The sequence below is a fragment of the Gastrolobium bilobum genome, unplaced genomic scaffold (assembly GCF_033153095.1).
Source record: "Gastrolobium bilobum isolate Gb01-03AN ecotype WA unplaced genomic scaffold, APGP_CSIRO_Gbil_v1 utg29588, whole genome shotgun sequence".
Taxonomy (NCBI): Eukaryota; Viridiplantae; Streptophyta; class Magnoliopsida; order Fabales; family Fabaceae; genus Gastrolobium; species Gastrolobium bilobum.
Window position 1 is genome coordinate 7,048 of NW_026899478.1, and position 72,089 is coordinate 79,136.

At 32.7% G+C, this 72,089-nt stretch overlaps 5 protein-coding genes across 13 annotated transcripts; 3 read left to right on the forward strand and 2 right to left on the reverse strand.

The window, feature by feature from the left end:
• Window positions 1-16,214: 16,214 nt before the first annotated feature.
• On the forward strand, window positions 16,215-20,909 carry LOC133290601 (elongation factor 1-beta 2). Of its 2 annotated transcripts, none has more exons than XM_061488704.1 (6): window positions 16,215-16,397; window positions 16,514-16,630; window positions 16,769-16,838; window positions 19,888-20,005; window positions 20,276-20,389; window positions 20,490-20,909. In XM_061488704.1, the coding sequence occupies exons 1-6, from the start codon at window positions 16,312-16,314 to the stop codon at window positions 20,651-20,653; spliced, it is 669 nt and encodes a 222-aa protein (XP_061344688.1). In that variant the 5' UTR covers window positions 16,215-16,311; the 3' UTR covers window positions 20,654-20,909. The 2 variants fall into 2 exon arrangements, with proteins under 2 accessions (XP_061344688.1, XP_061344687.1); XM_061488703.1 differs by having other exon boundaries at window positions 16,217-16,397; window positions 16,769-16,841; window positions 20,490-20,903.
• Window positions 20,910-25,010: 4,101 nt separating this feature from the next.
• On the forward strand, window positions 25,011-27,625 carry LOC133290602 (probable E3 ubiquitin-protein ligase RHC1A). Of its 2 annotated transcripts, none has more exons than XM_061488706.1 (2): window positions 25,011-25,034; window positions 26,408-27,625. In XM_061488706.1, exon 2 carries the CDS (start codon window positions 26,443-26,445, stop codon window positions 27,436-27,438), a length of 996 nt encoding a protein of 331 aa, XP_061344690.1. In that variant the 5' UTR covers window positions 25,011-25,034; window positions 26,408-26,442; the 3' UTR covers window positions 27,439-27,625. The 2 variants fall into 2 exon arrangements, with proteins under 2 accessions (XP_061344690.1, XP_061344689.1); XM_061488705.1 differs by having other exon boundaries at window positions 25,013-25,135.
• A 1,976-nt stretch (window positions 27,626-29,601) lies between these two features.
• Window positions 29,602-36,335, reverse strand: LOC133290604 (uncharacterized). Of its 5 annotated transcripts, none has more exons than XM_061488715.1 (14): window positions 35,970-36,335; window positions 35,789-35,829; window positions 35,286-35,378; window positions 34,939-35,013; window positions 34,493-34,542; window positions 33,963-34,052; window positions 33,753-33,809; window positions 33,261-33,330; window positions 32,592-32,693; window positions 32,478-32,525; window positions 31,105-31,257; window positions 30,892-30,976; window positions 30,125-30,253; window positions 29,602-29,929 (listed from the first exon to the last, which is right to left on the reverse strand). In XM_061488715.1, the coding sequence occupies exons 1-14, from the start codon at window positions 36,277-36,279 to the stop codon at window positions 29,775-29,777; spliced, it is 1,458 nt and encodes a 485-aa protein (XP_061344699.1). In that variant the 5' UTR covers window positions 36,280-36,335; the 3' UTR covers window positions 29,602-29,774. The 5 variants fall into 5 exon arrangements, with proteins under 5 accessions (XP_061344699.1, XP_061344698.1, XP_061344695.1 ...); XM_061488714.1 differs by having other exon boundaries at window positions 29,602-29,938; XM_061488711.1 differs by having other exon boundaries at window positions 29,604-29,956.
• A 1,573-nt stretch (window positions 36,336-37,908) lies between these two features.
• LOC133290605 (uncharacterized) lies at window positions 37,909-42,104 on the reverse strand. The gene is made up of 2 exons (XM_061488716.1): window positions 41,979-42,104; window positions 37,909-39,984 (listed from the first exon to the last, which is right to left on the reverse strand). The coding sequence occupies exon 2, from the start codon at window positions 39,962-39,964 to the stop codon at window positions 38,009-38,011; it is 1,956 nt and encodes a 651-aa protein (XP_061344700.1). The 5' UTR covers window positions 39,965-39,984; window positions 41,979-42,104; the 3' UTR covers window positions 37,909-38,008.
• A 6,745-nt stretch (window positions 42,105-48,849) lies between these two features.
• On the forward strand, window positions 48,850-53,854 carry LOC133290603 (uncharacterized). Of its 3 annotated transcripts, XM_061488708.1 has the most exons (7): window positions 48,850-49,093; window positions 50,937-51,003; window positions 51,585-51,657; window positions 51,796-51,889; window positions 52,283-52,399; window positions 52,476-52,533; window positions 52,968-53,854. In XM_061488708.1, exons 3-7 carry the CDS (start codon window positions 51,603-51,605, stop codon window positions 53,418-53,420), a joined length of 777 nt encoding a protein of 258 aa, XP_061344692.1. In that variant the 5' UTR covers window positions 48,850-49,093; window positions 50,937-51,003; window positions 51,585-51,602; the 3' UTR covers window positions 53,421-53,854. The 3 variants fall into 3 exon arrangements, with proteins under 3 accessions (XP_061344692.1, XP_061344691.1, XP_061344693.1); XM_061488707.1 differs by lacking the exon at window positions 50,937-51,003; XM_061488709.1 differs by lacking the exon at window positions 50,937-51,003 and having other exon boundaries at window positions 51,590-51,657.
• The last annotated feature ends 18,235 nt before the right edge of the window (window positions 53,855-72,089 follow it).

Genomic DNA, 72,089 nt, shown 5'->3' on the forward strand with positions numbered 1-72,089 from the left:
TTGTATAGATACCAGAAGATCAGTAACTGGATTTTGTGTCTTCTTGGGAGAATCTCTTATCAGTTGGAAATCAAAGAAGCAGCAAACTGTATCAAGATCTTCAGCAGAGGCTGAATATAGAGCCCTTGCGAATGTTACCTGTGAGCTAGTTTGGCTGCGAGCACTTTTATCAGATTTTGGAATTCTTCATCCAGAACCTGGAATGATATTTTGTGATAACATGGCTGCCTTGCACATTGCTGAAAATGCAGTATTCCATGAGAGGACTAAGCACATAGAAATTGATTGTCACCTAGTCAGAGAGAAGGTTGTAAGTGGAGAAGTAAAGGTTTTACATGTTTCATCTAAATCTCAATTGGCAGACATTCTCACCAAGCCTTTGTTTCCTTCTCAATTTGAGGATCTGCTTATCAAGATGGGAATACTTAACATACATGCTCCATCTTGAGGGGGAGTATCAAGATAAATATATTTTGCATTTAGTTTTTCTGTTTATTATGTTTTGTTTAGTGTACATAGCATGATGGTTATGATGCATAGATGGTAGCTGTCATAGATACATACATGGGAAAGTTTGTTATTGCTGAGTGGCATTGGCACAATAGGTGCGTTAGTTTTGGCTTTTCTGTTATGAGAGCATTTTGTATATAGCTCTCCTCTTTTTGTAATTCAGACAGATTGAATGAAGGAGAATGATTTTTTCTTGTAAAAGACAAATTCTAAATTCATTCTTAAAGTAACGTTTAACTGCACATTCGAGTTCCTAATTTGTTAATATGATTCCGATAGATTGTGCATAAATATGGATTTCACTAATTGTTTTGGTTTTGGTTTGTTGCTTGGTGTGTTTGGATTTGTTGCATGCTGTTAAAACTCTGGTTAGTTGAATAACAGTGCTTACATTTCCTGTAGGAGAAAATGTATCAATGGATTCTTAGACATTTAGTTTTTTTTTTTAATAAAAAATTACTGTTGTTGAAATCTCATTAGAACTGTTTTTTATGTTCCTATCACCAGTCATATCTATTACCCGACTAATTCGGTTCCAGGAACTCGAGATCTCTAATTAAGGAGAAGAAATTCCTTACCACTTAAATTAATAGTTATTAGTAATAGTTAGTTTTTTTTTTTAATTGAATGCATAAAATTTAAAATGATGCACTTATGCGACGAAGTAAAACAGTATTGTAATATGTTAAAAAAAAGTATTGCAGAAAATATTTTTAATGTTTAGTATATTAATTTTCTAATATTTCATTATTGCGTAGTTTAAATTAAAAGTCTTGAATTTTTTTCCTATAATAATGCACCATGAAGACAATCTTCATTGAATTTCCAAAAACATAAAGACTCTAATTAATTTATTAGGAATGTACAACAATCAATTCAAATCTTTTATATATAGCAATAATTTCAAAAAAAAAAATCATTGTAATATTTATAGAAGATTTAATTTCTATTTTATAAAAAATTAATAAAATAAAGAAAATAGAAGATTTGAATAAAGATTATTTTAAGGAAACTTTTTGTTACCGCTCTAATTTCAATAAATTAGACATAAATTCTGTTTTTTTTAAAAAAAATTATGATTGATGTGATTCTCTTGATGTTAAAAAAAATAAAAAAAGAGATTTAAAGATTTTTTATTGACAACTTCCTCTAATTCAACTATTTTTTGAGTAGGAAGTATTGCCAAAATTAAGTTGAATACAGCCTAGACAACGTACAACCTTAGTTGTCTTCTATTTAATTACAGATTATTAGAAGGGCACAAGAGTAAAAGGAAACTTAAAAAAGAAAATTCATTAGGCTTGGCTAAGTATATATATAGTACTATAACTGTCCATTGTGAATTCAGAATTTGATTGTTTTCCCCATTGTCAAATTTCCACTGCATTGATTCTTTTAAACACTGCATTGATTCAGCCGGCTATGGGACTAATTGCGGGGGAAAACATATTATCTCGAACACAATATACATGTACCAACTGAGCTGCACCCATTGGGTTTTAAACATATTATCTAATATACATGTCCCGAGTCGTTTGTATTTTATTTTATTGATTCGTGATGTTTCTTTTATTTTTTAGATTGCTTTGCTTTTCATAACAATGAATAAATTCCTTCTCTGTAACTGCAAGGGTGAATACGTAGTTTTTTAATGTTTGAATTAATTGACCATTCATAAATTGATTGATTGATTTATTTTTAAACTCTGTAAATAGTTAATGCCTTCCTTCTAAGAATTTAAGTTATGGAAGATTGTCGAATTGCAGTACATATTGCATTTGTTCAACCAGTTTTTGTATCATGTATGTATCGTAAATAGTAAGATATAAAAATATAATAAAAAAATATAATATCATATAAATTTAAATTCAAAAAGAATCCAATCAACAAAATACATAAGTAACTAAAGTGTAAATCAATTATTCTCCTACTCATCCATCATCATGACTAATATTATCACTATCAGCATCTATAGTGATATAACTAATACTGATTTTTATTGATTGATTTTTGAATTTAAATCATAAATCATTAATCAAATCTTTGTTTTTTTTCTCTTATTAATAATTATTTTTCAAAAAAAATTCATATAAAAATTGTCAATTTTGATTTGATTTTCATATCGTACTATACACAATTTGATATCGTAAGTCTGATACAAGACCCAATCTGATACAACAAACTGATACGTATCACAAAAATGCGAAATCATATCGTATCGCATGATATGTATCATGCGATACTAGCAACTATGAATCAAATAGTTTTTTTATGAATCAAATAGTTTTTACTAATTGAAGATGATTTATGTGAAAAAGAAATTGGGTATTGATTAATTTAAAAAATCTCCCTATCAATTAATTGATCAAATATTAGTTAGGTTAGAAATTCTAAATACTTGTTCGAAAAATCAAGTGAAATCAAGATCACAGTACTTGATACAACCTATCATCGAACATGTTTTCTTGATCACAATCCATTTAAGTACTTTTCTTTAAAAAGAAAAGAAAAGAAAAGAAAAAAGATAAAGAAAAAAGAAAGAAAGAAGGGAACCAAAAGAGAGTGTCAGAATTCAATATTAGGTATAAAGTAATACTCTGTTAATTTTGTTATAAAAAAAAAACACTATTAATTTCTTCCTCTGAATGAGGGATATTTATACAAAAGAGACTAACAAACTAATCTAAACAATATACAGAATATCCTATCAGAAAAATAGGAAACAACCTATCATTTAAACTATCAACTATCTATACTTTGTACATAACAAACGTTTAAATTCAAACATCCTTAACAACTTTGATCTTATCTATTAAAATTTTTACAGTAATATTATTTATTAATTCAAACTATTTAAATAATTTTTAACTTTAATTAAAATAACTATTACGATATAGGCTTGACTTTATAAAAGTAGTTCTATGGTTTGTTTGTAAATAATTTTTTTTAAAAAAAACTTAAATTTGTTTTATTTTACTACATATACGACTAAGGTAGGCCTGATTTAATAGAGCAGGTCTGTAGGTCTCTGATAAATATAAGTTTATTATATAAATAGATCATCTGATCTATTTTAAGAGAAGAGTAAATATATTTTTTAGTTCCTAACAAAAAACACGGTCCCCACTTTAGTCTTTTACAAAAATAAATAAGTCAGTTAGTCCCTAACAAATTCAAAGTGGACCCATTTAGTTGAAATCGTGGTCCCTCACAAATTCAAAAAAGACCCATTTTAGTCCCTCAAAATGACTAAAATGGGTCCACCTTGAATTTGTTAGGAACTAATTGACTAATTTATTTTTGTAAGGGACTAAAGTGAGAACCGTGTTTTTTGTTAGAGATCAAAAAGGATCTTTACTCTTAAGAGAAAAGATGAACAATATTTATTATCATGATTCATACGACTTGGTAGAGCGTGTGGCCCCATCGCCATTTTTTTGGTGGGAGGAAAATATTTAACAAAGGAGAAAATTTAGAAAGATTTTGATAAGAGGGATTATTTTTATTATTTCTCACTACTACTTTTTTTGTTTTGATACAAAATGGTGGAGAATATATTAATTTATACAGGTGGCGCCTCATTAACCAATAACTATAGCTATACAAATGCAATTCTCATCCAATGATTCTCTAAAGTTATTAATCTACTAATTTTAACATTAACAATGAGAGGTACAATTAACATATAAAATCCTGATATAATAGTCTAAAATATATTCTTTTAGAAATGAACTAAATAACTCGTAAATATATTTAGACCAAATAGTTATTGTTCGGTCCTGGAAAGACCGTATTGTTATACCGTATGGTATGCGCTCAGAGATACTGTATAATCAGATGTATATTAGGTTTATAGCCGATGTCCCAATCACTGCGCACAAGCAATAGGCTTATAGCCAAGACGTGGGTGTGTACACAGTGTTGGCAGTAATAGTAAATAGGTTAAAAGTGTATACCTAGGGTCTTTAACCTCTTATTTATAAGGGTTACCTCTTGGGCTTATGTAGATCTCCCAGTTGTAGTAGGATTTAACTTCTTTTCTGTTGGGATAAGGACTCTATCCTTAGCTGCCTTACTGTTTTATATTGTTAGGATAATTGTAGAATTATCCTTCAAGGGATCCTTGTGTAGGTGGTTAGGATATGAAAATATTCCATAACAGTTGCCCCCCAGCCCGGCAGTTCGGAAGCTCGGACTGCTGGGGTGCCTAAGTTTGATTGATAGGTCGACCTTACCGAGGTACTATGATCCTGCCTTGGGTCTGGTGTGACTACCTCTTCTGGGTTTAGCTTTTTATATTGGCTTCTTTTCTCTTGAAGTCTCTGAGTGGTGAGGCGGTGTTTGCCTTTTTTTTTTTACTTTGAGCTCGGCTTCTCTTGCCGAGGTTTTTTAGTTTTGACTAAGCTTACAGTCAGTCTTTTATATAGGCGTTCGCCTAATTTTTAGGATGGCATTTCGTGCCTCCTTAATAATTAACCCGACTTTGCACTTCCTGGCGTTAAGTGTCGTGGTTCCAGATTTGGCTCGGTTTCGCATACCGAGATCTCTATTAGTATGGATTTGACCTTTTGCACAGGTGTATTGTACTTTAGGGAGCACAGATTTTCTTAGTATGACTTCCCCCTTTTGGATTTGACTTGCTGCCTATATCTTAATTTTGGGAAGGTCTTATGTGCCTCCTTGAACGATTAGTCCGGCTTCGAATACCATGACTTCTCTTGTTTTTGACGGACTTGGCTTCTTTTTCCATAGTCTTGGATTCTTGAAGGAGGAGTTCGCCTCCTCGATTTTAAGCCAGAATACGTATACCGTGGCTTTTATTTTGAGTCCCGCTTCATTCGCGATGGCTTTCTGATTTGAGGCCAGCCTGTTAGGCCTTTGTGGCCAAAACCTTAACGACTTGGTTTTGTTGTTGTAGTCTTAAGTTACTAGGGCAGTTTTCTGCCTTCTTCATTTTGAACCCAGCTTCACATACCGTGGCTTTCTTTAAATTGACTTGGCTTTTGCCTTGTCTACACTTTTGAAGGCGGTATCTTTGCCTTTCTGATTTTAGCCCGGCTTAACGTACCGTGGCTTTACTGTTGGACTAGACTTTTTGCCATATTTTGTTTGAGCCCTGCTTCGCATACCGTGGCTTTCTACTTTAAGCAACGCTTCATTAGCGATGAATTTTTAATTTGAGGTTGGCCTGTTGGGCCGCAAACTTTGTCATTTGGCTTTGTTGCCAAAATCTTGAATAGGAGCCCGACATCATATGCCCCCTCGATTTTTCTTTTATCTCAAATTGGGGTGTGATCCTTTTCTAGGATCACGATCTCTCCAAATTCGTCTTCTCGGATTGGGGTGTGATCATTTTTGCTAGAATCACATCTCTCCAATTCCATCTTTCTTCTTCTACTTTTTTCGGATCGGGGTGTGTTCATTTTGCTAGGATCAAATCTCTCCAATTCCGTCTTCATTTTTATCGCGGATTGGGGTGTGATCCTTTTGCTATGATCCCATCTCTCCAATTCAGACTTCATTTTTATCTCAGATTGGGGTGTAATACTTTTCTTAGGATCACATCTCTCCTTTTCTGTCTTCATTTTAATCTCGGATCCTGAAGCTATGGCTAAGGCTGAGTTGGAGCTCAAGGTTGAGGCCGAGCTCAAGGTCGAGGCCGAGCTAATAAATTTGAAGCTCTTCGTTGGGCTGAGCTCAAGGCCGAGGCTGAGCTAATAAATTTGAAGCCCTTAACTGGGCTGAGTTGAAGCTCAAGGCTGATGCCGAGCTTTTAAACTTGAAGCGCTTCCTTGGGCTGAGTTGGAGCTCAAGGCTGAGGCCGAGCTATTAAACTTGAAGCCCTTAGTTGGGCTGAGTTGAAGCTCAAGGCTGATGCCGAGCTTTTAAACTTGAAGCCCTTCATTGGGCATAGTTGAAGCTCAAGGCCGAAGCCGAGCTATTAAACTTGAAGCCCTTAGTTGGGCTGAGTTGAAGCTCAAGGCTGATGCCGAGCTTTTAATCTTGAAGCCCTTCATTGGGCATAGTTGAAGCTCAAGGTCGAGGCCGAGCTATTAAACTTTAAGCCCTTAGTTGGGCTAAGTTGAAGCTCAAGGCTGATGCCGAGCTTTTAATCTTGAAGCCCTTCGTTGGGCTGAGCTCAAGGCCGAGCTAATAAATTTGAAGCCCTTCATTGGGCTGAGTTGGAGCTCAAGGTCGAGGCCGAACTAATAAATTTGAAGCCCTTAATTGAGCTGAGTTGAAGCTCAAGGCTGATGCCGAGCTTTTAATCTTGAAGCCCTTCATTGGGCTGAGTTGGAGCTCAAGGCCGAGGCCGAGCTAATATATTTGAAGCCCTTAGTTGGGCTGAGTTGAAGCTCAAGGCTGATGCCGAGCTTTTAAATTGAAGCCCTTCATTGGGCTGAGTTGGAGCTCAAGGCTGATGCCGAGCTTTAAATCTTGAAGCCCTTCATTGGGCTGAGTTGGAGCTCAAAGCCGAGGCCGAGCTATTAAACTTGAAGCCCTTAGTTGGGCTGAGTTGAAGCTCAAGCTTTTAATCTTGAAGCCCTTCATTGGGCTGAGTTGGAGCTCAAGGCCGAGGCCGAGCTAATAAATTTGAAGCCCTCAGTTTGGCTGAGTTGAAGCTCAAGGCTGATGCCGAGCTTTTAATCTTGAAGCCCTTCGTTGGGCTAAGCTCAAGGCCGAGGCCGAGCTAATAAATTTGATGTCCTTAACTGGGCTGAGTTGAAGCTCAAGGCTGATGCCGAGCTTTTAATCTTGAAGCCCTTCATTGGGCTGAGTTGAAACTCAAGGCTGATGTCGAGCTTTAAAACTTAAATTGCGACGACGAGAATCTCTGTCAAATCGTCATCTGCTTAGATCTAGAGCTCCATTCTAGAGCCTCTCGAAGGATCACAAGCCCTTTTTGCGATAGGGTTTGTCTCCTTATATGTGTGTGTGTGTGTGTGTGTGGTTTCAGCAATTTCAGGGTGCGCGAGTTAGCCTGCAATCTGTGGCTTTGTTCTATACCGCACGTGTTCACCATGGATGTGAGTCGAAATTTGCCGTTCCCCACAGACAGCGCCAATGTTCGGTCCTGGAAAGACCGTATTGCTATACCGTATGGTATGCGCTCAAAGATACTGTATAATCAGATGTATACTAGGCTTATAGCCGATGTCTCAATCACTACGCACAAGCAATAGGCTTATAACCAAGACATGGGTGTGAGCACAGCGTTGGCAGTAATAATAAATAGGTTAAAAGTGTATACCTGGGGTCTTTAACCTCTTATTTATAAGAGTTACCTCTTGGGCTTATGTAGATCTCCCAGTTGTAGTAGGATTTAACTTCCTCTGTTGGGATAAGAACTCTATCCTTAGCTGCTTTACTGTTTTATATTGTTAGGATAATTGGAGGATAAGAACTCTATCCTTAGCTGCTTTACTGTTTTATATTGTTAGGATAATTGGAGAATTATCCTTTTAATGGATCCTTGGGTAGGTGGTTAGGATATGAAAATATTCCATAACAGCTACTAAGCCCAATAAATCGAAAGCAAGTTTATTACACAAACATTCTATATCCTAAATTTCATCTATATAGCTATATTTTCAGGGAAATGATCCATTTATAAATTTTTTTATAAATTACATTAAGTATGACTGGTTATATACTCTTACTTTTTTTTTTTTTTGATAACATATATACTCTTACTTAAAGTATAACCGATCATATTTAGTATAATTTATAAACAAAAAATTTGTAAATATAATTTTTCTTCTATATAATATCTGTGCCTTTGTTGTATCGTATTGTCAAAAAGTGGAAGTCAGTATATAGAGTGAGGTATACACACGTTACAAAAGCCATGATGTAATGTAATTATTGCAAACAGCCAAATTTCCATAGGTGCGTAACTTCTGGTGTTCTTTATATCTAAAATTATGCTTGAAGCAGGAAATGTAGTATTTCAACGTTTCTCGTAGTTTGTGTAGGCAAGAAATGATGAATGGAAAGCAGTCAATGTTGATTTTCATAGCAATTCACTGAGTTAACAACCTATGGATATATAAATCTCATGAGGTAGTTCAGCTAAACACGTCTCTTTCATGATAAGGGGTGGAAAAAAAAACTAGCAATAAAATTTATTTAAAAGCGGTGTAGAATTTAATTTAACTTATTGATTACATTTTGTTTACAGATTATTTTAGAAATTTCATAATTTATTTTGGTAAAAAAACATAAGAGGCGGACGAATCAAGACAGACATCTATGCCAAAGTTGCTATGGTTTGTTGTTCCTCGAGGTGTTTGGTAGATCAAGTTGTCTCTTTCATCTTTGTCTTCGAGGATGTTGGTGATTCTGAATTCACATTTGTGGAAGTTTATTCTTAGATGTGTTATTTCCTTTTGCAAAATTTCAATTATATGCACTCACATCTCCCAATGTCTTTGATATGCCACTACTGTTTGTGTTAAGACTTGGCGTCAAATCACCAAGCCCTATGTTTCATAGAACTGAAGAAGCAAATGGAATCAATTAGTAAGTTTCTTTACTCCTAATTAAGGATATCCAAAATTAGATCCAATCTCCATCTCTTCATTTTTTGATTTGCATATAAGAAGTATCTTGTAATCTAATATAAATTTGAACTTTTCCTCCTTTCCATATGTTGATTTTGACTCTTCTGCAGTGTATTCTTCTTGTGCTTGGTTGGAATTGAAATGTAAGGGTTCTCGCCATTGAAGAAGCTCTACTAGAGTGTTAATTTTTGGGGGGGAGTGATGTGTTGATTCATGGGGTGTTGAGGCTGAGGTTTCATGTAAACAAAAGGAAAAAAAATAAAAATAAAATAAATAAATGTGCGGATTTCATTTCAAGAATACTAGGTACTACTTAATAATTGATTGATGATTTCGGTGGAAATAGTTTTGGCTCAAATCCAACATTGCTTATCATTTTGCTCTTGGAACTGAGGCAGAGTGCAGTCAATAAAAGCTATCTACCAATGAGGTAACTAGAGAGGATAGGTTGAGACAAAACTTATGAGTAAATAATGCATACAAGTATAACTTTGAAATTAATTACTCAAAATTAAAAAATTGTTTACATAATCTATATTCTTCAGCCTTTCCCAGAAAAAAGTTTCTAGCTCCGCCCGAAGATAAGTACCTTTCACTTTTCTGATACTCCTCAGAGCTTAAGCTTTCCCGTTCTTGTGTTTCCCTATTATTTCCACCACAAGTGATGTTGCTATTGTTCTCTTTTGACTTCTGTTTCAGTTTTGGGTCACTCTCCTCCTCATGGTGCCTGCTTTCTGTTTGTTCTTTATCTTGGCACTGTTGGTCGTTTTCTATTTTCCATACCAATTGCTTACTACTGATGTCCTTTGTATCCATGCTCAGTTGATCATGATTGAACTCTCCTGTTTGATTACTGTCAAATGCTGAGAAGCCCTCTTCACCATGGGGGCTCTTCTGTCTCTGTCCTTTTCCATCGTTCATCTCAGAGCCTTTTCCATGACCTATCACTTGATTGTTAGTAGTTGTACTTGTAATTATTTTGGATGTTCATGGAGGAGAAGCATGCAATGAAACAAAGGCAGGGGAATGCCAACCCACATGATATTAGGTGTACTTAAAATGTCTTTCTCTTAGTTTGTTTCAGTGGAATGTGAATGGAATATTGAATATAATTAAAGTAGTGAAACTGATAAAGATCAGAAGTTCATATTATGACTATATGAAATGAGATGAAATCTAAAAGTATTCAAGTAATTACTCTGGAAGATAATTTCAAAGCTTAAGGGATCCTGTTCAGTTGAATTGTCTGGTAGTGGGATACTGTCAGTATATGTGTCAGAGCTGCCATCTCTTCTTGTTTCTTTGGGGAGATCCTGTGGTCCTCTTAAACGTGTAATTCTGTTGTGACGCCTTATTCTTGATATGCCACAGGAAAGCTTCTGGAGCAGATACTCTTCATCATTCTTCATTTTCCTGTGAGCCAGGTGCATTTTACATTAATATGAGGTTGCAGTTAGATAATTAACACAACAAAATGAGTTAGGATTTGACACTTGGTATAATTAAATTATTTGTTATCTTAATTCATTTTTTTTTTAGCAAAAAAAGGTATATTTGTAATTACCTAAATTCTTAAGTTATTTACCACATGTATAAATTTATATAGATTCGAATTCAATAAATGTATAATATTCAAGTTTTATATGACTAGGTTATATGATAAACTCAAATAAAAAACCCATAACTAAATGCAAGCATCCAAATTCAACTTCACCAACAATATACTGATTCATATGTTATCTATCTTTTATCTTGTGTTTAACGTGTTCTTTTATTAAAATCAATGCAAATCTACGTGATATTTATCAGCTCAAGCTGAGAGTTATGCAGAGAGGCTGTTATCTAAATAGGTTTACTATGCTAGGTCTTGGTGGGTAGCCCGAATCATTAGCTAGGAGTAAGACTGAGATTTATACTGATATGTACCTATGTAGTTTAAAGTTTAATTGCCTCATGCTCTATTGAATAAGCTTCTAACTAAAACAAATTATATATCACGATTGTGATGTGATCTTGGTGTATTTTAGAAACAGAATACTTCAAGTGTAAAGCATGATTGATTATTAAGTAAAGCCAGTACAAAGATATGTTTAGACTTTATGCCCCCATAGTGAATTTCATTGGATGATATGTTTTGGTAGTCTTCGGATGAAGGGGTTCAAAAGAATTATATCAATCTTGCATGCCCTGTCAGTGGATAATTGGCATCTATGTTTTGGTAGTACATCCATGAGAACAAAGATAATACAAATTATCAGATTGATTTCAGCTGACCTGTCTAGTATCAACCATGTTGCCTTTAGCTTCGTGGCTGATTTTACTGCAACTGCCCTAGGTGAAGATCCTGTAGCCGTTTCTATCCGAAATCCAACCTGAAAATATGATGTGCTATGTTTCGTAAGCTATAAAAATAGTGAAGTGTGAGAAAATATAGGTTTGTAAGTTTCTTCTTTGGTTCTCTGATAATGAGTACTTGTTTTGAATTAAACAGATGCATGGTAGCAGGTTAGAGGAATAAAAAAAAAAAACAACTTAAATCATTAAATGACTTTCATATATTGTGCTATTTATTAAATGTTAATTGACTATAATGTTTTCTGGAGAGTCTATTTTGCCATAGATACCTGTGTCAGTATCTATTCATTAATGATAATGGAGCCAGTAATAAAATGACCCACGCCTTTGCTTCTTAGTTCTTACTTTTGAAGATTGCACTTTCTTACTTCTGATCTGCAAGATTTTGGAGGAACACTTATTGGTTTGCTGCCTGCAAGTTGTAAAAGTGTGCTGTCTATTTTCTATTTGTGATTATAACTTATTTGTCATAACCATAATATTGCCAACACTATAATGGTATTTTGCTAATGCTAGGGGTGGAGGGATTCTTATAATTAGGTAAGGGTATGTAATCTTGAATATGTGAAACTCAATCTTTTGCCCGTCAGGCAATGTAAGTATAGTTTGTTAATGGTTTTCTATTAAAATGTAAGATTTTTGACAAAGTACCTGCATTAGTTGTATTAATTAATATTCTTTTTGACAATGATGAGAATGATAGAAATAGGAAGATTTATAATTTGTCTTCTTTTCCTGCTCTAAATTTGTATGTTGTTACACTTCATAATCTGGTTATGCTTTATATAAGTTCAAAAGCAAAATAAAGACTTCTTAGCAAACTGTTTAGAGTCATTCAGGTGGGAACTTGTTCTGTTCAAAGATTGTTAAAGGTTTCAGCAGCAACCTGTCCTTTTCGTGCCATACTTCAGCATAGTTAACAACGATAGGAGACATGAAAAGAGGAACTGGACAATAGTTAAGGACTTTGCTTATAATATCCACATGATGGAATCTTGAAGAATATGATTTAACAATTCTACATTTTCTTAGAATTTTGTAAAGAATTTAACACAGCTACTGTTATCACATGGAGTGTACTAAGTATCCCTAAGATTATTGCTAACTTAATACTTCGCAGGAGCAATTATTTTTTACCAAATTGCTTTGTGTTCTTTTGGCTGTAACCCCCTCAAACCACACAGAAAATATCCCCAATTTATAGGGCACTGCTTTCTCGTATTTTCACATGATTAAGTATTTAAGTTGCAACAAGGTTTTGGAGTAGAAAGAGTATATATACACGGAGGAGTAAATTTACCAACATCTAAGGTGATGTTTTGGGAGGAAAGTTTTTGAAAATCTCTTTCATGTCTAGTTATCTCTTTTAGAGTCTGTAATATTTAGTAGGTAATAATATGTCAAGAAATTTCTCTGACTGCTGCAACTTTGATATTTGGTTCTCCATGCCTAGCCTATTCAATTAAATATTTATCAACTTGCAAAGGGTACTTGAAGCTTCCAAATGGTCAAATTAACTGTTGAAGTTCAAAGAGAAAACCAAAAAGAGAGAAAAGGTTTATTAACTACCTTCTTTGATTTATACAGTTTAAAAATCTGAACAAGCTCCTCATTGTTCAGATAATCTTCCTTTATCCTTGCAGCTTGTTCCTCAATAATCTTCTGGTTTGCTCCTATCATTAACCTGCTGTCAACTGGGATTTTGTATCCCACTGCCAAAAATATTTGGAAGAAAGGGAAACCAAAAACTGGATTGATTAGTGAAATTAATATGTTGTGAACGGCTTGCAATTGATCAAGCTCAGCCTGAATTACACAACACTCTATATTAAATCTTATTGTTCTTTGATTTTCTTTGTTCTTTTTTCCAAATATGTTTTTGAGGGGATGAATAAAATAAATTTCTGAGAAGATTCCTATAATTCATGGAAGATTGATTACGTACTTGGAGTGATAATCTGATGTAGGACTGCAACTAGGGTGAGCATATCTCCTGCTTTGAGTGATAAGCCATGTTGAGCCCAATGAAAGACCTTTGAATTGATTTCATTAGATGCATCCTGGATCACAACAACACTCTGCATTTCCATTGAAACAATGTTACAAAATTCCCTACTATGAAGGAACTCTCCACTTTTTATTTTTATTTTTATTTCAGAAGAAGTGGTTCAAGGAAAATAGACAATGTGGTTATGAGGGACTAGTTTTTTAAGACAAATGTCAATGCATGATAATAATCTTCCAAAATAGCATTTCTAGAGTTTATCGGCTAAACTAAGTAACCCCTTTGTATTCTAACTATACCCCTTAAAAATGATGATGTATGATTGGCTTAAGTGGCTTAGCTGAAACTCTGATGTTTTGGTAAAATCTAAGCTAATTACCCTTAAATCATTGTCTCTCTATGATAATAGTCATTGAAGCAGGACAAGATTAATTGAACTTTCGATGAAAAAGAATCATTTCCTATTTAAGTAACGAAATTACTAAGCCGGCCTTTAGGCCTCGTGGCCTTTAAATTTCCTTCTATATGAGCAATGCTGTGCGGATAAAGCCAAAAATGGAAGGCATGAAACCAGAGTATGCCGCGTTTTGTATTGAAGTGAAGATGAATCTTATAGATATAATTATTCTCTTTCAATCACTTTCCTAGAAAGCTGCAACATATTATGACGCATGTAAAGCTGGAGAAAGCTGAACAAAAATTGTTATGGATATGTAGGCACAACGTACAAAACAAACACCATTATGTGCGAAAAAAGTTATGCTAGTACAAAAATGTTTTCTTTGCCCAGTACCATAGCCCCCAATAAAAAGGGTAGTACCAAACATTAACTGAAGTTTCAGATGCAGTATTTGTTGTAAAGGATGATCTTAGCACCGGATTATTTAAATAAAATGGTTATTATATTTGTAATAGAAATCAGTATAACAAACTGAACTAAAAGTTTCCTTATTGTGGGGGTGATTTGGGGATTTTAACTTTAAAAATACATCAAGTGACAAGGATTTTAAAAGGAAGATACTAAATGTCATGAAGAGATATTCTAAAAAAAATGGTTTTAGGAATGACATTGATTGAACAACTAAATAAAAGAAAAATTAAATTTTATAGATCATGTGAAAGAGGTTGTTAATGGTTATTGTGTCTCATGGATGAAATAAGGTTAAAAAAATTTTAAGTGCACAAAATTGCAAAAGTAATAAAGTGTAGAGTTAAATATCATTCTTAAAATGAATCTCCCTAATACCGTCTTTGAAAGAGGTTTAAAACTCTAATTCCGAGATCCGTCCCGAATTGAATTAATTGTGAAGCAATGAACACCGGTTGAAATATTTTCAAAAAAAATAAAAATATATCATTCTTAAAAGATTACCAAAAAAAAAAAAATCATTCTTAAAAGGATTGGGTTGCCAAATATCATTTGATTAATCCAACTGATGTTTAGATAACAAATTATTCAAATATGAGTTCTAAAGAAAAATTAGTTAAAAAAGGAAAAACAAAATAAAACAAACTAATAATAATAATAATAATAAGTCATGATATTAAATTAGAGAGTAGGCATGCAATATTGAATATATTAGGGATCCGATTTTACTTGTTTTTTTTTTAATTATATTTAGTATTTAGAATCCTGATTCGGAGATTCCTAGATTAACTAATACACAATTTCTTGACATATCAATTTTTTTAATTCCTAAAGAACCCAATTCATTCTTTAACTTCAATTTAAGAATAAAGACATTAATGATTTATGAAAACTCAATGAATCTCACACAACCACTAATCTCTATTCATAGACAATTAATAATTATGGTATTTATAACATTATCTAAGTTTTAAATAAATTTTTTAATTTCTTAGCAAACCACAAGATCAAGTTTTGAGCGGCTAATTCATAAAAATATTAAAAATATTTGTACACACTAATTCTTTGTAAAGCAATTCTCACTCGAAATAATACTGCACATTTTCAAAATATACGATGCGCTAGCTAGATAGCAAAAGTTAGCCAAATTGCCCAAGCGAGTAATTTGATGGCTCGTAGGTTCATGGTCTATTGGTTATACTATAACTAGTTTTTCTTTTCTTATTATCCATAATAAGATGTAAAAATACTGGTGACGAAGAGAGATGTAAATAGACTGAATCAGCTTGCAGTTTACTTTATATTAGGTCAGACTTAACTTATTATAAATAGTTAAATAAAATAAGTTTAAGGTTTTTTAAAAAAATTTATTTAAAAATGAGGCCATAAACTTTTCTTGTTCATATTGAATTTATAAATTTATAGGTTGACCCATATCATATTATTTATTTTAAAATTAAAAAAGTTAATATACTTATATCAAGGTTTTTATTTTTTAAATAGAGGTCATACCAGACTTGTAATTTGGACCTACAAAGATTCAAAGGCCAACCAGATACAGACCTGACCTATTTAAGAGAAAATCTAATCTAACATAACCTATTTACAATGATAAAGTTTGAAGAATCAATATATCAATTCTTCTTGACGTCGCCTCCTAATTATTTTTAAAAGTCACATTGAGGGGAAAAAACAATAATAATAAATCAATTACAATAATATATTTGAAAATAAAAATATTTCCAAAATTTCAAAGATAATATTATTGAAGTAAAAAAAGAACTCTACCATTGCCTCTGTGTTTTATTTTTTGGGCAGTTTTATATTAATAAATTTTACTTTTTTTTCCCCTAAGGTGAGACTGAATTCAAGGTGGGGGACTTATCTTAGGGTTTGTGCATAATATAAATATCAATTATTGATTGAACATGACCACCTTTCTCCTTCTATCTTTGTTCACTCTCCCCACTCCATCACCACTCGAAGTCTCTTAACTCCACAAAACACAAATGGCTATTACCTTCTCAGATCTACACACCGAGGGGGGTCTCAAATCCCTCGATGAATTCCTTTCTGGGAAGACCTATATTTCTGAGTAACACTAACATCCTCTCAATTACTTTTTTATTTATTTATTTATTTAAAAAAACAATTTTTTGTTGTTTCTGAGATTTGGGTGATTCAATACCTATTGTGGGTTTTCACTTTCAGGGATCAATTGACAAAGGATGATATCAAAGTGTATGCAGCTGTTTTGGAAAAGCCAGGTGACTCATTTCCCAATGCTGCCAACTGGTACGATGTTGTCTCCTCAAATCTTGCTGCAAGGTTTGTTCTTTCTTCCTCTCTCATTTCTTTTCCTCTTGTTGGCGCTTTCAAATATGGGTTTCATTTTATTTTTTTATTTTTTTATTTTGCTAATTTTGAAACTTTTTTTTTTTTGAAATTTCAAATTTATATGAGTAGCTTCCCTGGGAATGCTCAAGGGGTAAAATTCAGTGGGAAATCTGCTCCAGCTGAAGCTGCACCTGCAAAAGCGGTATGCATCTGCCTTAATTTTATTTTTTTGGTTACTTTATGTTTATTGTTTCTGTTATTTTCTTTTTAAAAAAATAAATTTCCATAATTTGCTTATAATAAAATGTGAATTTAGAACCAAATCGGTTATGTCCATTCGGTTTGGGTGGACCCTGAATTGAATATATTTTGGCATTCATTTTTAGAAAGAATAGAGCTTCATTTTGTTACCATATTCATATGTCTGTGTATATTATTTTGGCGTACATTGAAGGCAGTGCATGAATTCTAAAATTGTTATATAATAACGTAGTTCACCTTAGACACAAGATAGTTACTTAAATTATTTTGAACTACGCCTCATGCAAGATAAATTTTGGTGTAATTGTACCTGTTATGGTGTGCTTACTACGAAAAACAAATTCAGCTGAGATATCAACATTGAAGACCGTGCTTGCATTCTAGAATCGTAGAATATAGACTTTTTGACTTTATACAGTTATTAAGTTATTGTGAATGGTAAATCATTGCTGTGGTAGTTGTATTTAAGCTATATGAGAAAGTGGAAAACAATAATCATAATTGATAACAGTCAAGTGCTTTTGCCTTCTATTATTATTAGTACAAAACAAATTTAAGGTTTTTGCATGAATTTCTAAACGATTTTTTTTCTTAATATCATATTTTTTTATTTTTTTTATTTTTTTTCCAATTAATCTTATCATTGGTGATAGTTTTGAATTTAGCATGCCAAGAGGATGCTTCACATGATCAATATTAAAAGTTAAAAATGAGTAGAAGCATACATAAAAAGAAACACAGGCAAAAATACATGAATGTGAAGTTTCCTTTTATAATGTCATAAAGAGGAAAATGTTTAGAAATAAAGGGGCTTTTTAATGTGAATTCTTTACTTCAAACATTATTTACCAAAATAGACTCTGTTAGGTTGGCTCAAACTGACTTAATCAAAAAATTTCCCCTCAAACTGACTTCATTTGTGAGATGGATAAAAATTTATAGAAAAATTATTTCGCGGGCATTGCATGAATGAGTCAAGTTTGTTATGAGAGAAAATGTTACAATGAAGTAAATTTCTGAATTATTTTCTATTGTTCACATTAGAGTATGCTTTGAGTTTGCTTAGTATCAATTAGAGACTAGTGGAGTTAGTTTGATGACCAAGCAAACTAATATAACTAATCTCTAACAAATGCTAATAAAACTCTAACCACACTCTATCTATAGTAACATGGTATGTCATTTATCATCCGAATAATATTCATATTTTATTCTATTTATATGTGTGCTCAATTGTTGTATTCGAAAAAAATGATATGTTTGTAAAAAGAAGTTTTAACTGAGTGTACAAGGTCGTCATACTATTGGGTTTGATCCAATTCGTGATTTGGTAATTATGGTTAGTTTCCTGTTTTTATTGATAGTTAATATCAAGGTATGTAAGATTTGTTTTTAATAGGAAACTGATATTTGAAAATTTCTTACATTAATAAGAGTGTGAGAGTGGTTGATTGCCATGTGTATTCTTGTGGGCTATAAAACTTGTATTGGGGAGCAGTTATGGACTTATTATCGTGAGAAAGGTAAGAGATGCAAAGACTTGGGAGAAATGTAGTGAGAGTGGTGAGGTAGTTTTGGGATAGAGGAGATGGAGAATGCCCACAGGCATTTCGTTATAATGCTTTTTCCCAATTATTGATGTAAGGATGTCCAGAAGGGGATGTGGTATTCCCCAACACATGCATGGTTCTTGTTGCCTTGCCAACTATTGTGCAAGAATGTGCCCAGTAAATGCGACAACAAGTAGTAAAGGGTGTATTTAAGACCCAATATTTTTATGTTACAAGAACTTTGTAATTGCATAAAATAAAATTTGTCTAATACTAATTTACTAAAAGATTAAACAGACATTGCTTCGGAAAACTTAAAAAGTTCTTTTGAAGAAAAATTAAAAGGAGTAACTGATTGAATTAAAAATCAAAATTAACAGACAACAATTGTAAGTTTATTTATTTTTAGAATAGGATAAGCAATAGGATGAGAAAACAAAATGCAATAGTGTAAACTGAAATCAGACTTCACTTGAAAACTAAGACAAAAATAGTTTTTAACAATTTTTTAAAATGGAGTTGGGCTTCCAATTCCCCTCCCCTCTTCTGCCTTTAGAACACTTAGCCACCAATTTTGGCACTTGCAAATATTCCAGCTTAACAAAAACAATTTTGCGATTTTTTGTTTCTCAACAAAAATTATGTTATCTTCATGCCTCAACCCTTTACACATGTTATTTTTTTTTCTAAAAAATATTTCTATAATTAACTTTTTTGATACTGTTTTCTTTTTTATGAACTAGTGTTATAACATGTGAATTTGACATCAAGTGGTTTAATGCCCATTTGATCGTACCCTTGAATTGAATCGTTTTAATATTCAGTTTTAGAAATTATAGAGCTTCGTTCTGTAACCACATTCATATGTTCATTATATATTTAGTTATTAGCTAATACGTTAGCAACATTAAGGTAGTGCATGCATTTTATATCTGTATAGTACTATCTGTATAGTACTATTTACTTTTGACTTGAAATAGTTGTTCAAGTTATTCTGAAGTATATCTCATGTAAAATAATTGTTGTTATAATTGCCCCTGTTGATGCTGTCATGATGTAGTTATTCAAGTTATCGAAGGCAGTGCTTGCATTCTATTTATTTATTTTATTTCTCCACCACGTAATTGGAAGTCCGCCTAATCCGATTCAAGTTTTGTTGGACCCATGTAGGGGGTGAATCTCGTGGGAAGCATTTTTTTCATTGCCATGCTTGAATTCAAAATATCTGATTAAGGGAGTAAGCTCTGTAGTCTTTATCACTTGAACCAATAGTTGTCGGTTGCAGTGCTTGCATTCTAGAACTGTAGAATATAGTTTTTTGACTTTATACTGATAAGTTATTATGAAGTGTAAATAATTGTTCTAGTAATTGTACTGAAGTCACTAAGCGAACTACTTCAGCTATTTTGATCATTGGGATTTATATGAATTTGTCAGGATGCTCCTGCGGCAGATGATGATGATGATCTTGATCTCTTTGGTGATGAGACAGAGGAGGAAAAGAAGGCAGCAGAGGAAAGGGAGGCTGCTAAAAAGCCCACCAAGAAGAAAGAAAGTAAGCTTTCTTTTTTGAGTCTTTACTATAACTTCTTTTACATAAAGCATTTCCCATAAATATCGAGAAAAGTTGTCCTTTAACTTGTTTAATCAACTCAAATCGCCCTGTTATTCTGGGGGAGATAGGATTGTTTTGTTTTGTGGTAGAATAATAGGTTGAAAGCTATGGTGACTTGTCATATACTCTCCTATAGATTACTTTCTTCACTTTTTCTCTTATTTTCCTGCTGAAAGTGCTACAAAACTGTCATCAATTGACATTTTATAGGTGGTAAGTCTTCCGTTCTGCTTGATGTTAAGCCTTGGGATGATGAGACAGACATGAAGAAGCTGGAAGAGGCTGTTCGTAGCATTGAGATGCCTGGTTTATTGTGGGGAGCATGTATGTTAAAATTCTCATGGACTTTTCTCAATGCATATTTGATGCATTTATATTGTATAAATTACAATGTGACTATAATGGTTTGTTGCATATGATACAGCCAAACTGGTTCCAGTGGGATACGGGATCAAGAAGCTGCAGATAATGATGACTATTGTTGATGACCTTGTATCTGTGGACTCCCTCATTGAGGAATATCTGACAGTTGAGCCATGCAACGAGTATGTTCAAAGCTGTGACATTGTGGCATTCAACAAAATTTAAGTTATCTTCTTTAGCCATTTTCAAGCGGCTCATGTTGGTCTATTTCAATGGTGGTTTTGTTCCAAGAATTGTTACAAGCTAAGCGTGATTATTGTGCAACTTCTAATGTTATTTTTGTAAAAACGTTTAGTAGATTTGTGGGATTAACCATCCCTGAAGTCAATTGTGGTTTGGGAGCATAATTTAGTGATTCTCTTTTCGGTGCCTTGTCATTCTCGAAAGCAACATAGTATTTGCTGACCTTAGCTTCATAGAATGCAACCACCTATGATACAAAATTGTGGGGTAACACCACCACACAATCATCATTGCCGGTTACTGCTATAGCTATCACAACAACTATATCTTGTTACTTTGTTGATCAGCTAACACGTTCACTCTTGATAATGTGGATGTGCAAGAGAGTTAGAATCATGGAAAACGGACAAAAGGAATAATGTTGATGTGCAAGAGAGTAAGATTCATTCAAGACGGACAAAAATAATTATTTTAATTATGATAAGTCAATCATTTTGTTTTCTACTTTTATAATTTTCTTGATGCTCAAAGAAATAAAAAAAGAATTGCACCGTTAAATCATGATTGAAATGGTGCTTTATGTCGACCAAAAAAAAAGAAAAAAAAAAAAGAAATGGTGCTTTATATTTGCTATCTTTAGAATTGATTAGAAAATTTTAACTTGACTTTCGGATTTATTTATATATTTTATGAAATTTGTCATGGAAAAAATTTTAGTATATTTTTCATGTAAATAAAATATTTATATTAAGTTATATTAATGTTTTATGAAACTAAAATTTAACAAAAATTGCTTGGTAATTTCATTAAAATGTAACTAATTATTAGAAAATATAATTATATATATATATATATATATATATATATATATATGTGCATTTGTTCTATAATATTTATTTCTCTTACCCTTTATAATTAAGTTTAGAGTAAACACCCTTTTTAGTCCCTGGCAATATCTACGAAGTCTTTTTCAGTACCTGGCAATAAAATTGGTCCCTGAAAGTATAAGAAAAGGGTCACTCTACATATTTGGGAGTTGACATAAGGACTAACATGGCCCCTTTTTTTGTAATTTCAGGGACCAATTTGGTTCTTTTTTATTGCCAGGAACTAAAAAAGACTTCGTAGATATTGACAGGGACTAAAAAAGATATTTACTCTTAAGTTTATTTTTTTAACTGAACGATTCGAAAACAAAATGCATTTTCTTATTACAAAAGAATTACTGTATCATAAACTTTATATAAACCTGTAAATGGTCTGTTTGTTTGGTAAAAGAAGTTGCCTGGATTAGAGCAGAGCAGCCATACATGAAACGGAGGGCTGTATTGTGACACATAGGGATGGGAATATAGATACTATTTTATAGATCATAGATAAAAAAACATTAAAAACAATTTTTCAACTCTTAATTTCATACAATACTATATGAAATTATAGAAACAATGATGCATACCTTATAAAATTAGTGATGCACATTGTAAAAGGTCAAACAAATGTCTAAATCAAAAGTCCGGACACTTCATATATTAATGGGTGACATTGACATAGAGTTGGTTGGGAATCCAATTACAGCACATCATCACCTTGTCGTGGTTTCACAGACTAAATCGCACTTTTCTACTTCAATGATCCAAGGCCCTTCCCTTCCTATGTGGGTGGGTATATCCACTTATGATACCCTTAACGTCAATGATCTGTGCTCCGTCTTTCCTATATGGCAAGAAAAATTTTAAATTATTTTTGAAATATGAGGTAAGATATTTCACATCAGTGTCAAATTTAAAATTTGATATTTCATCTGAAAATTGTTAGATAAAAAAAAATTAATGATGTCACATGCTTGCAAATCAGAGTCGTAAATTTTTTTTTGATCTAATAACTCTCAGATGAGATGTCAAAGAATCTTACCTCTTAAAACATATATGAGTTTAATAGTATAATAAGAAATATATCATTTGATGTCCTCCTTTTAATATTTTTTAATTACTAGATGAAATATCTAATTATATAACTTAAGCTTATTGTTTTTTTTAATAGAGTTAGCACAAAAAATTAACCAGAAATAAAAAATAAAAAATATTAGAAACTTATTATTAATATCTTTCTTATGTTTTATGTTATACCGCTTGGCTGATTGGCCATTTAAGATCAAATTACAGTCTTTTCTCTCCTTTCATGTTGTTGGGAAATATAATTTCTAATGGGGTCAGTGTTGCCACCCCCTAGTAATAAATTTTTTTTTTTTTGGTAGACAATAATTTTTTTATTTTATTTTTTTCATTTAATGTAAAAACAATATGGATCAACTAAATTGTGCCACATGATATAATCTATTGAGTGCCAGGGCAATTGGATTTATCCATATTCCTTTTAAAAAATATTTTCTTTTTCTTTACTATAAAATACTCACTTTTCTATATTTACTGACTTCAAATACTTCTACATATATATATATATATTTAAACATTGTATTTTTATTATAATATGATTTAAAAATATTGTATGGATTTATTAATTAATTGAAAATGAATTTTCCTTTTTCCCATCAATTATAATGAATTAATTAATTACAAATTAATTATAATCAATGCATTGATGAAAATTTTATGTACATTAATTATAATCAATTAATGAATTTACACAACATTTCTAATAATAGATTTACTCATCTCAGTCTAGACAAAGATCTGAAAACTAATAAGAATTCATAATTAGTATTGATTTCGAATTGTTATTATTGTAATTAATAATAGTAATAATCTATCAATTAAATTGCATCAGTGATTAAATTATATAAAAAATAAAAAAATAATATAAAAAATATTGTTGCATGGGGGTTATGACATTGATCATCCCATTAAAAATTATATTCCCAATTATACCAAAAAAAAGACAGTGATTTAGTGCCTGTTTGGATCCTCTCTTTTTTAAGCTACAAGCTACTTATAAGCATAAGCTAGGCCAAACAGGTTTTGGGAAAAGCTCTTATAACGAAAAGCTCTTTTTTTTATAATGAAGAAAAAAGCTGAAAATTAAAAGCTCCTAGGAGGAGCTTTTTTTTAAGCTCTTATCTGTTTTTCTTGAATTGTGTGCTTTTTTTTAAAATAAAGAGTGATAAAGATAGAAAGAGATAATTTTCTTGAAATATGTGCTTTTAAGTAATTTTTAAGCTAAAACTTTTATGTAATTTCCAAACAGCTTTTAGCTTATTTTTTTAAGCTCTTTTTTTTAGCTTTAGCTTATAAGTAGCTTCTAGCTTAAAAATAAGAGGATCCAAACAGGCTAATCTCATATGGTTCAATCCAAACAGCCTATACCGCTTACTACTACCACTTCTTTAGCATAACCCTGATTTTTTTAATAGAACTCACATTTTAATTCCATTGCAGTGACTGAGCAATATATTTTAATAAATAACTAATATTATAGAAAATTATTATATCAATGTTTAGAAATATATGAGTAATAAAAAAACTGATAAATTCATGGGTTCATTTTTTCTGTAGTTACTGCAGATAAGTTATCTGCAGTAAGCCCAATACGATGTCGTTTTGGGGCAGAAATCATAGTGTTTTGTAATTTTAATTTATTTCAGAGTCATAATAATCTTTATATTTTAAATGTTTTAAGATTTCAATACCAAAACGACGTCGTTTTGAAAATAAATGCAGATAACTTATCTGCATTAAGTGCAGAAATATTTTTCCTAAATTCATAATAAAAATCATACTATAAACGGCAAACGAATCATATTTTACAAAAATTATAATGTTATTGTACTTAAAATGTAATTAAAATCACACTGAATGACTCATGATGAGAATAATTAGGTATTCTCTCTTTCTTTTTGCCGAAATTTCATTGAGCGTTGGGGTAAATTTAGAGGTAACTTCCAAAACTGGAAAACTACATGAGAAAGCGTGTTCTATTATTATTTGGACTTTATTAATCTCATATTGCATGATATATCTTCTCTTTTATCATAAACATAATCATGTGGTGGAGTTCATTTATTTATAAAAAAGAAGAAAAATAATATGAAAATCGATGAGTATGTAAGAAAGAGAACTATTCTTAACAATATGAGACTAGGTTTTGTTTTGTTTTTTTTACTCTTCTCAACCAATTTATCTTTCGAATTACTCTTCCAGTATCATTTTTTCCGCTCCATCATACTAGTTTTTTTACTTATTAATTATATAGAAATTACTAAGAAAGTCTCTGTTGGAATTTCCATTATCTTTAAAGTTGTTTATTTTATTTTATTATAAAAAAGAAAGAAAGGGTCATATAATATCTGAAGTGGTGAAAATCAGAAGACTTTTTTTATCTCAGTGGAACAACCTCAAAAGCACAACAGGTTTTCTCTCTCTTCCTCTCTCAACCTTTTCTTTCTCTTACTCTCTCTCTCAGGTTCAGAATCTCACGGTACTCGGTTCTGAATTCTTGCTATTTCCTTTGGTAAGTTCACTCTGATGAATCATGAACCTTTCAGCCTTGTCCTGCCAAAATTTTAGCTCTTTAGACTTATTTTTAGTCAGTTCTGTATGATTTTGAGCTTAATCTGGTCCTTGGAGGAAATGGGTATTGGTTTATTGAAACCCCATTTGAAAAAAAATTGTGCTTTGATTGCTATGATTTCTTCTTAATCTTAATTTTTGGTGGGGGTTTTGTTATGATTTTTATCTACAGATCATGATTGATGATAAGTTCTCCTTGCTTCATGCATGAGTTTTGTAAAAAAAATTCTTCTATTTTTAGAGAAAATTTGATTTCATTTCAATTGGTCTATTAGGATGAATATGCAGAGAACTTTGCCCCCCTTCTGTAACTGTTGGGCCTGATTCCTGAACTGTTCTTTGTTGTGCTGATGGACGAAAATATAGCTCTTGTCTGATAGCAAATAAAATGTATCATTGCAATTGTTGTGTTAGGCAATTTTAGACATGATATTTGGCATTTGGTCAGTGCTTTATATTGTGGTTGCGTTGCGGATCAATGGTGGCCAATGCGGTCCGCAGGTACCGCCTCATGAGGTTGTGGCAGCCACCACAACTGCAGCCAGCAATTTCAGTCTGATGCGGTTGCGGTGGCCACTGCAACTGAGATGTTGCAGCCGTATTGCTGTCTGCAATTTAAAACCTTGACTAGTTTGATGGATTCATTCAATTTCTATTAATGTTTTGCATTTTGTGATTTTGTATTTATTGTCAATTTTGTTTGTGTCTCATGATTTGATTTTGATCCAAAGATATGGTTAACTTTGTAGTAGCAGCTACCCTATTTGTAGTAGTCTTGATTTGCCATTGGTTGGAAACTAAGGTGTCATTTTTTAAGATTTTACGTGCTAGGTAGGAATATTTTGCTGTCATTCGCATGCAACACAATCAAAGCTTTCTTTACTTTATTACAGAAAATAACAAAGCCATCTCTTCTTTTCTTGTTATGAGGCCCTCTAATCTGGTGGCAAGATTAAAGTTCTGGTTAAAAGAAAGATGTGATCTTATTTTGGTCCCTTTGGTTGTTCAAAATAATTGGAGATAACCTGTTCCGGTCTCTCTGTGTTACTAAGTTACTCCTAGTTAGGTTATACATATCAACACTAGCATAGCGAATAGGCATATTGTTTCTTCAACGCTTATTTCATTTATTGATAAATATTTTTTGATCTATTAATTGTTTTTGTTTCTGAATATGTATTTGATGCAAAAGGGAAGTTGAATTTTGGTGCAGATTTTGCAGCTTAGAAGTCTAGTTAAAGAGAAAGAATGTCAAGTGTAGCAACACACTGGTGTTATTCATGCAGGCAGCCAATTGTGCTTGACGTGGGAGATGTTGTTTGCCCTATCTGTGATGATGGGTTTGTACAAGAACTTAATGAGTTGCAAGGAAATGAACCCCAACATACCACTTCATCACAGCTGGGAGAGTTTCATCAATTTCCTGACATTTTGGATGCTATAAATGCTTTTATGGGGCGGAGAGGTTCTGACCCGAGACAAAGGGTTAGGAACCCTGTTGATAATTTCATGAGGCACAGAATGGCTGGAAGACACCCAGACTTTGATATTAGAGGGAGGTCTGGTTCTGCCCCAGTTCCTGAACAGAGTTGGGGTGTTTATAGTTCTGGTCCTTATTTAATATTTCATGGTCAAGTTCCTGGATTCAGCTTGTCTAATGGCAGCCCAAGAAGTGGTCCCAGACGCGGTGATTTTAGTGACTTCTTTATGGGCCCTGGACTGGAAGAACTTATTGATCAACTCACCATGAATGATAGGCACGGTCCACCCCCCGCCACTCGTTCTTCAATTGATGCGATGCCTACTATTCAGATCACACAGGCACATCTTCGATCAGATTCACACTGTCCAGTTTGTAAAGAAAGATTTGAACTGGGCTCTGAAGCCAGAGAGATGCCATGCAACCATTTTTACCATTCTGACTGCATTGTTCCTTGGTTGGTTCAGCATAACTCATGTCCTGTTTGCCGTGTTGAGCTGCCACCTCAAGGACAGGTTAGTGCTTGCAGTAGTCGAACTTTGGCTGCAAGAAATGCCAACAGCAGTGGTGGCAATGATAGCTCCAGCAGCAGGGATAATAGCAATCAAAACCACGGAAGGAGAAATCCACTATCATTTTTGTGGCCATTCCGTTCTTCTAGTTCAAACAGTAATCATTATGCTGAGACTGGGGGAAGCAGCTCTTCAACCTCTTCTGACCAGAATAATGGAACAAGATATAGTGGATGGCCCTTTAATCACTAAAAGCTTCATTTCTTCTCCTGGATAAGAATAATTAGCTATCTAATAATGCTTGTAATTTACAATGAGAAGGAAAGAGTTTCTTAAGATTGTATTTTGAACTTAATCTCATGGGAGGAAGATGGAGGATAGAAGTTTGTTAAAATCTTTGTAAATGCAATTGCTTGGTAAGTTGAATCTCTTTTAAATTTTCACCTGTCATCATACATTTTGATTGTTTCTTTCTGCATAATGTGTTTTGTTCCTTTAAGGGGCTGTTAGATGAAGCTTTTAATGAGTGAAGCCTTCTGCAAATTGACTTGCATTATTATAAGTCTTTGGTTTCCTGTGTGTGGTGCTTTGAAATATGAAAGCTTATATGGAGTGAGTGCACTTGAGAATGATGTCAAGCTAATTACCCTCTTTCTGTTGGGTAGCATGATTATGTAAAACCCATCAACTAGAAAATTACGATACATGGAAATTTTATTTAGTTTGTTATTGAACATCAGGACTAGTAACATCATTTGACTGTGTTAATGTAGCCTAGAGTCGTGCCCTTCTTGTAGAATGAATGAGATAAGTGATAAGGGACAACATCAAAAACATCTAGTGGGGTCCAACCTTTGATGATAGACTCTTGACTCTTGCCTTTTGTGATTTTGTCTGTCATATACTAAAAATAAAAACAAAGGAGGGACCTTGTTGGCATGCATGCGTTAATTAGTATGACAAGGTGTCACAAGCAGCATCATTTTCTGGCACTAAAGGTTGTATTGCTTGTCCATCTGTTGCGCAAAATATAAACAAACAAGAAGGATCGCATATCAAGATGCATTTTGGAGACTACTCAGGAATTTTTTTATGCTAGGCTATTGTTCCAATTTTATGTTGCTTTCCTGGGGTTTCGTTGTTCCGCAAACTCTTTTCCCCCACGTGAAAATAGTATTTTTTTTTTTTTAATGAAAAGTAAACAAAAAAAATTAGTATGTGTTTTTTTTAATGCGTTAAAACAAGCATATAGGCAAAGTAGAGTGATGATTAGCCTGGTAAAGGATAAGATTTCCCACATCATTAGGCATTCAAAAAATATGTATCACTACTAATTGAGTTGCTAAGTCATGGTTATTTTTATAGTTTGCTCATTGATATTTAGGAAGAACATAGATTTTAAGACTGTTAAAGTTATTTATTTAGACTCAGATTTTTCGTTTTCATTTTATTTTCATGATAGTTTGAAATGAATTCACAAAGATTGTGACATTTCATCAACTTCGTGCTCTAACTGAACAAATATGTAACAATTTCTTCTACTCAGTCGAACCATTTTAATTTGGAGTAATTACATTGATTTCTCTTGAAGTTAGCATTTATTACATTAACACTCTTTTTGTTTTGGAAATTACACCTACTTATCTTATTTTGTTATTTTCAATGAGATTTTGTGTAAGGTCCATACATATAATAAGGAAATATATATATATATATATATATATATATATATATATATATATATATATATACTTAAATAAAGAAAATTATCAGATTGTTAGAGCAATGTATTAAAAAAGAGATACTGATGTAATTTTTCAAACAAGAATATTGTCCTTATAATGAGCCCTAACCTCATCAAAAGTGAGTGTAGTTAGCCCTACCTTGATTTTTTTTCCTTTCCTTTCCTTTCCTAATTTTGAAGACCTTGGATGAAACTCCCTGTAATACTGTGTTCCAAGGAAGATTCAAATCCAATGAGCCTCGGCAGTGTGGTCTTTTGCATCAAGGGCAAGATGAAGCTCACATGTTTTGTTCTATTACGGTCTAACAAGACACAATCTATTATTGGAGGAAAAATGGACGGTTCACAATCTCTTCACAACCCTTGGAAATTTACTTTATATAGTAGGGAAAAAGTGAATTCAAGAAAAAAAAAAACAGTTAAGGATTTGAGTACTTATACAACAAACTAGACTTATGCCAATTTGAAATGCACTTAATAATTAGCTGTCATCATTGGAAGCTTACGCCCAGCCCCAATTGCATATAGAAAAAACCAAAGTACTATGTCACATTCGTGTGTTTATTTATTGTTACTCTTCTTCATTTTGGGTTGTAATTATGTGTTTGAAAGACTATGGTAACCTTTTTACCTCAAGAACACAAATTGAAGAGAGTTAAAACTTTAAAAGTCAAACAAAACACTGCACAGGAATATGGTTTGAGGGTCCAAAGGAACAAAATGGAATAATATATACACGACCCTTTTCTCCAAAGTGCATCCTTAACCTTACACAGTAAAATATGCTTCAATAATAATTAAAAACAGAAACAAAAGAGTGAAAGAAAATAGCCATATGGATTTTTCAAAGGTGCTGCAAGTTCTCAATTAATTCAGAAAGAACTACACATCCTGAACCCCCAAGCACGAGTAGTAGGGTTATCCTCCCTCCTGGAACTAGGTCAGGTAGTTTCGCAGATGGAGATGAATTTGAGTACCTATCAGACCAGGACATTGCAGCTGGAACAACTCCGAAAAGCACCAACACTATCTCAGTTACATGAAATGAAACAATGAGAAAAACTTGCTATGTCAAAATTAATTTTCAAGAAATAACTATGCATTTACATATGTTTATTGTATTACAAATAAAATGATAATGAAAATAAAGAGCAATTAGTTTAGCACATGCAGAGGCAGATATTTTAGCTATACCTCCATATGTTCCAGCAAAGTCCAAGGCTTTAAAAAATATTTCTGGGTCTAACAATGATAGTATTAGTGGTGGACATAGAGTCAGTATATATGGCAGAGGTCTGTTCTGGCCTGTTGGGAGTTTCAGCACTGAAAATCAACACAATGAAGCAATATAGGTATCATTCAGATATTTTTTATAACATACCAACAAATGACGAAATCTGAATACTTGGAAAGTCATTTAGGGGCGTAGGCATTTTTTAGGATTCTCGAAAAACTGAGATTGGTAATCATATTTATCCATGTTCGGTACAAGTTTTTTAAAAATTTTCCGGGAATCTGATTTTCCCGGAATTTTATTTTGTGTGTAAATTTTTTTAAAAATACCATTCAGGGGGTGGTATTCTAGGATTTTTATGGCAAGGGAAAATCTAATACAACTAAACATAGCATTAAGAAAATTAACCCAATATTTCTGAGAATATTTCAGTCTACCAAACACTTTTTTGGTAACATTTCCAGAGAGTCTCATCTTCCCATCATATTCTTGAAAATCGCGATTCTTGGATAAAAAAAAATTTCTCTTCTACCAAACGCCCCCTTAGTATTTAGAAAATTCAAAGTAGATTCATGTCAATTGCTAGTCTTTCTAATGTGAAGTATACTTGTATGGTGAAACATACAAAGAGGTATAAGCTACATTGAATCATCAATTAATTCAATCAGATTTCAGTATTAGCTTTTAATCTAAAGACAAGAAAGACAATGAAAAACACAACACTTACAATCTGCAAGAAAGTCTGACAAACCCAAAACAAATCCAATGTAAGATGTAGCAATTGCTAGAAGTGAGAACACCTCAACTATAGGCTGCAGAGTTTGGAGGAGGAGGAGAAAAAAAATTAAGAAAAAAATATTGTCATCAAAATACTGCAGGAAATTTTGTATCTCTAATGCAGTTGTGTCTCAAAAATACTGGAGTCTGTCATAAAACTTACTCCAACTGTTCCATTTGTAGATCGCAATTGTTGTAATGGATCTAGACCCATTACATTGTCACTGATAGTTCCCAGGATAACAGCATCCCAGATGAGAAACAGAGAAAGAGGTATACCAGTGCCTAGGATTATTGCAGTCCTGCAAGAAAAAACCTGATGATTTTATTTAAAGCTCTAGAAAACTTCAAGTAGGCAATCCAACAAATATTAGAAGAGATATCACCCGGAGCATTCCCTAGTGTATAAGAGGACAGAAACATAGATAACTAGATTCATTTGAAGGAAGTCGAGACATTCTCAAAATCACAATATTATGCATGGTGTTCCATGTAACATCCCGAGCGCTGACGAGGGCGGAGAGTGATCGCCGGTGCGAAAGGGCATGGACTAGGAGCGGCTCCTGGCAGGCTTCTAGCAGGGAGTTACATGAATGAATCGAATCGATACCCGAAAGAAAGAGATTCCAAAGACTGTGCAAGTATGAGACTGCACAGTTTGGGAATAGCTTATAAGAATTAATTGGTACTACCTATACTAACAAGATGCATCTACTTTTCGGTAGACCATAACGGAAGAACTCCATAGTTAAGCGTGCTTGACTTGCAGTAATTCTGGGATGGGTGACCTCCTGGAAAGTATTCCCAGGAAGTGTGCAAGTGAGGAAAAAGCACACTGAGAAGTCTCGTGTTAGTATGTGGGGATAGTCATTGATTCTTGAAGCGGTCGGGTGTTACATTCCATGTGCATTTATAATGTATTAGTACATGTTTGAAAGCCTAAGCTATCCCTAGAACAAGATGCTGAAGAGTGCTACCCCAAGTTCTCAGGATCGACCTCATTTCTGACTTTGTACAAGCCCATGAAATCATTGAAAGAAAGAAATGCATTAAAGAACCAAGCCTATGAAATAATATAAAACTTCTTAGGATATTACGCAACACAACAACAAAGATTTGGCCATTATGAAGGAGAAATCTAACATTTGATATATTCATTCATGAACACTTTAAACATAACCCTTTTTCACGTTGGGCATAAGGTTTTGGACTTCACCAGCAAACACTTGTTCAAATTTAAAGGCATGGGTGATGGTAGAAAAAAATTAACCATTCAATCCCAGGACAGCACGGATCAGGCATAAGCAGTGCCATAAAAGTTTATGAATTCTGAGGACCTACAAAACTTTCACAAAATCTTTTTTAAGATGGGAAAAATATTCCCAGTTTTTTGTAATTTTGCTCTCAAATTATTTTAGAATTATAACAATGAGATATCAAAATAACAACTTCACAAATATTATTATAAGAAAAATTCCAAAGGTAAGTGAAAAAAGTTATTAAAGCAAAGAATGACGATGTGATTTGTCACCTTACTTTTGACAAGTCTCCTTCAAGATTTGTGCAAAGAACAGGTACCACATTCTGAATAAGCATATCAAAGTGTTAAAACTTGTCCATTTTTCAATAACTGGAGGTTAGTGATGTTACCTGGTAAACAAATGAGAGTGCAATAATGGGTATACTCATAGGAGCCGCTTGGAAGTTGGCTTTCAGAAGAGCATCCAAATGAATGTCTCCACTTGCAACTGCCTAAGATAGAAAAATTAATCTCTGTCTCAACATGAATAAATATACTTCATAAATAATTGTTTCAAGTCCTATAAACCATGTAATTCTTTGTTACCGCATGAAATATAGCAGTGCTATAGAATGAAAGAGAAAAGCTTTTATTTCAAACAGGTTTCTTTTCTGTTATCTGTGCTTTGGACATGTAATAAAATTTAGTGTATAAATTCTTAGGCTTTATTAACCCAGTTGGAACACGTTAGGAACTTTTTATTCATGCAGCAACCTTAAGATGAATAACCTTCTCCTTGTCTAACTAATGTTTTTTTATCCATGCCACCTACAAAAATTTTGTGCGATCTTGCATATCTGTGTGACTAGCATTTTAATTCAGACACAATACACCAGATGAAGTAAAATAGTCAAAATGATTAATCAAAAATTAATTTTGTTACAATTGAAAATTGAATTGGAAAAATAAAATCATTTTGAAAAACTCACACCCCTGCCACCCAGGCCAATCAAAAAAATAAGAGTAAAATGATGGAGGACTTAAAGAAAAATTCATAGTTCTTGGCATAAAAATCTTACCACAAGAGCTGCAAAAGAGCTGATGATTCCAAATATTAGAACCCCATTAACTGCACCAATAAAGCGCTGGCTACAGATTCCAATTGAGTCTTGTCAATTAGAGCTACAAGAAGTTAAATATTTCATTTAAGCTCCTCTTCTTTTTTCTCTGTTAGTTTTCCATAGGCCATCTACAGATCTTTCATAAAGTTAAATACTGTGAAGATTAACTGAGATCTGTAACTGTATACTTTTACATTATGAAGAAAATTTACACGTGGAACATCAAGCAAGTAAAATTTACATGAAAAGATCATGTGAATCACATGACAAATGTATACGTAGTTACAAACATAGAAAAACTGTGGCATGCAAGATTCATCCCACTAGACAAGACATGTTAATAGTTTTTTTTATTACTAACTTTCATGATGATCATTTGATATTATAAAAGGATATAACTTGACAGTATGTAAATTTAGATCAAGAAAGCATGAAGAAAGCTAAACTAACCTTCCGAAGAAGCATATGCCTCCAGAAATCAATGAAAATAAAGTTGCACTTAGCCATCTGCGACCAAAATGCTAGTATCAGCCCCCAACAAGCTTTCAAGGTTTACTTGGAATACCAAAGATAGAGTTGGGTAACAAAACAACAAAACTAGGAGGAATTATTTCAGTAAAAAATTTCGGCATTAGTTAAGGCAGAGTTAGTGGCTTGTACATGGGAATGCCAAGAAAATTTGTCAAGATATCTGAAGAACGGGCCACATAGGCAACAAGAAGGGCATAATGGATGAATATGTATGACCAACTGCAAGAAAATGACAATCATTATTAAATATTTTTTAAATAATGAAATGAAATTACATGAGATCATAACACATCTTCCCTAAGAAAAGTAGCTAAAATAATATATTAATATACATTTATAAAAGAATTAAAACTGAAAGGCTAACAAGAAATAAAGGTTTCTTAATAATCTAATCAATTATATGGTGGTGCCAGTAACAAAAGCAGTAGTTAAGTCAGTATTTTTATATCTACAAAGCATTGACTGCTTCTGCACACCCTCTCTTGCAGCATTGAAGAGACAGCTCACTGAGAAAGCATTCCTTTTTACTACTGAATTAATGCCTTTTTAAATCAATTGTAGGATGTTGACATAGTGCACCCGAGTTCTAAGCCATATTATGCATGTTGATTTCCATAGTTCACATTCATAAAATATACAAAAATGATTCACGAACTTACCATGAAATTTGAACCCCTGCTGTCCCTAAAGTTCTTCTGGCCATTGATACCTGAACTTAATCAAGTTACTAATAACCTAAACAGGTAGATTAGAAAGCTAAAAATAATCAGAAGAACAAAAACTCAACAGTAGAACACAAAAATTTAAGTTTTCAAAATTTCTAAGATCATGCATCCTTTTCTACATATCCATCTTTCTTTCATAAGAAATATATTATACATATCCAAAATCATAATAAAAGGAACCCTTCACTAAGTCGGGATTCATTTGACATAATTTAGGAATTAGGTTGCAGTGGTCAAACACAGGCTACTATATATCTGGATTGTAGTATCTTTGCTTTAAGGAGTTAAGAAACAATCTTACTTTTACATCTGTCAAATCTATGCAAGCATTAAGCAAGTAAGAGTAAGCAGTAGAATGAGTTAGCAGTAGAATGAGTTACCAGTGATACACCACCAGAACCCAGTTCACACATGGTTCTGACATTTACTTCAGCGATGAGCAAACCTGTCACAACCTGCCGGAGTTCTCATCAGACATATGATCATGTGTGTTCCTTTTTGTGTGAAACAAAGTAAAGTCTAGCTAGGTACATAACTTTCTGATAGAAATTTGAGGTTATAAAGTATTGTGTGCTTGTAACAGTAACATTGGAAGCTTGTGAAATCTAATTTAGTTAGCATTGCTGCCATGACAAATCTTGGTACTATTTAGGTAGGACATGCGATTCCTCTCTCAATATTGAGTTTTATTATTTGGAAATGATGCATAATAGACAATGATTATTACCATGAATATCCAACAAAGAATGCAAGTAACTGCAGATGCTAAAAAGCCTGCTTCTTGTGTCACTGCAGGAATTGCAAGGATCCCTGCACCCACCTGTGATATTTCTTTGCATTTGAGGGAAATAATGGCGATAAATAATGCTTGAATCAATACACACAAAAACAATCATCAAAAAGGGAAAAGTAGTCATAAGTTTTGCAGCAATGAATATGGAATAATAAAATATAACAATGAGGAAAGATATTCTAAGCTTCCCATGTGAGCAGTCTCACCTTGAATTATCTTCAAAACATAGGGCATATCTTACCATTTACATGAAGACTGATATTTGATAACCATTGTTCAAACCTAGTAATTAATACTATGCTCATAATTTTAATGTAATAACTAAACTAGAGTATTGGTAAAGTTGTTCATTTGTTTCCCTTTTTATTTAATAAACTGGTTTGAAGACCAATACAAAATTTTGCATAAAAGAAAAAGAAAGAGCAAAACTGGCGCACCGTGGTGCCTGCAACCAGGAAAATTGCACTAGATAAGCTTCCTGACAATATTAACACAATGAAAAAAAAAAAATGAATAATTTTACTCTGAAGAAAGATAACAATAAAAGGGGAAGGAATTTTCAGACTTCACAATTGCAAATATAAACAGAAGAGAAAAGAGGTGTGCAAATGAAAAAACCAGGTTCCCTCTTCAAAGTGGCTTGGTTAAGGTTTGAGAACAAGCGTTCAAATTCAAATGCTTGTTGTTGTTCTTCTTCTTCTTGAGCAGATTGGGACTGCCTCTCTAAGAAGCATTTGTGGAGGTTTCTCCTCAAAGAACAAGGAAGATACACACAAGTTAATAAGCTGGATTGAAGAGTGGTTTGGTGAAATGGAGGAACCTTCCATAATTGTAGCTGCTGCTGCTTTCTTGGTTGTATCACATGAGTTGGAACGTGGAAGAAAGGAGAAGAAGAAGAAGAAGAAGAAGAAGAAGACAACATCAACATTTTATATGTTTTTCTACATCAATTGAACATTCTTTTTGGAGTGGCAAATTCGAATAAAAAACATGTCCATGCAATGGTTATTAAAGCTGTAAGTTTAACTGTTACTGACAACAATGAAACACTATCCACCTCTAGTTCCATAGAGATAATGTGGGCCATAGTCAATAATAATAATAGTAATAATAATAATGTGTTGTCAAACACACAAGGCCCTAGTTGTGCAATGAAGTCATTTTCAATTTAAAGCCAAATAACTTCTAGAAATTGTTAGAAATAAAAACTTACGGCAAAATATATCAAGTTTTGTAGAGTGGATAAGTATAAAAAGGAAAACTATATTTATAATTGATTTAATTTAGAATCAGTTAGTAGTTTGCTGAAGCTCCAACCTCAAAGTAACCAACCTAACAGTTATCCATGGTTTCCTCTCATTTTCTTTGCGTTAACCATTTCTTCCCCGCTTCTCGGAGTTATTCCAAAAACATCCATTTTTATTTTTTTTTTATGTTTGAATACAAAACATCCATTTTCAATTAAGACCAAATTGGTTATTCAGTTATAAGTCAAAAGTTTCAGTTTCAGAGAAACAGGTGGTTAGAGACAGAACCATGGTTGCTGATTACACAAGCAGAATTGTATACTTTATATAATTGTTTACTTGACAAAAACCAACAAGACGGAAGATGTGTATAATGATTTGGAATCTGTACTTTATGATTACAATTTTATTAATGTTTCTGTATCAATGCGTTCACTTGGCAAAAAGGTTTGGCATTATTTTGCAGTTAGAGAGCTCAAACAATGCATTAGAAGTTATTTAAAAAAAGATAAAAGGACAGAAAAAAAGAATGTTATAATAATAACTTGATTTGCTAAGGATGAAAAAAAAAAAAATCCGATGTCAGTTTCGGCTTCAGTACAGGAAGAATATGTAAAAAACGTTGACCTTGTTAACATTCCAACGAAGTGCTTTTAAGAGAACTTATGTGACAATTTTGATATTTGATAGATGGCATCATATATATATATACTTGGCTGAAAAACTCGACAAATAGACATAAGCAAACAAGAATTCGGGATTGAGACCAGTTATGATCGGATAAGTGGCTTCGGCTGATTTCTTAAAAAAATAAAAATTCAATCCAAACGTGACCTTTGATAACAAGATGGTATTACTCGTCAAAGCAACCATCTATATGACTTGAGTAAAGGTTTTAAACGGATCCATATCGATTTAAGTTAAACCACTAGAGCAATCGCAGAGCAAACCCATCTATACGGTTGTTGTAGATGGTTAGCCTAAAGAAGCTTCAACATTAGATGTTGGTCATCCATTCTTTTAATTCTTACAATTTTTTTAACGTTTATTATTCACTTAACTGTTTTTAATATCTCGCCAAATTATAAATTAATCCAGTAATATGCCTGTTTTTCATTAATGCAGTTAGACCTATATTCTAATATAAAAATAACATTGCTGCAGCCACAAAACAAATCAATAAAAACTAAGAGAACAGTGGCTGCAGCTTACTCAAAAAAAAGTACCGGGTTGTTAGTGGATGAGTAGCGAGTGTGAATGTTAATGTGCATGTGTGCAAAGTATTTTTAGATGCTTACTCCCATTACCACCAATAATCATCAACTGTAGAATCATTAGAACCAACATCAAATCCACACACACATTTCGGTCTTTCTTTCATTTTATTCATTCACTTTCTCTCGTCTCATTCTACAGAGAAGGAGAAGAAACAAACTGTCTCGGTAAACTAAAAAGATCTTTCCCTTCAAATGGAGAACTCCACTCCCGAGAACCAGCGGCAGATGTTTCGGCAGAAGCTACCCCACCATCTTGCAATCCAGGCATGGGAACAACGTTCCCATTAGATACTGATCTCATTGACGGTTGAGCAACAACTCCAGAAGCATTTGAGTCATACATATGAGTACTACGATTTGAAAAAGGTGAAAGTCCTAGCCATAAAGCATTTGACCTTGGTGAAGATATACCTCTATCCAGGGACCAGTCTATGTTGGTATAATCGAACTGCATTGACCCACCAGTGTTCCAGTCTACAGGAGAAGATGCCCCAGATGTGGCTGCTGATCCTAGCCCGGAAAAGAGTCCAAGAGAAGAAGCAGCAGCAAGCGTTGGAGATGCACCGGTTCTATTCCAAATGCCATTCCCTCGGTTGGTTGCTTGTGGATCTACTGAATTGCTAATGCCAGCGACAAACTGTTGTTGAGGTTGATACTGAAGTTGTTGGTACATTTGATTAGAATTGAGATAGTTTGAACTGAGGCTTCTAGTGCTAGGGGCGTGAGATATAAAGCCATTAGACCTCATAGCTTCTACACTGTTACTTGGATACCAACTGGCAGCTATTCCAGGAGGCGATGAACTCATGCTTGTGGCTGGAACCTGCTTTGCATTTACAGTTTGGGGCCGCTGCATCACGATTACCGGTTCTCTAGCTACTCCAGGTTGAAGGTTCTTATAATCACCTCCAACAGATATATAGCGAGATTCAGTCTTAGCAGGTAGGGGTGACACCTGCAAAGGTGATGCCAATGAATAAGAAACTGAAGGATTAGAACCTGAACTTGGCCACCTTTTGTCAGCTGGAATGGTAGCCTGTTGTGGCTTTGCCCATTCAGACTTAGGCGGGATTTTCTTTAGAGGTTGCATATTTCTATTACTAGTTTCTGAGGGTACTCCAATCGTAAGCCCTGCCTTTGTATAGTTAAAATCCTTTTCATCTCTTTTGGGTTGATTCGGAGAAGGAAGAGATTTTGTTTGCGGCCTTGAGCTCTGACTCACAACTACTGACTGCTTGCCATTGTTAATAATAGGAGGATCACCAGTTTCCTCTGACTTTGGTGGTGCAGATGGAGGATCATGCTTCAATTCTCTCAAGGTCTCAGCAGACTTCTCAAGATCACCCTCACAAGTAACTATCACTCGTTCAACTTCCTGTTTTGAGCAACCATACCTGGTTTCCAAGTCTGCAATCCGAGCAAGTTCTTCTGATATGTCAATTTTCAAATTGCTCCTACCTATGTTTTTATCCTTGTGATTATCTGCTTCTTCACCACCTTCAAACAGCCATGCTACTGATTCCTCCACCCTACCTTCGTTCAATATCAGTGCCATTGTTGCCCGTTCATGAGAAAATCCCATTGCTACAAGCTGTTGAGCAAGTGCCTCAAGTTTCCTTGACATAAGATAACCACTGCACCGCTCATGCAACTCTTGTGCTCGCCTTTCCTTCTGCCGCTGATGTTTTTTCTCATTCTTCTGGCGTATTTTCTCTCGCTTGTCATTATCAGCTCCTGGTACTGATTCCAGTCGGACGGGAGGATTAGAAGTTTTATCTTTTTGATCTTCAGACTCACCAGACCAACTATCATTATTAGAAACAGAGTCATACTCAACACCAGTTACCACTGAGCTTCCAGGATGTTCATCTGTCTCATCTATGTTCCGAAAACGACCATTAGAATGTATGGGTGAGGTAGAAGCTGTTGGTGATGTTTCCAGAGTATGGAATGTTCCTAATAATGGGTTGTATGCACTTGCGGGAATAACAGGTACTGCATTACCAGATCCTGCAGGCTTTGCAGAAGCCTTCTGAGCTTCCTTATTTGCCTTTTTGTCTTTAGACTTGGACCGGGATGCAGGAGACATCTCCTTAGAATGCAATAGCCCTACAACAATTTAAAGAAAACAAGTTTTAGACTTTTAGTACATTATTTTCTACTACCAAATAACATTCTGTTCACATGTGCTCCCATAAATAAATAAATCTGTTCACATCAGTACCCTCATGTATTTCTGTTGGCAAACAAGTAAGCACTTACAAGTTGGAGAAACTTGTCGATAATAAAGCAAATGAAAATTCCATTCCCTAGTTTGAAGGATAATAAATAAACTACTAAGGACAAAAAAAAATGAACAAGGGCAAAAAGAAAGTGAACAAGGCAAATGAAAAAGAATTAGGGAGGAGGATTTCCTCCTTTTACATTTTAATAGATTAAAAAAAAAAATTAATCACTCAAGGTCTGTCTGTTACCAATGAAGTCTAGCTTCATTTATGTGCATGCAATCTCTGGTCCTTTTAATGAGAATTAGGGATTTCAAAAATTAAAAATAACCCATCTGACAACAAAAAGGTATCTCTCTCTCCAAAAACAATGGGCATGGCACAGCATCAAAATTGAGAAGGTTTAGCCTCCATTTGACCAGAAGGAGGCACAACACAAGTTGATGTTTTCTAAACGATTATTGAAAATATGAAATTGATAGCACAGGTATTACAAAATCCAGAACCACTTTTCACACGTCTACAGCGCTTCAATCAAGTATAGTACAATATTGAGATTTAAACAATAAAATAAAAAGTAAAGAGAAAGAATATAAAGAACAAACAACATGAGAATGTAAAAAGCCCATATTTTCAGATTGTTGAGATATATAGTCCCACATTGGTTGTATGTGCAACCAATGTGGAGTTTATAAGGCCTTGGGCACTCTCACCCTTTGAGCTAGCTTTTGGGGTGGTGTATCTCAAGGTTTTTTACATGGTATCAGAGCCTCGCCGCCCCCCACTTTCTCTTGTGGCGTTTCTTAGCACAGGTAGGCTGGGCCTGTTGCATTGTCCACTCTTCAAGCCCAATGGGCTCTTGTGTGAGAGGGCGTGTTGAGATATATAGTCCCACCTTGGTTGTATGTGCAACTAATGTGGAGTTTATAAGGCCTTGGACACTCCCACCCTTTAAGCTAGCTTTTGGGGTAGTGTATCCCAAGGTTCTTTACACAGATTATCAACTGCAAGAGATTATCAACTGCAAGACTAAATACTACCATTTTCCACCATTCTACTTCTAAATTAATGAACATAGTAGAGCAGTATGGTGCTATAGCCCCCACACTATGCACGAGGTTGAAAGAAGGGTCGGACCCATTGTGTGGGTCCATAATAGGCAGCCTCACCTTGCATATGCAAATTACATGAATCGAACCAGGGAACTGGTGACCTCCGAGTCCAATGCCAACAGCACCAACTGTTGTGCCAGTGTTCCCTTCTAAATTAATCAACATAGTAAATATAGAAAATGATCTTTTGCAGATGGACATAGACGCCAATCCTTATAATCTTAACTCAAACAAAATTTAACATTCTTCCAGAAGGCCATTATGACTCTTTCCCAAATTTTCACACGAATCAGTCTAACAAAAAAATCAAAAATTGGGAATCAACCATGATACCACAATTCCCCCAAAATATGATATGTATATCCAAACAAAGAAAAATTCCCACTTCATGGCAAAAACAAACATATTGCCAAAGGGTGCTCGATACAAATAAACCTAATACACATCAAATTCGAGATTGAAAAACCGCAATCCCTCTCGAGGATCATCACGAGTCTCACGCGATTCCCTCTCAAGGATCCATTACATTTATCCTTCACCAATCCAAACAGACCCCAAATTCCCAATTCCGTAAAAAGCGAAATGAGGAATTCGAATCACCGACTTCCTTCCACGATTGCACCACACCCAAAACCAAACACGCGGTTTATTCCTCCCCGACACAATCAACAACGTAGCAACAGAATATTTGAGATTAAAAGGGGGAAAAAAACCAAAAGAGGGAAAATTGAGAAACAGAGGAAGAATATGAAGAACAAGAACAAACCTCAGGTGTCAGAGAAAGGAACGTTGATGATGATGGAGCGATCGCTGTTGAATGGCAAAAACGTTAAAGAGAGAAAGAGAGAGAGATAGGTTTTTCGAGGCTGAAACTGAATTTGGCAGAATTAGGGTTTTGAAGAAATAGAGATCTGGAAATGAGAAAAACAACGAAACGATTTTTATTTAAAAAAAAAAAAATACATTAAAAAAAAGGAATTTTTTTTTTCTAATTACGGAAATCTAATACATTTGTACCTTTTTTTCCCTTTTATATTTGTCCCTATTTCTCTTATTTCTTCTTAATTCTCTTTTAGCTTTATCTCCCCTTTTTGTTTCTCTTTTTAATATTTTTTATATTAAAAATCATAAATTTTGACTTATTTTCATATGGTATAATACAAGATACAATATTATATCGTCTGATACAATCTCCTTTCTGATATACCCCTCGATAGGTATCGTCTAACATAATTATTGTAACATCCTGAGCGCTGACGAGGGCGGGGAGTGATCGCCGGTGCAAAGAGGCACGGACAAAGAGCGACTCCTGACAGGCTTCCAGCGGGGGTTACATGCACGAATAAATCGAATCGACACTCGAAAGAGAGGGATGTGCAAGTATGAGACTGCACAGTTTGAGATAACTTATAAGAATTAATTGGTACTACCTATAATAACAAGATGCATCTGCTTTTCGGTAGCCCGGAATGGAAGAACTCCTTAGTTAAGCGTGCTTGACTTGGAGCAATTCTGGGATGGGTGACCTCCTGGAAAGTTTTCCCAGGAAGTGTGCGAGTGAGGAAAAAACACACTGAAAAGTCTCGTGTTAGTATGTGGGGATAATCATTGATTCTTGAAGCGGCCGAGCGTTACAAATGGTATCAGAGCAGGGTCTCTCTTCCAGTACGGTGCGGTTCAAGGACGAACCAGGCGGAAGCTGGCGGGCATGCAACATCCCGAGCGCTGACGAGGGCGGGGAGTGATCGCCGGTGCAAAGAGGCACGGACAAGGAGCGGCTCCTGACAGGCTTCCAGCGGGGGGTTACATGCATGAATGAATCGAATCGACACCCGAAAGAGAGGGATTCCAAAGACTATGCAGGTATGAGACTGCACAGTTTGGGATAGCTTATAAGAATAAATTGGTACTACCTATACTAACAAGATGCATCTGCTTTTCGATAACCCGGAACGGAAGAACTCCATAGTTAAGCGTGCTTGACTTGGAGCAATTCTGGGATGAGTGACCTCCTGGGAAGTTTTCCCGGGAAGTGTGCGAGTGAGGAAAAAGCACACTGAAAAGCCTTGTGTTAGTATGTGGGGATAGTCATTGATTCTTGAAGCGGCCGAGCGTTACAATTATCAATATTGTACGATACGTAATACGATTTATACGATACAATATGATTCCACATATGGTGGGGTATATTGAAAAAGGGTTTGTATTGAACTATATAATATTATATTGTACGATATAATACATATCGTGTATTAGACGATATGAAAACTAAATTAATTTTTTTAATTTTTAATATAAAAAATAAAAAATTAATTTAAGATTTAAATTAAAAATATATATAAAAAATATTATTAAGGAAGAAAAGAAAATAAAGATTTAGGTTGTGCATGACAACCATTTTATTTTCTAGCACTCTTTCTGAAAAGAAAGAGTTCTTTTCGATTTCTGTACCTTGGAACAGTTTCTGAGAAAAAAATATGTTTGATAACATGTTCTATTTTTATTCCGAGAATGAGAATTGTGTTTGATAACACAACAAATAATATAACAAAATATAATTCTTATTAAATATAAAAATAATTCGGATCATCACTTTTCTTTTTATATGGTGTGGTTGTGGTGGTGGTGGCGGCGGGTGGCATGGTGGTGGTGGCGGCGGCGGGACGGTAGTGGTGGTGGCAGTGATGTGGTGAAGATAGTGGTGGTGGTTGTGACGGCAGTGGCTGCGACGATGGCGGTGGTAATGGTGGCAGCAGCGACGGTGGTAATGGTAGTGGGGATGGTGGTGGTGGAGGTGACGGCAGTGGCTGCGACAATGGTGGTGGGTATGGTGGTTGGTGGCGGCAATAATGGTAGCAATGGCATGGTGGTGGTGGTTGTGAAGGCATCAAGCTGGTGGTGGTGGTGGCAGTAACGATGGTGGTAGGTGACAGTGGTGGTGGTGGTGATGGTGGCGATGACGTGGTGATGGTAGTGGCGGGGGTAGTGTAATGGTGACGATGGTGGTGACGGTAATAGCTGTGACGATGGTGGTGGTTGGTGGCGGCGGCGGCGGCGACGACGGTAGTGGCTGCGACAATGGTGGTGGCGGTGGTGATGGTAGTGGTAGCGTCGTGGTGGTGGTAGTGGTAGCGATGGAGGTGGTAATGACATGTGATGACGATGGTGGCGGTGATTACAGTGATTGCGATGATGGTGGTGGTGGTAGATGGCGATAGTGGTGATGGTGGTGGTGACAGTGATAATGGTGGTGGTGGCGGCGGTGGTAGTTGTGATAGTGGTGACGGTGGCATGGTGGTAGTGATGGTGGAGGTGGTGGTAATGGTGGCGGTGGCATCGTGGTGGTGACGACGGCACTAGTGGTACAATGGTGGCGGCAGTCGTGTCGGGATGATGGTGGTGGTGGTGATAATGGTAGAAGTGGAGAATGATTGAGAGAGATAAGTATTTCTCATTTTGTGCCCGCGAACAAAAAAGCAGAAATTTTTTGATTCTTTTTTCTGCCCAAATTTCATATAATAGAAATAACCTGAACACCTAGGGATTAAGATTACATCCAAGTTTTATATAAAAGAAATAACCTATGAATAGGATTACATATACCAAAATTCATATCAATATAATCTATGACTCTCTAGGGATTAGATTACCTGGTCTCCGTTTTCGCTAACTTCTAGAAGAAAAGAGTAATTTGGGGCAGAGAACCGGTTGGTAACCAGAAGAATATAAAATAAACTAAACAAAGTTTTTGAACTAAGAAGAGAGAAGAGCAGAGGAGAAATGTTGAAGAGTGAATTGGTTTGGTTAGGCTAGACCTCTATTTATAGTTGAAGTTTTTAGATCAGATATGGGTTTCGTGCATTTATTTCCTTTTTCTTTATTGATGTATCTGGCTCAGATTTTGGCTTTATACATTATTTTCTTTTTATTCTTAATTTCTTAGAATATAACTAACTTATTTGCTAACTCAAGGCTGACTCATGATTGACTCATCATATCTAATCAAATTACTAATCAATCATTATTAATCAAACATAAATACATAAATCATCAATCAATTAATAAATCGATTAATCATAATTTATCATCTAATATATATATATATATATATAATTATATATATTATCACATAAATCAAATAATATTACTATTATTATTATCTTACCTCTTATTATTTTAACTATTATTAACTCATTAATTAAAAATAGTAAATACCAATATTATTAATTACAAAAATACTAAATATCATTATTATCCATAAAAAATTTATTATTATATTATTATTATTATTATTTTATTAAAAGAAAATATGGGGTATTACACAACCACCACCGCTATCTTCACCATGTTACTGCCACAACCACTACCACTACCGTACTGCCGCCGCTGCCACCACCACGCCACCCGCCACCATCACAACCACACCACATGGAAAGGAAAGAGATGATCCAAATTTTTTTATATTTAATAGAAATTATTTTTTATTATATTATTTGTTGTGTTATCAAACACAATTCTCATTCTTGGAATAAAAATAGAACATGTTATCAAACACATTTTTTCTCAGAAATTGTTCCAAAGCATAGAAATAGAAAAAAATTGTTTCTTTTCAGAAACAGTGCTAAGGAATAGAATGGTTGTCATGCACACCCTTAATCTGTGATTAAAACTCAAAAATCCATCTAAAAAATTTGTATTAATAAAGTAAATAATTAAATAAATATTTTAATAATGTTTTTTTATTTTTTATTATATTTCTATATCTTACAATTTGATACGATTCACGATACAAAAAATAGTCAAACAATACACTATGTCACATCGTACGAATTGTATCGTGTATCATACGATACTGATAATTATGATTATACTTACTACAATTATGTGGTATTGTTGATTTGAAATTGATCCAACAAACTAATCAGATAATAAGAATAATAAATCTAAAATAGTAGTAAGTATAACCTTGTCCTTATTCTATAGGATTCATAGAAGTTTTGCTTTTCAATTTATTTATGAAAAAAAATTTATCCTTTTAAAGAATATAACATTATGTCATTTTATATCCTAACATTTGATTTTCATCGATCTACGATTATAATTTATTGAGTCAAATTTATTGAGTTAAATTTATTATTAATTAATTAATAAATTTGAATCAATAAATTATAATCATTGATTAATGAAAATCGACGGTTAAAGCTATATCCATTAAAACGACTAACGTCTTTCTGTTTATTTATACCTAAAAATTCAGAATAAATTCGGTAGATCAAATCTAAAAATGGACTGAATTAGTTTGTCAACTAACCTCCGTAAATCGTATGTGTATATCAAAACATTTTAAGCTTTAATCACTAGTATAATAGATTTCGTACAACTTTATGGGAAGGAACACCTTTTATATAAAATTGATGTTGGGCTAAATATTTTCTGTACTTATAAGACCTTTATTAATCTTCCATGATTAAAAAATAATTGATAATTCCTTTTGGCAGCAATTGGCTTCACTAGTTCAAAAGTCTTCAATTGCTTCGTTTTATTTTTTTAAATGAGCGTTGATGATTATATCTGTGATTGGGATATACGATGGTAAATTTTAACATGATAAACTTATGAATTTTTTATATTTATATCAACATGTATTCATATTAATATTGTGTTTGCAAATTTAATGAATGATCTTAAAAAAATTCATGTTGTATTCGTTTTAGCTGTATTCGTGTTGAATGTTGATTTAAATTAAATAATTATATATTTATTTTAAATAATTTTATTTTTATTGTTAAGAGATTCTTTAATGATTATTTTGAAGGAAATATAATATTATGTCTATCTCTTTTTATATTTATTTCTATCCAAATCACAATCTTAACTAATAATAAGGGGAGAGAAAAATGATAAATGTGAATTATGATTGTAATTTAATTATAAAAATATATAATAGATATGAGAAATACCTTGCTATCACAATTTTAAATAAGATTGGCAAAACGAACTCAGCTCGATGGGCCGACCCGTCCTATTCGTCCAACAGGGCGGGACATGCTTATTTTTTGACGAATTCTTATTTTTTGACGAATTGATAGTGAGGAGAACGAGCTGAGGTGGGTTAGTGTAAAATAAGTTCTGGTCGTCGGGCCAACCAGTTTCCCCGCGAAACAGGCGAGACTGAGTTTTTTAGCCTACTTTCAAAAAAGAGATAGGGCAAGCTGACTCAATTTTTGACGTATTAATGACGGAATGAAGTGGGGCGGAGCGGGCCACCTTCTTCACCACCTCTATTTTTAAATGGTAAATATTAAAACTATCGCTCAGAAATACTGTTATTAATGGAGCAGCTCATCGTCATTACCTTTGTCACCGGAGTCTTACTGAGTTTTAAAAATTTCATTCCTAAAACAAAATTCATTAAACAAATTTTGTGTATTTTAGACAATTTGTGTATTTTTATTGTCTCAAATAATATATATATTTTTCTTAAGAAAGTAAAAAGAAGAATATATTTATTTATTTTTTTGAAAAAAAGGTGGATCTTTAATCTTTAGTAAACTATGTATTACCAAAGAAAAAACAAAAATTGGAATATAGTATTTATTATTATATTATGTACATATATTGTAATTTTTAAACTTTTAATTAAAAAAATAAAATAAATGAATTACTCATCAGTATTAATGTAACTTTTAAACTTATTTATACATATTAATTAGTTTTTAAATGTATAAAACTAATTTTTTATTTCCCTTTATTTCATAATAATGATTAAGGTATAAATAATTTATAAATTCAAAAACTAATACATGCATATAAATAAAGGAAAATTATACTCTTATATTGCATGAGATTCATTTTTCATGTTACACTCATATAAAAAGATATATCTTTTTTTTTTCTTCTAAAAAGTGAGTGGGCCCCATTTTATTTGTTTCGCAACATAAGATAACTTTCCCTATTGTATAAGAGAAATAAAATTCATAAATAAATTGATGAACTAAATTGAAATACTAAAATACTTATTTATTATTAAATGTGGTGTTATATTAGCTAAAGTCAATGTTATAATATATAAGTAAGGAGATTAATATAAAAATATATGTATGTATTAAGTTGAAAAAAAAAATCACATTTGTTTGGTGTAACAAGAAGCGAGAGAAAGACAAGAGGAGGAACAATAACAATAACATATCACGTGAGGAAAATCAAATAATACTAGCTTAATTGGTGTTTGATAAGTTCGATCTTTCTCTATATCTCTGTAATAAAATTATCTCATATGGAAGATAAATGTGATTTATTAAAAAAATAAGGGAAAAAAGTGTGTCATTTTAGATGACGTATCTTATATCCTTTCACTCTCACAAAGAGATAAGATTCACTCTTTAAAACTTTTTTTCCCATTCTTTCTCTCATAATTTATCTCTTTCTCTCACTTAAAATGATATAACTTTATATCCTTTGAAATAATGGACATTTTTCTCAAAAAAAAAAAAAAAATATCATACGAGAAAAGGAAAGGACTTGGGAGTAAAAAGGGAAGAGTAGTTGTGGAAAAAGGAGTGGTGAAGATGATAAGTTTAAAAAAACAAAGCGTGCACCGTACGAGGCTCCTACAATAGCGCGGTTCGTGGGAGGGGGAGACTCCAAACACCAGCACACAACAAAACAATAAAACAAAAATAAAGAAAATAAAAAAACTTTCGCACTTTGCTTCTTCGTCTTCTTTAACGTTTTGTCCTCCTTGATCTTGTTTTCTTTCCCTCTATAAAACCAGGGTGGGGTTTGGGTTTTTCACCAACCCTATTCTCTTGTTTTCTTGTTTTTTTGCTTTTTTGTTTTCTTCACAATATGAGGAAGAAACTAGATACTCGTTTCCCTGCTGTAAGTTCTATCTTTCCCTTCTTCTTTTTTTCTTCTTTTTGTGTTTGTTAAAAATATGATTGTTCCTTGCTGTTTTCCATTCTATTCACTGTGAGTTATTGGAGGTTGTTTGTTAATCTTTATTATATCATGATTTGGTTTTGTTTTTGTTGGGGTTGGTTATTTTCCTTGTGTTATTGATGGTTCTGACTCACATGGGAGATGGGGTTCTCCTGGTTTTGAAATTTATGTTATTTGTGATTTAATGCCTAAACTTGCTTTCTATTGACACTGGGCTCTGGAATTGTTTTTACGATAATTATTTGCTGTGAATTATTGACTTTGTGAATGAATCAGTTGTTTTGCTGTTCTGTTGAGGAAGTTTGTGTGGCATAACTTACTGGATTAGAGGAAATTTAGATGTCATTGGTTTTTATCCTATGTGGCATTCGTTGGTAAGGGTTAGTGGTCTTTGGCTAATCCTCTTACTGTGTTTTCCAAAGCTATAACTTGCAGGTAAAGTTTTGTTTGAAGAACTATGCCCATAGATGTTATTTTGGATGAAATAAGGGTTGTGTTTGATTCGTGGCAGGTGTATAGCATCATAGTAGGTAGCGGTATAGCGCATTAGCGAAGCCCTATGCACAAACATGTTATATAGATATACCACACATATAAAGGCCTAGAAAATAGAGTTGATGGGCTGGAAGTCGCTGAGAATGGCTGTAACTCAGTTGCCGCCGTCTGTCGAAAGTGGATGGGCTTGTAAATGCTAAGAGTCGAGAATGAGAGGGAGATATTTATGGTCTGCATGGATAAGAGTTGACACACAGAGAGATTTGAGAGATACAGATTAAAAATAGAGCTTAAAAGTCCATTTAACTCTTTTAATACGATTGTTGGGACATCAGATTGAGGAAAATATCTTCCATACTCCCGTGGTACTGGAACACAGTACATCTTTTACTAAATTTTGAAAAAAATAATGTAACTGACTTTTACCATTTTACCCACCCTTTTATGGTTATTCTCATCTAAGTCCCACCTTTTTTCTATTTTTAGTAAAGAAGTAGGTAATATTGTAGTACTAAAGATATGCTCCAGATCGAGGGCAAAAACTGAATTTTCGAACTCCTTCCCTGTAACGCGATTGGCCACGATAGCGGCCGCTATGGCGGCTATTGTGAATCAGAGCGCGCTGCAATCCGCTACCGTGGCGCTATAAGGTGTAATTGTGGTGCGATTAATAATTAAGATTGAGGGAAAGGACAAACAGAACAGGACAGCAGAAGTGGTTGAGTTACAAGAGGCAAGACATTTTTTTGTGTTAGTTGGTTAATTAATAACCAATGCACGCGACTAAATTTTTTGAGATATCTGCTGTTCAATATGCATAAGTACGAGATAGAATAATGCAAAATTTATTGTAATATCTTTTGTGTCATGCAATGTTTGGAAGCACTAGAGTTGGGGAAATAAAGGAGCATGGGTTTTTGGTCTTACTCCTTTTGTGGTGTGGACCAAATTCTATAACCCCGTGTGGACACACTTTTATTACCCGGTTTAGTGGGTAACAAAAATTCAGAGTTTAATATTGTTCCTTAAGTTTTTTTTTTTTTTTGTCCAGTACTCTTTTCTTTTTTTAAAGAAAAACCTTCTGAGAAGTTGTGGTTGACTTGGAGATTTCCTTAGTATAATTTTGTTTGCATTTTTATGTATACTTAGTTTGGAAATAGTTTTTTTTCCTTATGAAGCACCTCTATGCTTTGGTTTGGCTGTGGAACATTGATTACCAATTCTGGGATATAACACGTTCTCTGTGATTTGACACTGCTTTAGTTCATGCTTTCCGTAATGTAAGCAGGGCCGGATGTTGTGTAGTGCGGTTCAAAGTGGACTGTGGTCCCCCTCAAACTTTTTCAAACTCCAATGTATGTGTATATATCTATAACTTTTTACCTGAACTTGCCCCCCTACAAACCATGGTATTTTTGGAGGTATAGCACTGCCACTACCTGTTCTGCAAATGTATTAGAAATGATACCTTGGGACGGATGCAAGGCTAAGCAAGTTGCTTTGTAAACCACGTGGTGTTGAGAATTACTTTCGATTGTAGATGTTATTCTTCAATCTTCTGAGAACGGGTTGTTTACTCCTTTGTTAAAGCTGCTGCTTCCAAGCATTTCCATGTTATAACCCTAGAGGATTGTGCATGACACTTGCTCAAATAGAATATATTACACTTTTTTTGTATTTTTAGGGGAAAGGGTGAGCTATGGGAAATCTGAGTATAGATCACTGCTTATAGAGTAGGACAGACAGTCAGTTTTCTCCTTTTAATCCCCCCCCCCCCCCCCCCCCGCCCAATCTTCTTTTAGTTGAACATTTATCCTTTTCTTCATTCCTTGTTTTAGGGGAATTTCACTTAATTGCATCAAACTGAATGCTCTTTTATTTAGTTTTAGTCATTTTAGTAATGATCGTGTAATCTAATTGAATTGATTATTGATAGGCTAGGATTAAGAAAATTATGCAAGCTGATGAGGATGTAGGGAAGATTGCAATGGCTGTGCCTCTTCTAGTTTGTAAGTCTTTCATACATATTCTGGTTTTCATTCTTTATATTTATATTTTTTTTTTCTTTTCAAACGGTTGTTTTTTGTGCCTTGGGGATTTTGTAATGAGTTATCTTTGGTTTATGATAATGCTTTATGTATTTGCAGCCAAAGCACTAGAGCTATTTCTGCAAGATTTGTGTGATCGAACATATGAGATAACTCTAATGAGGGGGGCAAAGACCATGAATGCTTTTCATTTGTAAGTGAAATTCATTACTTTTTGTTGGGCTTAAATTTGTGTTTATGTCAAGGCCGTAAAAGGTAGTTTTAAGCCTGCAGTTGTCTTCATTTTTTGGGTAGTTAACTATGTTGCTTGTACAAACATGAGAGCTGCAACTCTTATGATAATATGTTTAATCTCATTATGTCTCAGGACTCTTCTATGGATTTAATATTCCAAGATGTATAAGATTAAACTACCCTCTTTCTCCTTCTATTTCTCACATCCCCGAACATGATTAGACATAGGAAAGACATGTCTGCAGAAGAATATGATTTGATGGTCTTGCTTTTGGAACACGCGCTGTTCTAGTATTTCCCGCCTGTTTCTGGTTTCTAATAGGTTGAGTTCCTTGTATCCTTGCCTTTGCAGAAAACAGTGTGTACAGACTTTTAATGTCTTTGATTTTCTGAAAGATATTGTCAGCAAGGTTCCTGATTTAGGTGGTTCAGTTGCAACTGGTGACGATCATACTGTCACTAAGAGGAGGTTTGTGCTTTGGATAATAATACTCTTTTTGCTCGGAACTAGTTTTCTGTGTGCTGAATTTTTTGTTTTATATTAGGAAAGTTGCCGGAGATGATGGTAATGACAGCGATGAGGAAACCAAGAGAAGTAAGATGGTAAGAGATATCAGCTGTTTTCAATCACTTAACTCAGTAGTTGCCTCAATTTTTTCTTGAGAGATTAAGCCTTTTGCAATTTGCTGAGTGATTATCTTTGTGTGCTGTGCACCACTTTGAACGTCTTTTTTTGTTACGTTGGTGATAAAACAATTTACCTCAGTCATTAGGGAAGTTTACTAGTGGCTTGTGAATGCAAGTACCTTTTGTAATTTATAGCTTGTAAAGCTATCCCCTTTTCAACTTAAACCTTTTTATTTGATTTTCTGAAAACTTTTGGCAAAAACTGTTGTAATTGAACAAACTATAAAATCAGCCCGAGCATCTAATGATGAATTTCTAGCTGAGAGATGTGGCACTGTAAAGAACCTGGAAGCTGCTTGATGTTAAATATTATCTGAATAATGTGGTTTTTTTTCTAATGATTTGTACAGCCAGAACCTGGACATACCAGTGGCAGAGGAAGGGGTAGGGGAAGAGGCAGGGGTCGTGGTCGAGGAAGTAGAACAGTAGATCAAGAGATGACTACACATGTCAAGTTTGAAGACGATTCCGATGTATTGAAGCAAAATGACAAGCACACTCAAAGCAATGAAAGCTTGGAAAATGTGTCAGAAGTTAAGCAGAGTTTTCCAGTTAACGAACCGGCTGAAGTATGCATTCGAAATTTTGACTTAAATTTGAACCCAGATGAGGACATGGATTTGTTAGTACCAACTCCTGTCCCAACTAGTTCATCAACAAAATCAATGTCAGAAGAGAAGCATGAGGAATACCCTGGATGGTCCTTGTCTGATGTGGAAAAAATGGCAATTGATCCCATGCAACTGGCCAACTTAAATAGAAGGACTGATGAAGATGAGGAGGATTATGATGAAGAAATCTAGATGAACCTTTAATTGTTGATTTAAATATGGCTTCTGATGTAGGTCAGACATTTGAAATTTCTGATGGAGAGTTAGAATAGATTTTTTAGACGTATCCTTAGTGGTTAGGAAGATTAGGAGGGATAGGACATTGAATACTCTCCTTAGTTTAGGCTAAAAGTGGAAATACTATTCCTTTTAGAAATAGGCAGTGTTGTAATTTTAGAAATTGTAATAGGCATTGCCTATGGTAGGCACTACCTTAAGATTTTAGGTGTACGTTGGGAGTTGGGACTTACTTCACGTACCTCTCAAAATTTGATGGGGATGGATGGCTCCCTTAGGCAATGCTTTTACAAGTATTTTCTTTATGATCTTGTTCTCCCATTAATCACAGTTTGTACATCTACTTCCCCAAGCTTTTTGCAAGATCCTTAAACTTTTGATTACTTTCTCACTTGTTTGGGCTAGGAACCTTTTGACCATTTGATTGGATTGTTAGAATTGACTTTGCGTGAATATTACTTGTGTACTTTTGAGAGCACGTCTGCCAGAAGAGACCAAGGTGTTTTGCATGCACCAAGTTTCCATCCCTGACGTCTGTCATATCACTCTGAATTTTGGAAATTTTAGCTTAATGCTTTTTCAACCCATAATAAATATATGGAATATTTGTTCTTATGAGATAAATTTTTTTTATGTTCGTACAAAAAAATGAATGGAATTTATTAAGAAAAAGAAAAAGAAGAAGAAAATAAGTAGGTTTCACTCATTTTTGTTTATGTGTATGATATAATTTTATTTCATGCAATATGACAAATTATATTCCATCCATGTAAGCTAAAATGTCAACAAGTATGGGCTAGATTTCTTGACCTATTCAAGCCTATTAAAAATTAGAAAAAAAGGAATAAAATAATTTTATTTTATAAAGACTCATCCATGATGTCGTAAAGAGTTATAAAGACTCATTTATATATTACTCTAGATGTGGTACTTATCAAGGTTATGACCGAAGATAGATCCATCCAAGATGGAAGTTTTCTGAGGTGGAACGTAGTGTGTTAAAATAGTTTACATGATTCTCTCCATATACTTTCACACAATCTAACGAATTAGGAGGAGGATGGATAGACCCTTGAAGACATAATTTTATTTATTTATTTATTTATTTTTTTGGAAAAAGGTACTTTTGAACACATAATCTAACGCCAAGCATTAAGCAAAGAGTTAATAGTGAATCTGAGAGTGCAATGATCAAGTATATATATTATTAGTGAGCAAACTCGTAAATGGTGATTATTGTAATTTGGCAAATGAATTTGTCAAAAGATGTTCGATCAAAAGTTACAACCTCTATTGGTGATTTTATTGACTATATTGTTAGTTAGCAAACTTGTAAATGGTGACAATTGTTATTTGCTAAAAAGGAAGTGGTAATTGGCACCTATTCATAACTAATCACCTAATTAACAAGTTGGCCAGCTAGCTCAGAAGCCTTTTCGAGAAAGTTCCTATAACTGAAGTTCAAATAACTGCAATATTAAGGGAGACCCTACACAAACTCGAATATATATATGTGACCATTTTTAATTGTATTTGCGGGACTCATTTAATCATCATTTTTCTTTCACTTTGATTGGTACAGTAACTCACTAAGCAAGGTGGGCCATTCACCTACTCAGACAACTTGTAAGAAAAACATTAAACTAGAATTCCAAAATGCATATTTAATTTGGTCCTAATTCTAGGGACACCTAAATAGTTGTCCCATGAAAAAGGTGATATAGTTCAAGAGGCTAGACTCACCAGGCGTTGCGGTTTTCCACTTAAAAGCAAATAATGTTCTTACTTGGTTGTATATCCATTTGAGAGTGCAAGGAAAAACATGGAGATATATCCTACCCATTGGAATTTGAAGTCGCAATTTGTGATACTAATGGAGTTGAATCAGTGTCTTCAGGTATTCCGAATGAATGATTAAAAATTGTTGTGAGCTGGTTATATACATTGATCAATTGGATTAACAAGGTGTATTTATATGCCATTTTTGTTATGGATAATCTAAAGGATAATTCTCTATAACTTGGGGAGAGAGAATTAAGAAAACTTAACAACTTTTGAACAAATATAAACTAATTTCTTTTTTTACTAATAATTGTTTCTAAATAATAATGTGTAACTATTTCACTTCAAAAGGCTTATAGTCAAACAAATCCAAATATACAATTCATAATTTTATCTCCAGTATATATATAGGTTAATATGCAAATTAATTTTGTTCATAAATCAATTTTATGTATCAAACAATAATTTAATGTAATTGAATATAAATAACTTTAAATTTATATCTTATGATTTGATTTTTTTCTCTCTCCTTAAAATAATACATAAACGTTCTCAAAAAAGGGGGAGAACGAAAACATGAAAACTACAAAAGTAAATTATTTTCTCTATTTTTATTTGGGTGTCCAGTAATTGAAGAGAATGAAAATAACCTATATTAAAGTTACAATTGATTTTATTAATATGTTTTCCTTGTGATAAATTTTTAATTTTTATAATAAAAAATTCTAATCTCGTATTCTTAGGTTTGCATCATTATTAATAGGGAGCCTCTATTACTATCTAATTATAATTAAAATTAAAAAATTAGGTGTAATTAAGTGAAATTGGAAATAACTAATATATTTTGTGGTGCAAGATAAGAAAATAACAAAACGTATTTTAATAAAAAAAAATAACTGAATATATTTCATAAAAAATGCATCCTGAGCATGGAAGTTTAAAACGCATAAAATAAAAGATGCTTTTATAAAAATATACAATAACGGTAAATTCCATGAACAAAGTAGCATATATTTTGACAAAAAAATTTATTATTTTTTCATCAGCAGGAAAATGTAAATATTTTTAATGAAACATTATAAAATATTTTCATACAGAAGATATACTATATATATAGAGAATGATGTCTAAACTATTTTATTAAAAAGCAGAATCGTTTAATGAATTAGAACATTAAAATAAAGAAATATCAGATATTCTACATGAACACACCTTTTTCATGAGTATTTTTTTTAGTGTTTTTATTAAAATACATTATTTTATCATTTTATAAAAAAAAAATACAATTTTCCTATTTTTATTTCTTGAATTTTGAAGTTTAAGATTAAACACTTATGTATTCATTAAATATAATATTATTCTATCTATTCAATAAAATTATACTTCAGTAAGTATATCAAATGACTTTGAAAAAGTATTTGTACGTGCTAATTAATAACAGCAAAATTATTACATCAACCCTATATTTTATACTTACCTGTATCCACACACAAAAAATATTTAAAATATATCGCTAGAAATTCGATGGGAATTTGATTAGTAACAAACATAGAGATAAAGTCACGTAAAAAAACAAGGTAAATTACATGAAACCACCTTAATTATAAGTGCTCTTTCAAAAAAACCATCATTCACTTCCAATTCAATCAAGTAATCCCTTTATATTTATACTTTCAAATCACAATCAAGCATACAAAAATACCCCTTGCAAAGTGTTGTTTGTGTTGGTGACCTTGATGTTTCCGCCGCCTGCTAATAATCCCAAATCGCTCGTTAATATGTAAGTGCATAAGGCTTAATCTAGGAGCAAAGCAAACTTACCGTGGGCCGGGAACTAAAAAAATTAGGTGGGACTGAGGTGAGGAAAAGAGAGAAAAAGTTGAGGAGAGAGGAGAGAAAAAAGAAAAATAAATAAATTTAATACAGGTGTCAATTTTTGAGTGGAAGGACCACGGTGGTCCCGGAGAATATTAAAAAATTCCTTAATCTAGAAGGTGTTTATGAGATATTACGATTCCAATTATGTTAAAGACATAAAGAACTAAGATATTAGAATTTAACTAAGTGATTTTTAGATGATGAATTATTTAAAACAATTAAGATAAAAAATTATTGAATTAACCTCCAAAAAAAAAAAAAAAATTATTGAATTGAATTAAATCACTTAATTATGATGATCAAGGTGATGTAGACTAGCTGCAGTTGTCATTCTTTATTTAAAAATCCATCTTTTATTTTATTTTTGATTTTAATTTCTAGTCATGCATTTCTAAACAGAATAGCCATTTTCAAGTAGTGTTCGATCGATTACGTATTAATCAATATTCGATTCATTGTTATGAGGTTATCCACAAATTTTTTTTTGTCTAAGTCACTTTATTTCTTTTTGTCCAAGTTATTTCTTTTTTTGTCCAAAAATTCATCTATATATGGATGAATTCATATTTAATTTATATTGATGCTTTATTACACTACCTTTTTTGCGTAGATCTTTACATATTCGTATTTTATATCATTGATATCTCTCTTTCTTTCACCTCATCACCTTATTTATCCGTATATTTTTATTGCTTTACAACCCAAAATACTGCATAATTTTTTCTCGTTCATTTTCATAATTATTTTTCTAGCAATTAAAAATTATTTTTCTAAAATCATCTTTGATTTATTCAAATTAGGTGAAATAATTAAAATAATGCTTGAAGTCCCTAATCCTTGTGAGAAAGATATATTTTCTGATAACTTTATTATTTTTACGATCGATATATTTGTTGTAAGGAGAATATTAATACTACTTGATGTGGGGAATCTTGTTATGCTCAGAGGAGTCTCATTCTTGCATAATGTGCTTATGTAATTTGGGCATTGGCCCTTCTTGTAAGTTGTAACCCCGAAAAGAAAAGGCTAAGTGAAAAAAAATGACAAATGTTTCAAATAAAAATAAAAAAACAAGATATTGATTTATTTGAGTTTGAGATGACACCGTTTCTCTCAAGTGGCATAGTAGGTCAATGTAATAGTGAATTGGTGAGATAATAATGTAAATTAAAACAAAAATATATAGTCATTGTTTAAAGTGATCTATTAATCTCATGTTGCATAAGATAATTATCTCTTGCAACAGAGACAAAATAGTAGAGTCCACTACTTTTTCAAAAAAAGAAAAAAAAATAATGCACCTCACTATTTTGTCTCTAACTATCTCATGTAACATGAGATAATTATTTCACTTATTTAAATCTCAAGCAGACGTTGAGAATTGTGGGGAGCTTCGAATGACATGATTGACTATAGGGTTTTTTTTTTTTTTTTTTTTCATGTCACATGAGGTAGCATCTCTTATGCCATAAACACATCAAGTGGTGGGGCCCATCACTTGTTAAAAAAAACAAAAAAACAAAAAGATAACACAGATTTCGATGTCTCACAACATTGAGAAAACTAAAAAAATGATTTTCCTTGACTATATATGAGGATGTAATTCAGTAAAGTAATAATAATAGAGAATAATAACTCGAGTAAAGTAATCCCATAACCGTACTCTTAACCTATGTTTCACTAATATTCATTTTCCCACACGTTGACTTTAAGTTAATTCTAACAAATATTAGATTTTAAGATATATTTTGATATTAAATAATATTTTTTATTTATATAGTATATATTATATTTAATATTCAATAATTTAACAAAAAATAAAACTAAACTTATAATACTCATTAATTTTGCAAATATAAGATACCACAAATATTTATATTAAACTCAATAAAATGATACTCGTAATTCAACAAATCCAATAGTTAGAATTAAAAATACAACGCAATCTTTGAACTATTTTTTTGATTTTCTACAACACATGTTGAAGTGTCAAGACACATTAAAATTTTTGAAGTCTCAGTGCATTATTGCCCTTACTTGAGTTACAAGCTAGTGTTGCTCAGCTCGAGATGCAGACAAGCATGTAAGAGAACTATAAAAACATTTAAGTCAAACCCTAATCCTATTTACACCTTTAAATTTGTGCTTAAATAAACAAATAGGAATTTGGGAAGAGAGAGATTTTTTTTTTTGGAAACAGAAGAGAGAGATTTTTAAATCACATGATGATTCACTCCTTATTGGATTTTTGTCTTAAAGAGTGATGTCATGGACACATACACATTGTGCATTGTGGGTTCTACTGCATAGAGAAAGAAAAAAAAGATTGGAGTAGGTTTCACATCTTTTTGAATAAGTACGAAAAAAAATCATGTCATATAACATGACACTTTTATTTGTCATAGTTTTATTATACAAATATAAAACGAAAAACTTTTGCCGACTTATAAATATCAAAACGGTTACAAGATTGAATGCAAAGTTATTAAAAGGTAATATAATAAGTTTTTTTTTTTAGAAATTAATTTTAATACACAATTATATAACCAAAAAAAAAAACTTTCGTCAAATTATTTAATATCCAAACGGTTACAAGATTGAATGCAAAGTTGTAAAAGATAACATGATAAGTTTTTTGTTTTAAAAAATTAATATTATACAATTTTGTCAACAACAAAAATAAAAAACGCTTGTCAACTTATTTAATTTCTAGACGGTTACAATATTGAATGCAAAGTTATTAGAGTAAAAATACATTTATTTGCTCACCCAAAAAAAAAAAAATACATGTATATTTTGTTTTTTTAAATACTTTTATTATACAACTATGAAAAGAAAACGTTGGTCAACTTTTATTATACCCCCCTTATACATATGTATGTTTTTTTTTTTATTAACTCAATCATAATTACTTCTTTAAGGGTCTTTTGTATAATATTGCTGTAACAATGTGAACTTATCAACACTATGATCGAAGATAGATCCACCCAAGGTGGGAGTTTATGAGGTGGAACTTGGAGTGTCAAAATGTCTACATGATTCTGTGCATATACTTTCGCACAATTTAATGAAATACACAGTAAGAGAATTGATAGACCCTTGACCACAAAATCTAACGCCAAGCATTAAGCAATGAGTTAATAGTGAATCTGAGAGTGCAATGATCAAGTATATGTATTATTAGTGAGCAAACTCGTAAACGGTGATTATTGTAATTTGGCAAATGAAATTGTCAAAAAGATGTTCGATCACAAGTTACAACCTCTATGGATGATTTTATTCACTGTATTTCAACTCGCAAAAACTTCAAAATGGTGACAATTATTGTATTACAACCTCTATTGATGATTTTATTCACTGTAGTATTTCCACTTTTTCGTTTTTATTCGAATTATTCAGATATACGTAACGGAACATCGAATAAAAAAGAGAAACACAGAATATCTTCAATCCTCAACAATAACAAATAACTAGCTCATTGTGTTCTAGACAGAAGGGGAGTCACCGATAAGCTTGAAATGCTCTAATTGTCTCGACTTCAACCATGGAACGTTCCAAATCGTAGCCTCATAAATACTCTTCTTACCACCACCATCAATGACCTCCATGGTTATGAAATACAGAGTGGAAGAAACCAGATGTTGTTTTGCACTCAACACCTTTGCAAACTTTAACACTGCATTCTATTAAGCAAAGACAAATATGAAGACAGAGACATTGAAAAGAAATATGAAGCACATATTGTAAGAAATAATAGGAAAAGAGTACCTCTTTCTTGTTGTGTTCGTTCACAGCAAAAAGAGCGAGTTCAACAAACTTAACGTCGTTTTCGATCCCGTGATATTCAAGAGTAGCACCCTCCATATTTCTCAGAAACAAGTTTGAGCAAGGAATACTGGACCCGTGATGATATATGATTTGACTTGGAGGAGCATGCAGCTCGTATTATAAGGGTGAAAAGCGTGTGGGGTTTCCACATTTGCGGGGCTGTATATGAGCATCTACGTGTCTGCAAAATTGTAATCTCAGAATCTACAATGACCAAAACCACGGCGATCTTATCTTGTGAAGAGTTCCCACCTACCCACAATGTAACAAAAGAAGAAGAAAAAAAGAAAAACCACTATATCTCAAATTTTATCAAAAAATTTATGATGATATCTACAGCAATATGTTGTAAATAGTATTAAATTCAATAGGATTCTATTAAATCTCACTAGATTCTCATAATAATCTTGCTCCGCAATAAATTTCAATGGATTAAAGTACTGAGCATATATGGAAGGTTAAAACTTGATGTCTGAATTTGGGCAAAATCACCGTACTATGAATCTTTTGCAAAATTTATTCTACTCAAAGCACATACGAAAGGACATTGACGCTACCAGTAAAATGTAATGTTTACTAGTCCCAGTTATATACATTTACTTGACCCTTTGAAATATGCAGAAACTCACAAAACCATTTCCCACACGTTTAACTACAAACACTGATTAACTAATCCCCCTTCGTGAGGAGAGACATGTCCTCTGACCCTAAAAGATTTTTCAAATGAATTTGCTTGAGACATGTTTGAACTCCTGACCCAAACAAACCTTTGGAATCTCAGTTGCCAACTAAGCTACACTTAGGAGTTTTGTTTACTCTCTCTTAGCTGTTCTTTGTTTTTTACTTGTGATTTATTAATTTATATTATATTCTTTATAATGTTTATAATTTTTTGCATTTATTATTTTATACTATATTTTTTTTATCATATTTATCTTTATTTAAAATAATTTTGCTCTTAGAAACAGATTTGACACTTATCAAGTTACTTATGACAATGGAGGGAACATTTATATTAGATGAATGTAAGTTTTTAATATCTCATTAAATTCAATTTCACTTTAAGTCTACATTTATTGAGTCGTCTCATCTTATCTTCCTAAGAATAAAATAATGATAAATCCTCTTAAAATAATAGTAGTAAAATGTTTTATTGATTATTTCAGCAGAAAATATTAATTAAAAGAGAGAAATCATTTAATGTCTTAGATTTTTTTTTAAAAATATGAGTAAATATCTTTTCTCGTCCCTGACAATATTCACGAAGTCTCTTTTAATACCCAACAATAAAAAAGGCTCATTTTGGTCTTTAATTTTAGGAAAGTAGTGTCATGTTAGTCCTTCTGTTAGTTGAGCTATGACGGCGTCACTAACGTGTCTCACGAGTACCGTTAAGTGGCTGCCTCACATTTTACGTAGGACCAAAAACGACGTCGTTGAGGTACTTTCAGTTTTTTTTTTCCTTCTTCTCTCCCACTTGAAGTTTATCTGGAGATTACAACGTTAAGACCGTCCCTCACTTTCTGCGGAAGAGAACGGCAAAGTCTCCGACAATGTGAACAACGGAGAGGAAAGAGCTCTGGTATGGCCAAAGCTTTACATAACCCTCTCTAGCAAAGAGAAAGAGGAGGAATTTCTTGCTATGAAGGGTTGCAAGCTTCCTCAGAGACCCAAAAAGAGGGCTAAGATAATACAAAGAAGTTTACTTGTGAGTTTTGTTTTTCTCTTTTTTATTTTTTAAATGTTTTAAGTGTTTTGTGGGGGTAAAAATGGGAAATTTAGATGTTTGGGTGATTTTTTTTTTTTTGGTGATTTGAGTTGGATCTTCATTCTCACCACCACCTTATCTTGTCCACTTGTGTTTTTTTTTTTTGTGCTTTTGTTACAGTCGGTGAGTCCTAGCGCGTGGTTGACTGATATGTGCCAAGAGAGATATGAAGTTAGGGAGAAGAAAAGTAACAAGAAGGTACGTGGTTGGTGGGGTTTACTTTTTTTACTGTAACTGGATCTACAACTACCATGCCTTGTGTTTTTGGTTTATTATCTCCTTTCATGCTATTAATTGCTAAAGGGTTCTTATTTTTGGGTTTTGGATGCAGAGGCCAAGAGGATTGAAGGCTATGGGGAGTATGGAAAGTGATTCTGAATGATGATGATGATGATGATGCAATAACATTTGAAGCGGATCCACAACCATCACACGAGGGGGAACCAAGCTCTTTTCTACTGATACATGAAATGTTTTGAAGATGATGATGATATTTGAGTTGATGATTCAGGTTTTTTAAGTTTATGTTTCACAAGTCAGTATGAAAAGGCGTATATGCCCCCTTCATGTTTTTGTAAACGAGTAAGATCCGATCCAATACATTTCAATCAATGAAAATTATTTTTCTCAGCTTCTGCCATTCTTCATCTCTCTATTTTTTTTTTATCTTCCTTTATGAAGGTTTGAATATGATCCTTCCCCCCTCAGTCACATTTTGTTTTCTTCTGGCGTGCACTCTTGATTTGGTCTGCCTTATTCACTCTCTTGATTCGTTTAAAGCTTTGTTGTTTCAAAGTAATGTCATTTGTGAAGTATTGGAAGAGCTTTTTTCTTCTCCAGAAAAGCAATATAGTTCTTTTGAGTCATTTGGGGGTGCCAAATACTTATTGTACAAGAACAGATGAATGCCAGCTCCTAGCAATGGTTGAAATTAATGTATGTACATGCTACTTTGTTTTCATGCACATTCTAAAAATGTTTCGTTTAGTGAATTTAATATCCTTGTTTCCTACATCACCACCTTCTGAAGCCATGAAAAAACTATCCACCTCCATCTTCTTCGCTGTTTGACCAGATTTATTTATAATCACGTAATGGAGGACGTGAAGGAACTGCCGGAGATATCTCTGGCACCGGTGCCGGCGTTGCAGAGAAGAACTTGCATTGTAAAGAAGAACTTGCAATGCTAGGTTCAAGGTTTCAGCTTTTGGTGCTGCAAGTGGAAGAACTTGCATTGGAGAGAAGAAGAAGAAAAAAACTGAAGGTACCTCGACGATGTCGTTTTTGGTCCTACAAGAAATGTGAGTCAGCCACTTAACGGTACACGTCAGACACGTTAGTGACAACGCCGTCATAGCTCAACTAACAGAAGGACTAACGTGACACTATTTTTCTAAAATTAAGGACCGAAATGAGCCTTTTTTATTGTTGGGGACCAAAAGGAGCTTCGTGAATATTGTCAGGGACGAAAAATGGTATTTACTCTAAAAATATTTATTATATTATGGGATTAAAGTATAACTTTAGATAAGAATATCTACTGTTCAATTAAACGACACCGTTTTGGTTTTTTTAAAAAAAAATAATCAAATTGCTTATTATTCACCTCGTTCGCCTGCCTTTTCTGTTTCTTCTTTTATAAACGATAGTCTTCTTCGTCTCTCTAGTTGCTAATCAACACTCACTATTCCTAAGCAGTCTAAGCATGACAAAGTTTCTCTTACCTGCCGCTTCCAAAAGGAAAGATAAAAAAATTCCAGGAACACTAAATAAGAAAAGAAAAGCCTAAAATATTGCTAAATAATACATACCAAGCCTTAGCAATGAAGTCATTGAAAGTCTTTCCTTATTTTTATGAGAGTCTTGCATCCAATTTCATGAACCTGAACATATAATACAACCTAGTTTGGGTGAAACTCTCAAGTTCATCATCGACCCACAATAGTAGCGAAAGAACTGGAATTCAGGTATGGATAAATTCATGTACTAAAGAGACGAAGACGACTATCATTTATGAAAGAAGAAACATAAAAGGCAGGCGAATGAGGTGAGCAATAAGCAATTTGATTTTAAAAAAAAGACCAAAACAATGTCGTTTAATTGAACAACAGATATTTTTATCTAAAGTTACATCAAATACTTTAATCCCTTATATTATTTAAGATGATATCGTCCAAAACAATCCCATATGGCCATATAATCTTCAAAATTAAACTACATCAGATGATTGTATTTTAAAAATAGTCCTAGGAAGTAAATGTGTGGAAGTTTTATTACATAATTATTATTCAAATATTTTCATATAATTATAAAATTTTTACCACACCTTGTTCATTTCATTTTATTTTATTGTCAAAACATAATAAAATTAATTGAATTTGAAATACCAATTGTTTAATTACTTGTGATTGCATATACAAAAAAATTCACTTCAACGGTTAGAACTTCATTTGAAAAAAAAAAAAGAACTTTATTTGTTTTTATTGAAGTAGGGGTGTAAATAGACTAGGCCGTCCTATAGGGGACTACAACCTAACCTATATTAGGTCAGACTTTGCCTATTATAAATAATAAAATAGAACATGTCTGAGCTTTTAAAAAAACTTATTTAGAAAATAGGTCATAGGCTTTTTTTGTACATGTCGGGCCTATAAGCCTACAGGCCGACCTATATCATATTATTTATTTTAAATAAAATAAATAAAATTATTATATTAATAATAAAGTAATATTATTTTAGTTATTCTTTTAATTGTTGAATGTTTAATAGACTTAAATAAGCTAATAGACTTAGGCCAATGCTTTTATTTTTTAAATATAGGTCAAGCCAGACTTGTAATTTGGGGTCTACACAAGCTAACAAGCCAGACCAGACCCAATATTTTTACATAGACCTGACCTATTTAAGTCAAAGTCTAGCGTAGCCTAGCCTAGTCTATTTACACGGAAGTGATCAAAAAATAGAACTTCATTTACTATTATTTGATAAAGGAGATAAGTGATTGTAAAAAAACAAAACACATGTGAGGTATTTAAACTTTATCCTTATTTTTATTTGAGTTTAATTTTAGTTTATTATAAGTGTTAAATTTTATACAATATTATTAGCTTAATAAATATCAGAACATGATTCAAATCTTTTTAATGTCCAATTAATTCTTGTCAACTTGTCACGGTTAAACTCATTAAATGATATGATAACACCCAATTGAATACTTAATATTAATTTTTATATTACTAATGAATCAATAATAAGGGTCTGTTTAGTGTGATGTATAAGGCCTGATAGTATTTATTTGGTGTGATCATCGTATAGTATAAGCTTATACAACAGAATTTCTTTATACATCAAAATGATGTATAACTTAATCAGACTAGGAGGGTAGGATTAGGCCTGATAAGGGGTTAATGTATTAACCAATGCAATTCTCAAGAATTAATATATTATTTTAATGTTAGTATATTAAAATAAAAAATAATTTTTCAATATATAATTTTTTAAAATTTTGGAGATTTTTATTTTTATAAAAGTTAATATATTTTTTGGGCACACTGATCAACAGATTTCTATAAAAGTTAATATCATTTGATATATTTGGAAGAATTATATAAATTCGTTATTAAAAAGTATTTTTGTCAAAAATATTTATTTTTATCCTTTCTAGTATTATACAATGTATTACCAAATATTGGATTATATTATCTTATATAATATCATACAAAACACTGAATAGTATTAAAATTTAATAATATCTTATATAATCAGGCCTTATACTATTATGTCTGTGTACCAAACATGCCCCAAGGTCTCATTTAATTTTGTGTATTTAATTTTTTTAATTAAAAACACGGACAATTTTTGGATGAATTTATTTGTTAAAAAAGGCAAAAAAAAAAAGAATTAATATTCTTAAAAATTTAAAAGAAAAATTTCTATGAGAATATTTTTGATAAATAAATTATATTCTGTTAAAAAATAAATAAACTATAACTACACCTTTATGAAAATAATATTCAATCACAACCTAAATTTTTTATGGGGAAAGATATTGTAACAACTAAGTAGTGTTACTATCAATGTTACTACCAATCAATTTCACCGTTGGATCAACAGTTATATTAATTTTCATCTTTGTATGATTATGATTTCTCATATTTAAAGTGAAAGCATTAAATATAGGATATCATAACCATGCAAAGGTGAAAATAAATATAAAGTATTAAATATGAAAAATCGTAATCATACAAAGATGAAAATTAATATAACCGTTGGATCAACATAATCGATATAACGATAAAATTGATTAGTAGTAATATTGGTAGTAATACTACTTGATTGTTACTTGTTACAATATCCTATCCCATTTTTTATTACGTAAGTGCATTATTTTCTCTTTTTCCTCTTTGACATGCTTTCTTACTAAAGCAAAATATCTTATTGTTTTCACTCAACTTTTACAATAAATGAGCCCAATATTTTATTCAAATAAAAGATTATTATAAAAAATTGGTTTGATGATATCATCTTAAATAATATAATAAATAAATGAGCAGGTAGAGGAGGTGAGAACATGTATTTAATCATCCCAGTATTATATTTGGGAATGATTTAAAATCTTAATTTTAGACTTTTCTCGAATCAAATTAAACTAGTCATTAAGTGACGAACCGATTGAAGTATTTTCAAAATAAAATTGGAGTGGATCCCATATCTTTTTGGAGGAGTAGAAAAAAAAATTGTGTCATTAACATACACTTCTATTTCTCATAGTTTTATTACACAAATATAAAATGAAAAACTTTTTCCGACTTATAAATATCAAAACGGTTACAAGATTGAATGCAAAGTTATCAAAGGTAACATAATAAGTTTTTTTGTTTTAAACATTAATTTTAATATATAACCAAAAAAACTTTCATCAAATTATTTAATATCCAAACGTTTACAGGATTGGATCAAAGTTGAAAAAGATAATATAAGAAGTTTTTTTAAAAAAAAATTAAATTTTATTATACAATTTTGTCAACAACAAAAAAACGCTTGTCAACTTATTTAATTTCCAAACGGTTACAAAATTGAATGCAAAGTTATTACAGAGTAAAAATACATGTATTTTTTTGTTTTTTTTTTTAAATACTTTTATTATACAACTATAAAAAGAAAACGTTCGTCAACTTATTTAATATTCAAATGGTTATGACCTGTACCCTTAGGCTAGATCTCACTTCCCAACTCAAATCAATAATTACTTGATAAGATCCTATTAATTATGGAGATAGAATAATATTATTCAAACCTAATTCAATCTTATTTTTAAGCTAGAAGTTACTTATAAGCTAAAGCTAAAAAAAAAAGCTTAAAAAATGTTTGGTAATTGTATAAAAAATTTAGCTTAAAAATTATTTAAAAGTACATGTTTCAAGAAAATTATTTCTCTCTCTATCTTTATAACTCTTCATTTTAAAAAAAACACACAATTCAAGAAAAATAGATGATAAGAGGTTAAAAAAAAGCCCCTCCTAAGAGCTTTTAGTTTTCAGCTTTTTTCTTCATTATAAAAAAGAGAACTTTTTATTATAAGAGTTTTTTTTGCAAAATCTGTTAAAGAGCTTTTCTTTATAACAGTTTTTTCCAAAACCTGTTTGGCCTAGTTTAGGCTTATAAATAGATTATAGCTTTTAGGGATAGGATACTGTGACACATAAATAATGTTACGCATAATGTTACGACCACATCTTAACCGTTAATTTCTGCCAATCAACGGTTATTATTTATTGCGAATTAATAATTAATTAATGAGTTTGATTTAAAAAATGATAACTGTTGATTGGCGGAAATCAACGGTTAAGATGTGGTCGTAACATTGTGCGTAACATTATTTGTGTGTCACAATATCCTATCCCTAGCTTTTAAAAACTCAAGGTGGAAGTTTTATGAGGTGGAACTTAGAGTGTTAAAATGTTTATATGATTCTGTCCATATACTTTCACACAATCTAATGAAATAGAGACACTACACAACGTCGGCAATCTGCAGAAACCATTTTAATTGCATTTCAGGGACTCATTTATTACATAACAACGTTTTAATTCGAATTATTCAGATATACAATCGAATAAAAAAGAGAAACACAGAATATCTTCAATCCTCGACAATAACAAATAACTAGCTCATTGTGTTCTAGACAGAAGGGGAATCACCGATAAGCTTGAAATGCTCTAATTGTCTCGACTTCAACCATGGAACGTTCCAAATCGTGGCCTCATAAATACTCTTCTTACCACCATCAATGACCTCCATGGTTATGAAATACAGAGTGGAAGAAACCAGATGTTGTTTTGCACTCAACACCTTTGCAAACTTTAACACTGCATTCTATTAAGCAAAGACCAATTTATAGACTGAAGACAGAGACATTGCAAAGAAACAGAGACTTAATAGAACATTTCAAACATATTCAAATTAAATATAAAGCACATATTGTAAGAAATAATAAAAAAAGAGAGTACCTCTTTCTTGTTGTGTTCGTTCACAGCAAAACGAGCAAGTTCAACAAACTTGATGTCGTTTTGGATCCCGTGATATTCATGAGTAGCACCCTCCATTTCTCAGAAACAAGCGAGCAAACAAAGCGGAATCGACCACTCTCTCTCTGTTAGCGTTGAAGTGCAAAGTTTGCCAATCAATTGTTGTATATAATTAAGGGTTGAAGTTTTCTTATGTTACGTGAAAACATGATAGAATAAAAGTAGAGATACATAAGATGTGTATTCCACATTTTATATTAAAAAAGAAAAAAAAAGTTAATTGACACAAAAAATGAATTTGTGTAGAAAAATTATTTACTCTCCCGTCTCAGATGAGAGCATGATTTATGTATAATTAATGGCTATAACAGAAAAAAACGATTTGCACGTTATTATTTATCATTAAAAATTGATTGATCGTTATTATTGATTATTATGACTATAATGTCAAATTGATTTGTGTCAATCGACAATAATGACAAATTATTTAAAATGACAACAGGAGGGATTTTATTTTGTGCTAGAGCTGTCTGTGCTTGACAGAGAAACATAATTCAGCTATGATTATTGATTAAGAGAGTGTATGAACAGCATAAGTGTATAACGAGTAGTGAATTGGTGGATACTACATTTTTGGATTTAGAAAAAAAACTAGTGCATTATCTGTGCCATGCACGGAAGAAAAAGATCAAAAAATTTATCGGCGACCGTCGTTGATTAATTTCTAAAAAAAAGAACGTGTCACTATTTTCCTATATATATATATATATATATATATATATATATATATGCATTGGCGGACCCACACTATTGCACGTGTGGGCACTTGCAGACACAAGCTTTTTTTTTTTTTTGGGTGTTGGCTAGTGAGCACTTGGAAATGTCTAGCCATGCACCTTTTAGGTACTAAAATTGGCTTTACAACCAAAAATATTGAAACTTATTGGAGTTTCTATGAAATGTTGTACAACACATAATGTAAAAAATTATACCCTCACTTGTGATATATAATTATATTTAATATTAAAATAATAATAAAAAATAGGACAAGATTATTTTGCATCGTTATATAAATAAAAATCTTTACAAATAATCATTGCTTGAAATTATGATAGCTTAGTTCATTTTTTTTTATGTTAAGTTGAAATTTTCTTTTCTTTTATTGTTTTTATATATATATATATATATATATATATATATATATACATATATTAATGCATTTAAAAAATATATATAAAAAGTTCAAAGTCACTAAATGTGCAAACATAAATAAAATTTCTTGGGTCTGTCACTGTATATATGAGAAAAGATTCGTTTACCATTTTTTTTTTACAAATTACACTAAGTATAACCGGTCATACACTCTTGATTGAAGTATGACCAGTCATACTTAGTGTAGTTTGTAAACAAAAAGTTTGTAAACAAAAAGTTTATAAATATAACCTTCCCATATATATATATATATAGGTTTATATTTCTGCAACTGCTGTACGTGAAGCAATCAAATACTTGCCATATATATACTTGAAAGCATTAAATGCAGAGAATCATAACCATACAAAGGATGAAAACATTAAATGCGGGAATCATAACCACATATCTGTCGTTGCTGTACGTAAAGCGGCTGCAGAATATACATATATATATATATATATATATATATATATATAAATATATATAAATATATATTAGTGGGTTACCCGTGCATCGGGAAAAAGAAATCGGTTTGTCTGTCTCATAAAAATTAATGCAAATCGTAAAGTGTATCACTCCATTTTATACAATTAAGATAATGAATGGTCTTTTGAATTACCACATTTAACTTCAACTACGAAGTGTTTATTGAAATATTAAACGTACTAACTCAAATATTTGCCAACTCTACATCTACAAAAAGTTAGAGTTAGGTACCTCATATTGTTAGTTAGACAGTAACACTCCTTCGGATCGAGCCCATTTTGTCATCTCTAACTGTTAACATTTTATATCAACATGGTTTGTTAGACAGTAAATATAAAAGGAAAAAAAATGTGTTGGCGGGCTAACCCGCCCGTTTGTAAGGTAGGGTGGCTGGCCTTCCAAGCCGAGCCCATTTTGCCACCTCTAACTATCAGCATTTTATATCAACATGTAATAAATGAAGAGTTGTCTCCAAACTGACTTTTCTGAAGTGTGTGTATTTGTGACATATATATTAGATGAAGAGTTGGCAAATATTTGAGTTATTACATTTAATATTCTAACAAACAATTAGCCACACAAAGACTGATTTGTTAGACAGTAAATATAAGAAGAAGAAAAATATTTTGGCGAGCGGGGAGGGTCAGTCCTCCGGACCAAGACCAATTTGCTACCTCTAACTATCAATATTTTATGTCAGCATGTAAAGTTTTTATATTTAAAAATAATAAGTTATGCCTGGTTTATATTTTAAAGTCACATGTAATTTTAAAAAAATAAACATAATTATAAGTGTAATTTTACATTGTTTTAAGTATATATATATATATATTATATTATTCGATTTTACTTTCTAAAAAATTGGCCGATATTACTCCACAATTCGATATCATGACTAATTTTTTGGATTGTAAGTGTAATAACAACATCGGTTAAAAAAATAAAAATAAAACTCTTTCCATTTGTTTGTCTCGTAAAAGTTAACGCAAATCGTAAAAGTATATCGCTGCATTTTAGCTTGTCTTGTAGTCATTCAGAAATTACCTAGTTTGACTCAGCTTCTTTCAGTGTTTATCAAAGATGGACTTTCATTTATCACAATCTGATTGTTCATTTTGTTTAAATACTTGTTTATGAAGTATTTACAACACTAAATCCAA

Excerpts from the sequence above, each read along its gene's own strand:
- LOC133290601 (XM_061488703.1), top strand. The coding sequence starts at position 16,312 with ATGGCTATTACCTTCTCAGATCTACACACCGAGGGGGGTCTCAAATCC. Across the intron at positions 16,842-19,887 it reads AAGCTGCACCTGCAAAAGCG|GATGCTCCTGCGGCAGATGA; the intron begins GTATGCATCTGC and ends TGAATTTGTCAG. Across the intron at positions 20,390-20,489 it reads TGGTTTATTGTGGGGAGCAT|CCAAACTGGTTCCAGTGGGA; the intron begins GTATGTTAAAAT and ends CATATGATACAG.
- LOC133290602 (XM_061488706.1), top strand. The coding sequence starts at position 26,443 with ATGTCAAGTGTAGCAACACACTGGTGTTATTCATGCAGGCAGCCAATT.
- LOC133290604 (XM_061488713.1), bottom strand. The coding sequence starts at position 36,279 with ATGTTGATGTTGTCTTCTTCTTCTTCTTCTTCTTCTTCTTCTCCTTTC. Across the intron at positions 35,014-35,285 it reads TTCTTTGTTGGATATTCATG|GTTGTGACAGGTTTGCTCAT; the intron begins GTAATAATCATT and ends GAACTCCGGCAG. Across the intron at positions 34,543-34,938 it reads GTTCTGGTGGTGTATCACTG|GTATCAATGGCCAGAAGAAC; the intron begins GTAACTCATTCT and ends GATTAAGTTCAG.
- LOC133290605 (XM_061488716.1), bottom strand. The coding sequence starts at position 39,964 with ATGTCTCCTGCATCCCGGTCCAAGTCTAAAGACAAAAAGGCAAATAAG.
- LOC133290603 (XM_061488707.1), top strand. The coding sequence starts at position 49,061 with ATGAGGAAGAAACTAGATACTCGTTTCCCTGCT. Across the intron at positions 51,890-52,282 it reads ACCATGAATGCTTTTCATTT|AAAACAGTGTGTACAGACTT; the intron begins GTAAGTGAAATT and ends TTGCCTTTGCAG. Across the intron at positions 52,400-52,475 it reads CATACTGTCACTAAGAGGAG|GAAAGTTGCCGGAGATGATG; the intron begins GTTTGTGCTTTG and ends GTTTTATATTAG.